Here is a 69,773-nt window from a genome sequence, read left to right on the forward strand (position 1 = left end):
ATTTAAGATATTCCTCTAATTATGGCTTCTCATGTGTATGTCAGATAATACAATCAAGCAGGGAGAGTCTGAGTCAGTAACAGACAGAGAGAGAGAGAGAGAGAGAGAGAGAGCAGACAGGCCAGCGAAGATGAAAGAGAATGAACAGGGGAGCTTGGACCTTTGCCAAAATCAGCCACATGTGAATGTCATACCTACTCAAATCCTCTCAAATCCTATTTTCAGTATCTTGGTCACAGTATCTTGACTTCATATAACAATACAGATATTTTTGTTGATATAATTATGGTTAAACTTTATTAGTTAATAACAACAAAAACAACAACAATAATAAAAATAATATTCCCTGGTCCCAATCTAGATTTGGTTCCCCCTCAGTGTTCAGTTCATGGCCTTGATTTTTCTCATAGTTTACATCTTTCACCTTCTGTCTGTTATGCTCTGTTCTTAAACTGTCCTTCCTTAGTAAGCCCAGTCTGCTATGGTTGGTCAGCTTGCCCACTCTCGTGTGATTTGTAAACTGCCAGTGTGGCAATGTTGATTATAGCAGGCTGTTTTCTCTCTGGAATATGGGCTACAGTAGTAGTTAGCCAAAACCCAAAACCTGCACCCTTGCCAACTCAAAATGACCAAGAACAGTTAATCTCAACAGGAACAATTAATGTTATCTAAGTTATCTGTTAGTGTTAGTTAAGAAAACTGTATTAGCTAATACAATGTTAATATGTGTTGCTTATACAGTGCTAAATGTTAGCAAGACTGTTACAGTTCCTGATCTGTAAGCCCAGGAAAGCTGACTGTGCTTTTCATATTACAGAACATTCAGTATTACGTGTTTAATTTTATTTAAAGTTTTTTTTTTTTTTATTCTGTTACCATAACATGATCACAGAGGCAAAGCTCCTTTGACTAAACACTGCACTGTTTAAATCCAACATGCACTCAACTCCAGCAATCACATTACTGCATGTTTAGGTGGGAAGAAAGACCAATAGAATCTCTGCCGTCAGCAAGTGGGAGAACTGTAAAGCCAATGGAAATTATAGTATATTTGATTTAACCACATATGCAATAAATAGGCTACTAAAATACTTGTGGGGACAATTTTAGGTATTCAGAAAAGTGGTAGGGACATGTCCTCACTGTCCATACCATAAATTACCATGCCTGTAGTGGGCAATATGGAGCATGTTACAAGATGTAAATGGATTAATTTCCATTGAGGAATTTCAGGCAAGTGAGAAAAGTGGTTTATTTGGGAAAGAGTTACTCACGCTGGGGTGTACTTTGGGCTTTGTAATTTTGCAGACCATTTACATGCACCTAAAGTTATATAACACACTAAAAGAATGGGGAAAATGAAAAAGCATAATGGGTCTCCTTTATACATTATGAATTGCATTATCATGTACAAATGCTCTAGCATGGTTAGCCTTGTAAGGAATGTGAGGAATGTAAGGGATTCTTCCTTGTCAGTGGGTTTCTCCAAGGATGGTGAGTTGTATCACTTGTTGTGTCTTTGCTTAACACTGCTACAAACATTATATTCACATAGACACTTAGGAAAGGTCTTATTCTGAGCAGAAGCAGGTGAGAGTCGTAGATGTCAGATCAGTCATCAGCATATTCTCATGTTATAACTACACATGCTGGGCATGGGTAAACAATTTGTGTTATCAGCACTTTGAAAGAGGAGTGATATAAATTATACCTCATCTTGTTGAAAAACGACTGTCCCAATTCTCTTCGGAATGTTGAACTCTGCAGAGATAATCTCATCTTGTCAAATCAAATCAAAATTTGTCACATACGTAGTCATATACAATACAACTAGCAGCAAAATGCTTTGCAACTGTCTGCTCAAATAAAACACTAACAGAATTTAAGGACAGAATACATAAAATATAAATGGGCTATTTACAAAGGCCATATGAATACATTCTTCACATGTATACAGCTGCAAATAAATATTTTTGAATCCTTTGAATTACCTGGATTTTATTCCTAAACAGCTCTTATTCTGAGTCTTATATAAGAAATAGTAACAAAAAATGGATGAAAATATGTACAATGTGGCACAATATGGCCACCCAAAGAGGACCTTGAAAGGGGTTAAAAAGGGCTTTAATATTAGTATTATTATTATTATTATTATTATTATTGTTAATATTATTATTATTAGTTGCATTTATATAACACCTTTCTCAAACTAAAGTCCAGACCAATGTTAATTAATGTTTTATCAATCCAGACCAATGTTGGGTGGAAAGAGGTTGGACCTTTTGGTAAATGTAGGCTACAGCAATATATTTGGAGACACTACATATCAAACAATACAACCACAAATCAGTATCTTACTGTAAAACATGATGGTGGAAATGTAATCGTGTGAGGCTGCTTTGCTACAACTGAGACTGGATTGCTCTTGCGATCGCAAAAACACAGTAATTCTTTGCTGTATGATTAAAATAAAGGACACTTGGACACCAATGTCATTGCCCGTTTTACTACATTAGGTGCAAGAGGAAACAAACTATTCAAATGAACTTTTGAATTTTATCTTTAATTTTGGTCTTTCATTTCATAATTTTATTTTGGAGAACTTAGGTTCAGGATCTAAAATTATGACATTTGCGCACAAAGGTTTACACACACACACACACACACACACACACACACACACACACACACACACTGGAGATGCTTCTAGTATAAAACTTTTGCTTGAAAAGTCTATACTCGTTTATTTAAAGAGGGCAGGCGTAGTCTGTAGTGTAGGCGTGTGCTTTGTGGCCAGTGGCGCCCCTGGTGGTGACTTAAAGTAGCGACACCTTCATGTCAAATCTTTGTGCTCATCATACAGCGGTCTGCTGCTCCGTCTTTGTCCTCAAGGCAACTGCATGGTCGGCCTGAATGTAACGTTAGAATTTGTACAATTTTTTTTATTTATTTATTTTTATTTTATTTTTTTTGTACTGAACAGCAATTTTGAGCCATCTGTCTAAAGACTGTTAAACGCTAAGAAGAATTCAAAATGGTGTTAGTACATGTTGGATACCTGGTTCTTCCTGTTTTTGGCTCGGTACGGAATAGAGGTATTTATCACATTTATCCTCCTTGAATTACAAGAGTAACGTCAACGTACAAAAATCCTCCTGAAGAAATAGCCCTTGCTTGCTAATGTAGCTAGCGACAAGCACGTAACTTCCTAGCTAGCTACTAAATAAAAAAAAAAATAATAATCGGCCTTTGTTAATATTATGATCGATTCGTAAGCTAGTGATAACCAAATTTGATTAATTTTCAGCTTCTTCTTGCTAGCTAGCAAGCAAGCGAGCTGTGCGAAGTGGGTTTGGAGTAATCGTGGCATGATTTATTTCTGCTGAGGGCAAGCTAAACCGTTGGCTAGCCAGCTAGCAGCCGTTTTCACCTAGCCAGTGGAGTGTCGTTACTACATATGTCACAAACGTGGGATATTGGAGATCTTGCTTGTGCTATCGGGGTTTTTTTAACGTCTAACGTGGCGGTGTGGTGATTTGTCCCAACGGTCCCCGGTGTGAGTCCGTACGTGGCTCACTAGAGTTGTTAATCCACAGTGAAGGCCCAAAGCGGCTAATGTTTGCGTTAGCGGGTTAACTCTGGTTTACAGCAGCTAGCTAACCTAGTTAGCGCATTTGTACCAGCAGACAAAATGTACAGTTGCCGTTAATAGAGCGTGGGCCATAAATCACGAGCGATTAAAATGTGCAAGTCCCGTTTTGTCCTCTGAGCATTCTGGTATACTCTGGAAGGTGAGAGCTAGCGAAGTAACTAGGGATTATTATCTAGGTTATCTAACCTAGCGAAGTAACTAGGGATTATCACCTAGATTACCTATCCTAGCGAAGGAACTAGGGATTATCACCTAGGTTACCTAACCTAGCGAAGGAACTAGGGATTATCATCTAGGTTACCTAACCTAGCGAAGGAACTAGGGATTATCATCTAGGTTACCTAACCTAGCGAAGGAACTAGGGATTATCATCTAGGTTACCTAACCTAGCGAAGGAACTAGGGATTATCATCTAGGTTACCTAACCTAGCGAAGGAACTAGGGATTATCATCTAGGTTACCTAACCTAGCGAAGGAACTAGGGATTATCACCTAGGTTACCTAACCTAGCGAAGGAACTAGGGATTATCACCTAGGTTACCTAACCTAGCGAAGGAACTAGGGATTATCATCTAGGTTACCTATCCTAGCGAAGGAACTAGGGATTATCACCTAGGTTACCTAACCTAGCGAAGGAACTAGGGATTATCACCTAGGTTACCTAACCTAGCGAAGGAACTAGGGATTATCATCTAGGTTACCTAACCTAGCGAAGGAACTAGGGATTATCATCTAGGTTACCTAACCTAGCGAAGGAACTAGGGATTATCATCTAGGTTACCTAACCTAGCGAAGGAACTAGGGATTATCATCTAGGTTACCTAACCTAGCGAAGGAACTAGGGATTATCATCTAGGTTACCTAACCTAGCGAAGGAACTAGGGATTATCATCTAGGTTACCTAACCTAGCGAAGGAACTAGGGATTATCATCTAGGTTACCTAACCTAGCGAAGGAACTAGGGATTATCATCTAGGTTACCTAACCTAGAGAAGGAACTAGGGATTATCACCTGGGTTACCTATCCTAGTAAAGGAACTAGGGATTATCACCTCGGTTATCTAGCCTAGCGAAGTAACTAGGGATTATCACCTAGGTAATTAGCTAGTAACGTTATTTACATCAAATCCTGCAGACCTTAGGTAGCCCTCAAATATCAGAGAAGATCAATTTCCTCGAAATGTAGCAATTGGTGATTTCATCTTCTAATTACATACTTGCATACTATACACTGATATCATTCGCTGACATTTAACCACGGTTCTCTCGTTGCCACTTCTCTCTAGCTGTAGGGGAGGTTTCCGCCAACCAAGCTGGCTTACCTAGCTAGCTAGCTAACTGTGCTTAGCTTGCTCATATTGTCTACTAGCTGCCCGGCTGACTAGCTAGCTGAGTGAATGTAGCTAGCCAGTTAACTAAGCTAGCGTGGCACTGATTTCCATGGAGTGGCATCAAAGATTTCATTGTGCTTTTATTTCTGTTCTTATTTCCTGTCTCATAGTATCGAGGCTGGCTCTACATTCTGCATTATCAGATCTTTGTCGTCCCCCTCCATTGTGTAGCTAATGATCATCTGCTGCTGTGTGGTGTGGCCTCTGCCTGTTCTCTGCATTTAGCTGTTTTGTGATCCCCCTTCTTCATTTCCTCTTTCCATCAGAAGACGACATTGGTATTTAAACACCAAAGACTGTACTCCCTTATGTTAAAGACTAAAATAGCTAACACATTTAGATAAGATGTCTTCTATGTTAAGTTGACATAGTTAACCCATATAAGTAGCATTAGAGAAGTGACTCATGTACCCCCCATCCAGCCTTGGTAGTAAACATGTGTAAATTCCTGTAAAGTGGATGCATTTTGCTGTTAACATTACGTGAAACAAAAAGGCACGGCTCGCTTCGCACACATGAAGGTGCATTGTACCCGTCTCCCATGTGTGGGCTCTTTTGTTTATTTATTTTTATTTATTTGTTTGTTTGTTTATTTTTGATCTTTTAAAATTTGTTTTTTCCTCTTTTCATAGTTTTAGAGAGATACAAAGTTTTAAATAAATGTCACTAATTGGTAGCAATGACCAGAAAGCCCACACAAGTTTGTTGCACTGCACCTGTATTGATCACTTGGATAAGGGCCACATGGTTTTTGGGTACAGCCTAATTAAGGCCTGTCAAAAATGCCAGCCAAAAAATCACTCTGATTAATCACTTTACCCAATCTCTGCACGAATAATTTCCAAAATGCTATCCAGTTCACAGGGATGTTTATTTCCTGCACTGCTGCAGATATCCTCTATTGGAGTGGAAATGTCTAGCCTATTGTTTGGTTGTGGTTTCTCTACCTTTTGTTCTGGTAATAGACTTCAATGCATGAATCACATTATTCATATTATTTTATTCTACATTGATTAGACTCCAATGTAATCTTTCTGTAGTAAAGATGTACCCTGCTGTACTGTAATGTGCTGTAGCCAACACATCTGCTCATTGGATGCTGCTTTTGTTCTGTTAACCCTGTACGGAGCATGGTGGGCCTTGCCTTTGGTCAATGTTGTTTTATTTGTTGCATGGAGTTATTATTATGACACAGATCCACCTATACTAATATTTTTCAATAAAGAATATAGTATTTTTCCTAACCTCCAGTGTGCTTCTTGCTGACTTCCATTTATTGTCTCCCCCCACCTCCTCCCTCCTGCTGTGACAGAGAGATTGATTTCCTTGCTTTTTCATCATGAGGCCTCAATGAGTTTATATGTGGTCATTTATGTTGATTATTTAGGCACTTGAAGGTGCAGTGTGATGACCCCAGTCATCCCTTAGATTATTCAGAACATACTGTGCTAGATGTTACAATGTTTTAAAGCTGTCGGGCAGAATTAAGTACTGCCTTCAATGTGTACCATAATGACTGAGGGTTTGGAAATTTGCAGAACCCATGTTTTATAAAGTGATTGCAATGCAAATTTTAGAACTGCACCTTTAAGTCTTGTTTCAGTAAATGATCCCGATGCAATGTAGATGTCCCTCTTCTGTGGTGTGTGGAGGTATCCAAACATTCCATCTCTGTGATTGATCCTTTTTCCCCACTAACACTTGGACGACATTCTGGCAGTGGGTGGAATTCATTGCACGTATATACAGCACATTCATAGTATATCCTTCACTGATGATGCCTCTGCTTTTTCCCTGCCAAAATTACTGTAGTTTGACCTTCATGCCAGTGAATGTTTAACTTGTAATAAGTCAACAGGATAGCTTCTCTCTCTCGTATTTTAAGCCATTTTTAACAGAAATATTTAAGATGTAACCAGGTGTCTTTATGTAGAATTTTAATTTGTCAGTAGTTAGGGTTTTGACATAAAAATCATTAATTGCCCTAGACCCAGGATTTGATATAATGCATTGAAAAAGAAATGTCAAAGCAAAGGTTTCACACATTTAGTAGGTCTCTGATTTTAGGACCAGTATTCCATGTCATTGTGTACTGAGCAATTTGATGACAGAAGTCTTACTGTGTTTTTAGTAATGCTTATTCACTAACAACTAATATTCGTTTTAGTGTTAGCATTTGTTGTGCTAACTGTTAAATTGCCAGAATTATTTTTGAAGTAGCTGAGGTTCACAATCCGGTCACAGTTCGTACCCTGGCGGCTCCACCTTTTCTATTTCTCAGCACAGGTGAAACAGGTAATCGGTGCCTTACAGCCCTAGATTCCCTGACACAAGTGTGTTGGAAGCTGGAACAGAACAAAGGTTTGCCATGACCTGAAAGCCCCAGGGAGTGTGTGTAGAATGTGTTGATGCCATTTTCTGAAGACAGGACGCGTCTCTTTCCGAAAGTCACAGTTTTCCTCAAAAATAGAGAGAAAACGTCTTTGGAATTCACAAGAAGCTGCCCGAGTGTGGAGCCAGAGACTGATGATTATCATTTTGTTTGAGCATCACACTTGTTTTTGTGTAGATTATTCATGCATGTTAGGTTCACCCTTTTTATATCTTCATGGGAAATGTCTAGAGATGCATAAGATTAGTGATATTCAGCTGTAGACTTAATTCTTGATGTTATTTACTAATTTAATGTTTTTTTTTTCCCCCCACCTCCCAAGTTTAGCATTTACTTCTTTTCTTTACCGCACCCACACAGGTCCAGGACAGTTTTAAATAATTCTCACTATAACCATTCTAAATTCCTTAATTTCTAATTTTAAGATTTCCTTAACACATGCTAATAGACATTATAGCGTGCTAATGTGAAATGAGAGGTCTGTTTTTTTTTCTGTGAGAGGTTTTTTGTTTGTTTGTTTGTTTGTTTTTTTTTCTCCCTTCTCCCTTTAACATCTACTGCATGCTTTGCCACCACAACTGTAGGAGCCACCTTGTGAAGACTTGGTGAATCATTCATCTGAGCCAAAGCCTATAGATTTAGCGCAGCCCTTGAAGCGGCAGGTGTGGACTCCATCAGCTGGCCAAGGAGCTCGCTCTGAGAGGCGCGGTTAGCTGCTTGGAATAGTCAGTAAATAATAGTAAGCTTGCACACATCTGTCGCTGAAGTGTCAGCTGCCGAGAGGTGAGAAGTAACCCTGAGAAGCGAAAGCCAACTGCACGCACTGCTGCCAGTCAGCGCTGGTGGTATTTCATGGCAGTAAAATCTACATAGAGCACTCTGCTTCACCCTGCATTCTTCATCATTTCCATTACTGATCATGGATATTTAGAGAGCTAAGGGAAACCTGCGGAGCTCAGGGCAGTTGAGAACCAGGGTTCGCACGTTCACCTGAAGATCAGCCTGTCTGTGCCTGGCGTCATTTGATGCGGTGTCGTTGTTCTTGCAGGATCTCAGTTTAGCAGGCATCAGCATAGCCATGCTACCTCTTGCCGGCATTTCCACGTAGGCCCCCAGGCCCAGATCCCCGTCGACTTCCCAATGCCCCACCCAGGACAATCTCAGACGGGGATGAACCCGCACCTCGCCCCTGCACACCAGCCAGCCGCCCCGCTACACCCGCCCCTCGGCCACATGCCGCAGTTCCAGGACATCCAAGCCCCCCCCTTCCTACCTCAGGCTTTACACCAGCAATACCTCATCCAGCAGCAGATTCTGGAGGCACAGCACAGGAGGATTCTTCCACAGCCCAGGTATGTCCTACTGCCACATCCACTGCTAAAAACTTACATTTAAATGTCTAGATTTTAACCTCAAGAAATACGGATGCGGACTCTCAAACTGTGACCAGATAGAAAAGAACTATAAGTGCAAAGATGCGTTTTGATTGGCTGGTGTCCCTTTTTGGTTTTTTTTTCAAGCAGACATACCCAAGATAGAACAGCCCACCATCCCCAAACCCTTCGTGCACCTTACGAATATGCCCCCTCCATCCACGTTCCTCCACCTCCCCCACCTGCACCTCAGCAGCCACGGTACCTTGCTGAAGGAACAGACTGGTAATTTCTTTTCCTGGTCAGTCATTTCAGAAAAATGACCCAGCTTGTCATATTGTCCGCCCTTTTGTCTTGAGATTTTTTTTAAAGGCTTTCTGGAGTGAATTATTGTTTTTCTCATAAATATTAGATTAGTGGTCATGTGAAGTACAATAGCATTGAAGGATATATATGTGTATTGTTTCAGTGCTACCTTGTATTTGTTTAGTAACTGCTTTAATGAAACTCGGTGGGTCTGTGCAGTTAACAGAACGGAGGAGCCCTCTCGGGTCAAATGCGATATGGAGTGTCTAAACAAGTCCGTGCCTGTCTTCTCAGGGACTTGAGTGTGGATCCAGGGCTGTCTCATCCGCAGTACCACGTCCCCCAGCTCCCACAGCACTATCCGCACTACCTGTCCTCTCCCAGGATAAGCCACTTCCACAGGAATGCATCCCCCGCACAAGTGGTACGTCCTCCACAGCCAGTCTCCCATGGGTCGAAGCAGCCTTCCTGTGGATGATTCACTAACGTTTCAGAAAAACATTCATTGAGAGTGCTATTTGGGTGTGGTAGCTGAGCGGTTAAGGTACTTGACTAGTAATGGGAAGGTTGCCGATTCAAGCCCCACCAACACCAAGTTGCCACTGTTGTGCCGCTGAGCAAGGCCCTCAACCCACAATTGCTCAAGTTGCGTTCAGTCATAATTGTAAGTCGATTTGGATAAAAGCGTCAGGTAAATGTAAAGTGGTCCCCTAATATTATATTAATCTTTAACTGGAGAGAAGATTAGATCAATCTCATGTGAACAGTTATTTAAAATCCCAAGAAATACATTGGTAATTGGCTGGAGTGAGGTTTGTGGTGGATTTGGTGTTTGTCTTTTACAGGTTGTCCATGAGATCAGAAACTACCCCTATCCACAGTTGCATCTGTTGACCCTGCAAGGTCTCAATCCATCTCGCCATGCCACCGCTGTGCGGGAAAGTTATGAGGTACTGTCAAATCCCATCCTGATTCACCCACCCTGACTAAATGTTCCTTTAGAAATTATTTCCAAGAACATTCCCCAAATGCCCTAAAAAGTGACTTGGATGTAACTCTACACCTTTGCCTTCATTCAATACATGTGGATCTATGAATATGAAAATACTTTCTGCCTATTCCTCTGCCATTTGCCTGCAGTATGAAATTACCTGCTCACCTTCAACTTTGCTCAATGAACACACAAAACTGCTTGTTTTCGGTATTGCTAGCTATTGTATGCTATGTAATGGCAAGTGGCAATATTGGAGGAATTCAGTCATGCATGTTTGAAATGGAAACCGTCTCAGAAGAAGAGTGAGCCGTACAGGGCCACCTGCAAGTCAATGTATCAGCATGGTAATGTGTCTTATGTATTGCTCTTTACAAACATAATGGTAATAATATGAGTCTTTAGCCTGACTGTCATCAGACAGCTAATAATACATTGTTAATATTAGACAAGCGTGGTCCCAATTGCCAGCTCTGCGCACAGCTGTATACAGGAGTATATTAACAGTGACGGCGCATGATGATATGTAGCCTATATTTTAAAAGAATAACAGATGATATGCTTAGAATTCCCCATTGAAAAAATATTTTTCAAAATAAACTCATGCCCATGTCGTATAATATGGAATTACCTGTTGTCTTTCCAGAATGTGCTAATATTGGCCACTTCTTGACCACAAATTATACATATGACGGCATGTGGGAGAAGTATCCAGAAAGCAGCTTTCTCTGTGTGCCATGTGCAGTTGAATTGGCTAACTTTTACATTATTTTTCCAAATAAACTGCAATGATTTCTCTCTGATTTTTTTTTTAGGTCCTTTGGAAATGCATGAAGGTTTATTTTCTCTTTTTGCAGCTTTGTAACTGAAAGCAGAACACCTCTCTGCCATAATTTTGAACTTGGTGATAACTAGCAAAATACGATACTACACCTGGCTTCTCCTCAGATACCCCTCGTTTTATCGTAGCTTTATGCTAATGATACGGAAAGCTCCATACTACAAGTGCGCTGGATTCGTTCCTTAGATTTGTGATGTATGAAGCTTTGGTTGTGTGAATCCATGTTTTTGATACCACCTGTCATTAGTACCTTGCACTTCCAGTGACAAAATGCTTAGCCATGGTGGTGAATACTCATTTCACCCATGACTTGACTTCTAGCATATAAAAACCACAACACAAACATGTTAACTGGAGGAGGTCTTTAAACATTGAGAAAGTATGACTACACTTTGACAGTCCAAATGCATGTGTTTTAATCCCAGGAACTCTTACAGCTGGAAGACAGGCTCGGTAATGTGAACCGAGGGGCTGTGCAGACAACGATTGAGAGATTTACGTTTCCTCATAAGTACAAAAAGGTGAACATAGCTAGACAACAAAATGAAAGCCTAAGAATATTGAAATGGAACCTGAATATGTAATATGAAGACCTGAATATATGAAATTTAAAATCTCAGAATATTGAATGAAATGTAAATATATGTGGAATGAAAAGTGGAGAATGTTTATCGAAACCTAAGCATTTTAAAGGCACACCTGAAAGTATTGAATGAAACCACGATATATAAAATTAAACCTAAATATGTAAAAGGAAATCTTGATTATATTCTTGGATTTAATGATTTAATATATTGAGGCTTCTTTCAGAGTTCTCAGGTTTTCAGATGAAATATTGTTGATTGATAAAACATGCAGCTTGATCACTGATATCACTGTGAAAAGTTTGCTTCAGTCATGTGCATGCACCTAACATGCTTTGCTGAATTGTGTTCTTTTATGTTTATTTCTGTGCTCCCTCTCTAGAGAAGACCACTGGAAGTGAAAATGGGGATGGATGAGGATGAGTTGGACACAGATGAGAAGTGTACAATATGTCTGTCAATGCTCGAGGATGGAGAGGACGTGAGGTAGTGAGGCAGTTTCATAGGTTTCATTGCGCAGCTCACATTTGTTTAAAGCTAATATAACCGATGCTTATTACTTAAGCTCAGTTGAAGCTAACGTTTTTGTTTTTTTTATTTCAGGAGATTACCCTGCATGCATCTCTTCCATCAGGCCTGTGTGGACCAGTGGCTGGCAACCAATAAGAAGTGTCCCATTTGCAGGGTGGACATTGAGACCCAGCTGACACCAGACAGCTGATGTCTTATGTAGCGTTGGTGAAAACCCTGCCCTTTCTCCCTTTCCCATTTTGGGTACTTTGCCAAATGTCTGTCTCTCCATCACCTCTCACCTTTGACCTTGCCTTCTGAGCCAAGCGAAGACGTGAAGCAGGTAGGATTTAAAGACGAACAGGGAAGTGAGCAAAACAGGAAGGGGTTGGATGATTCATGGAGACGAGCATTCAGATCTGTACGAGCATCCAAGGCAGGTTTCAATGGGTCTTGGGATTTTGCCGCATCTGTCGTTAAGATGGATCCTGTAAAAGTCCCTTGCATGCACCTTCTGTGTGTTTAGGACAGTAAGCGCATCTCCTGGATGGTCTTGACTGCAGATAACCTAAAGCTTTTCCTCTCTCATGATGTCTCACCCGATAATGGATCTCACATTATAACATAAGCATTAAGAAGCTTCCAAATTTCCGAATGTTAGAAGTAGTCAGTCACGTATTTCTGATGTTCTGCACTCTTCTATGGTGTAGCATATCAACTCCGAGTACTCTACACGAGTACTACGTGGGAACAGTCAGCGTGCGTGGCACGTTATTGTTGAAATGTAAAGGGTAGATTGGAAAGTAAAATGGATTTCAAACAAAATCTTAGTAGGAAACATGTAAGGATAACTTTGTTCTCACAAGTCAAGTAATCCAACTGTACGAAATGATACTAACAAACTATCCTTGACTGTAATTATCAGAAGTGATGCTTAATGTACTTTCTGTAACTATGGTAACAGCAAGGCCAGGCTTGATATAAGCTGTGACAGTATGTATTTGTGCTTGTGAACTCTCCATGCTTAGAAAAGTATCCTCAAAATGCATGTTCTGTGAGAGGCCAGGGCTTTTTTTTGTTTTGTGTTGGTTTCTTTTTTTTTTTTTTTTTTTTTTACGGAAACATAATGGAAGGAAGGACAGTTCATGCATGAGAGCTCTCTTACTAAATCTGAAGACACTGTGTTCTCAATTTGTCACTGAAGTAACCAAGAGTGTATCGTATACCCTAATGCCTGTAGGACAAGCACACATTCTAATCGCAACAGCCTACTTCTCAGTGTTTCCATTAGCAGTGTAAGTGTGGTATCGCTTGGACGTGTGGTGTATGTAGAGTACTCGAAAGCAGCTCTAACGTCATATTGTGCACGAAACCAGTTGCCATGCCATGTCTGGATGAGATGAAAAGGGAGAAAAGCCATTGATTCATAGATACCAAACATAACTTTTCTAAGCTGTAATTTGAGTTAATTGCTTTCATTCTTTCTGTTCTTTGTTCGTTTTTTTCCCCCTTGTTACTGATGATTATACCAACCTTGCTGTGAGGCTGGTTCAGCTTCTCTCCATTTCAAATAAGTAGCTGCAATGCTGGAATAATATTTATTGTTGTCTTAATGTAGCTAGTTGTTATTTTTTGTAAATGCACTATATTATGAGGTTGCCTGACTTCGATTGTTATTTGTGAAAATTTTCTCTCGTCCCTGCTTATGTGTTTGCACTCAGCGACCTGTCTATTTGAACAGTGCTAAGATGTGTACGCCGCGCCCACGCGTTTACTGTAGGCTGTACCCTTTCCACACACAGTAGTGTAGTCAGACGGGCGGCGTCGGCTCGGCTCGAGTCGCTCCGTTTGCGTCCTTGGAATCCTCGCGGCGCGCTCTTAAATGTGTGGGACTCTGTGGCTCGGTAGCATTTCCGAACGCGATTAGTCGATAGTGTACTGAAACGCCATGATTCATTGCATCAGTACAGTCTGCTTGCTTTGTTCTCCAACTTTCCCAGGTGTCAATTATGAGGGTTCTGGTAAATTGTGCTCAAAAATAGCCAAGAAGTGGAAAGGTTCAGATTTCAGTTCCATGATGAAATTGGCATTATTATTATTATTATTACTACTACTATTGTCGCAGTAAGAATTTAGTGTTTATAACCCGTGGACTTTTTGTGTGTGTCTGTCGAGCTTCCTTTTGTGACAGTGTACATTTTATTTTGGAGGGTACAGAGCAATCTTTTCTCATTTCCTGTGTCCAGCATTCTATAATTTACACAGGATGTTGTGCGTCAAAATGCCTTAAGTATTTAACAATCATAATTTATGACTAACCTTAGCTACTATGGGTGCATATTTAAGTTTTGATTTAGTTTAGCAATTTAATCTTATTTATTTCCATAGACATAACATGTATAAATACCTCATTGTGCATAATTTAATGGGAGTGCTTTGCATGCATATGTACTTTAAGGGAGAAAAAGACAAAACAAGAAAAAAATCAAAAGGATGTACTGAAATGTGTTAGTGTGTGTTGATGTGGATTTGGTTACATCCCATAATGCAATTTCAAAGAATTCATCAGCTGTGATCTAATAGACAAACTGCTATAGACTGGAAAGGTTTTGCATGCATCTCCTATTTTGCACTCTCAGCTTGGCTACCCTCTCACTGGCATTTGAAAAATGTGCACCATACTTTGTCTTTATTTTGAGTCTTCTAACTTTGGTTAGTGGTCTAACAGAAGAAGAAAAAGATTTGAATTACAACACAGCTTAGTGCAAAGTGAGATGTACTGTGATTAGCCGTTTGTTCAAGCCATCCTAATGCTATACGTTAGCTGGAATTATATTACACAGAGACTGGTCACATGAATTTACTCTCTTGTTTATGATTACACCATGAGTCCCCACCCCACCCCCCCATTTGTTACCTAGTAACAGGATCTGGAGCTAAATAACTCGGAAGATGCATGAACCACTAACTAGTTTAAAATGGCCATTATTACTATTAAATATTTCTTTACGTTGTTACCTTTAGATGAGGAAATGGACAAAATTCAGAATTATTTGACCTTCCCCCAGAAAAAAAGGTTACATTTTACTTTGAACTAAAGCCACTGATATTTTTAAAGGTGCAACTTTAATACAACGTGGTAGATTGATATTTGGATATAATTTGGATGAAGATGAGAGAATGCTTTACTCCTTGATCGTGTGTGTGTCAGATGTTATTTTGACACAGACCACTAGACACGAGTTATTTCCAGATTTCATTAACTGACACATGGGCTCCCGTACTAATTTGTGTACACCTGATATGGCAGACAGAATGATACTTGTGAAGACATGCCATCTTGTAGGACTTCTTTCACCAGCCTCGAGGTGTTTCTTCTTTGCTCAATCACCTTTGATGATTTTGGACATACAGCAATAGAATTATGTTTTGCAAACAGAATGAACAGTAGATCCTAAAGCACAAGCTCTATAATGCATGTCTTTCTCAGGTTTTAATATACGTATGAGAATGGATAGATATGTTAAAATATTTTACCATGAATCTTTCTGATGTTTTTTCTGCTGCTGAAAAAAAAAAATGTAAAAAATATGGAATAACCTGCCAGTGAAAGGGAAACTGCTCTCTTTGTATAAGACACTGCTGTCGCTGTTACTGCGCTATGTTTTCTGACATTAATATTTTATAGTCAAGTAGGAAAAAAAAATGTATTGACAATATTTAAGCAATAGCTCGATGATCATCATGTATGATAACTAGATTAAGTGTATATTGCGTAAAAAAGAAAAAAAAAACTTAGATTCACTTTTGGTGGATTTTGTACTGTATTTATTACTAATGATGCAAAAAGTTGCATAGCTTAACCCAAACTGTTCTTTCTTTTTTAATTTCTTGTCTTGTATATGATCTTTTTGTATGTGTTTTTCAAATAAAATGTTTAAAATGCTTCAAAATAAGCCTTTTGTCTAAATATAAATACAGTATTATAGTTATGTATGCTTTAAAATTGGCCTTCATTGTCTTATAAAAGCAGACGCACCTATTTCAAATCAAAATTAAACACCTGATATTCGAAAGAAAATTAAACAGCAGAAAGGTGTCAGTATTTGGGATATAAGACTCTTTCGATTTTCCCATCTGCCTTTTTCTTGTCTAACCACTTTCCACAAATGAAGATGGTGGTCACCCAGTTGGCAGTGTTTGTAATGTCCACACACTCCAGGTACCAGCCAGGGGTTTGGCTACTGTTGTCATGCTCCACTTTTACCCTCAGCAGATCGCCCAAGTCCAACATCTCCAGCAGAAATTTGTCCGTGCGGCCTCTCTCAAACAGGTTTCTGAACTTCTGCTTTAGTGGTCGCTTCCCCGAGTCTCCGTTGACGCCGTATATAGTGATATAAACGTTGGCATCAGTGCCAGCTCCCTTCACGTCCCCGGTGATGATGATGATCTCGTACTTGACGGGAACTAAACTCCGGACTTTGCTGGCAAAGCTCTCAATGGTTCTAGTGCATTCGAATGTCACAAACGTGTCCTTCCTTGTGGTCAGGGGGATCTTTGCATCACAATGGAAAATGTACCTATACAGGAGCGAGGGATGGATATAAAATGTTATTTGTAGACAAATGAAGATATGGTTAGAAGATGAGCAGAAGGAAAGCCTTACTGACTTGTTCTGGAGCTCTTTTTCCGTCACCGCCACTTCCTGAACGTGCCAGTGAGCCTTCTTCACCTTTTTATCTTTTGTTAAGTGGCCCAAAGAGATCCCAACAATATCCCCCAGATTTTTAGAGGAGAACTCAAACGAGTCAGTTGCACCCCTATATTGGACAAAAAAAAGTGTTGAGATTATACTCAGCTGAATTTTTACACCATGTTAAAATATGTAATATGTGGCACATAAACAACTTTAAACTGACGGGTTTTTTTTTTTTTAGAACTTTTTCCACCTCATAACATCAGAATCTTATAGGGGTTTCAAAAGTACAGAGTTCAAAAAACAGAATGAAGTACACTGTGGAGATAAATACAACATCAGGGGCATGTTTTTTAATGATCGCTCGGTCTGGCCAAGTTCATGTGTCCATACTGCAAGAATCGTTTTTTCTTTGATGAGTTCTCCATCATAAACTCCTTTGAACGTGATCTTTTCCCCTCAAGCACGATCCAGACGTTCTCCTTCGTCTCTGCGTCTTCAGAGTTGGCTGTTGTGATGTCAATTTCATATTCTTTAAGGAAAGTGAAAATGAAAGCAACATTTATGCAGAGTTGCCTCAACGATTATTGCAGTGTGTCGACATGGTAAACACAAAAAGCACATAAGACATGTATTCATACTTGTCTTGTCACTGAGGTCCAGGATATCATTGTTGGCACATGCCAGTTCCCGTATTATCTGGCCATCATCCTTGCTTTTGGCCAGCCAGCGGTCACAGGGGAAGCGAAAGGTTTGGTTCATGAGTTCGTCTTTTATATCTATATTTTCCAAATGCCATCCTGGAGCAGGACCTGGAAGTCGAAAAACAAATCTTTTTTTTTCTTCACCCTCCTATATGGCATTTGCAACATAGAGCAGCACTGTATACAGTTATGTGCAAAATAGCAGCTGTGTGTTTAATACAACTGAGAAAAAGCTCAATCCTCATAATAGCATTTATTTCCATGTACACAAAGGCACTGGGAGCACTGCACATTCATGAAAACATGAACCAAATATCAATTTTTAAACTGAAAGTGAAGAAAAAAGAACAATGGGCTTCATTTTCATTTACAAACTCAAATATTTACAGTATAAACAAAGTTGTTTACAGATTTAACTTTTCTGTTGCTCACTGAACTAATATTTAATTGTATAACCTTTATTTCTGATAACTGCTTTACATCTGTGTGGCATGGAGTCAACTATCATCTGACACCTGCAAACAGAATTTCCAGCCCAAGCTGACTGGAATACATTCCACAGTTCTTCTGCATTCTTGGGTTTTGCATCAAAACAGCATTTTCGATGTCACTCCACAAATTCTCAATCGGATTGAGGTCTGGGGATTGGGCTGGCTACTTCATAACATTAATCTTGTTGGTCTGGAACCAGGATGTTGCCCGCTTGCTGGTGTGTTTGGGGTCGTGGTCCTTCTGAAACACCCATTTCAAGGGCATTTCTTCTTCAGCATAAGGCAACATGACCTCTTCCAGTATTTTTGATATATTCAAACTGGTCCATGGTGCCTGGTATGCAATAAATGGGTCAGACAAAGTATGAGAAACATACCCAAACCTTTATGCTTGCACCGCCATGTTTTACAATCTTCACAGTGTACTGTGGCTTGAATTCAGTGTTTATGGGTCGTCTCACAAACTGTCTGTGGCTTTAGACCCAATAAAAACAATTTTGCCATAGAACGTCGCACCACTTCTCTTTAGGCCAGTCAAAATATTTGGAAAACTGTAACCTTTTCAACACGTCTTTTTTTTTCAGTAATGGTACTTTTACGAGGGTTTCTTGCAAATAGTTTGGCTTCACGTAGGTGTCTTCTGATTGTTGCAGTACTCACAGGTAACTGAAGATCTTTGATTTCCCTGGAGCTGATCATTGGATGCTTCTTTGCCATTCTTGTTATTCTATGATGTACGCGGATAGTAGTATTCCTTTTTCTACCACGTGTTTCAGGTTTTGTTTGCCATTTTAAAGCATTTGGGATCATTTTAGCTGAGTAGCCAATTATTTTCTGCACTTCTTTATACGTTTTCCCCACTCCAATCAACTTCTTGATCAAAGTTCTTTCTCCTTCGGTACAATGTCTGTAATGACCCATTTTACTCACTGATCAAGGGCTAAAACCAGCAGGTACAACGTTTGCTGCCTTCCTTCTTTAAATAAGGGCCATAATTGACACCTGTTTCTTCATAGAATGAATGACTCACTAATTAAACTCCACACTGCTATTAATCTGAACACGCCCCTTTCATTAAATTACACCCAATCAGTCAATTACACCCAATTAGCAGCATGCATGTCATGACTGTTGATTCTGTTGGTCGCCCATTACTCGGCTACACCTAGTCATGAATTTTTCCCCATGTTGTATTATCTTTTCTGCCAAAATCAGTAATGAAATACATTGGTGATGGTGGATATTGGGGGGCAGTACCACATCAGGAGGGATGGGCACTGTGAAATGAGCGGCAGCCAGTCATCATATTGCACTCACCCTTGTTATCATGCCACACCCTGATCTTGGAAAGCTCTCCCAAGCTCAGTACATCAGGGAAGCGGAACACGTCCATCTGCTTGCGCTCAAACTTGTTCCTGTTGCTGCTTTCCTTGAGTGCCAGAGTGCCGGTGTCACCATTCTCCCCGAATATGATTAGGAACACGTTGGCATCTGTGCCTGCACCTGGAAGACATTATGTGGAAAGAGAGGTTGAAAAATATAAACACCACTGTTGGCTTTTCATTATATGCAATATAGTTGGATATTTTTGCCTTATTTCCGAGATGTGTTGCGTGGGCTTTTTCCGTGTACATAATGCAAACGTACCATTATTTCATCTAATTCCATTGCAAATCTAAAACTGCTTTATGACTGTGTACTTGGGTCATGGTTTCTTTTGTCTTTAATTATTTATCTTTAGGGCAGAGGTGATGAGCAAAGTCATGGAAAAGGTATTTTTGACCTACCAGTGACATCGCTGGTTTTAACGTGAATGATATATGTAGTCGTCTCCACCTGATCTTCGTCATCCACCACTGCGGGGAGCTCACACACCTTTGTTCTCTTGGGCCCTTTCGTTTTCGACAGCCAGTTCTCAAAGGTGAAAACTGACACCTCGTCAGTGCTCAGGTTTCGCATGATAATCTAGGTCATGTAACAGGACAAGAAGACACTGACAACAGTGCAACACAAACCACAAACACGGTTTCTCATTGGCCACGTCTGACAGGATCAAGCTCTCCAACCTCTGGTGTGCTGTCAGTTAGAACCAGTCAACACCTGGTTTCAGAGTATTTAAAAAAATATGTTTCTCACTTAGCCAGAGAACTTAAGCCAAAAGTCAAGACCTCCAAGACTGGAGGAGGGGTAAGAGACGGGGATTGTCCTTAAAGGACAATCCTCATTTTTGGTTTAGGTTTTGTCATCCAGCTCTACGAAATGCACCCCTGGAATCGAAAGCATAAATGGGGATTATTTGGCTCAATAATGTCAATCAAATTATTCAGTTGACCTTGTCAAGAAACCAGTCAGGCCGACTTCCCGTTCCATCAATGCGAACTCTTAGCTTTTTAAGAGGACCGATATCATCAATCTCCAAGTTGAACGTGTCCTCCTGATCTCTCTCAAACCTATAACAAACTATGATGAGTGAAGAGCAGTAGAATGAAGCTTATCACACATTTATTGCCTTTAATGCTCTTTTTGTCCTATTGTTGTTTTCCCACGTTTTCAAAACTAACTCACTTCTTTAATAATGAGTAAAGGGATTGTCAGTCACCTGTCCTCATTTTTGGGGAGCAGAATGTCCTCCGTACCTCCGTTTGCCCCAAACACGTTTATGAATATGTTGGTGTCTGTCCCTGCAAATTGGGTGTCTCCTGTCACAACGGTAATCTCAAAGATGACCTACAGAGAGAGGGGTATAAGAGGTGAGGGAAAATATCTGTACTTAGTGGTATATTAAGCACCATGTCATGATGCATTATAAGTCAACAAGAAATGGATTTGATTACAGACACTGAGAGCACTACATCTAGGAGACTATTCCATATAACATTACATTAATATACAGGTGCATCTCAATAAATTAGAATATCATCGAAAAGTTAATGTATGTCAGTAATTCACTTCAAAAAGTGAAACTCGTGTATTATATAGATTCATTACACACAGAGTGATCTATTTCAAGCGTTTATTTCTTTTAATGTTGATAATTATGGCCTACAGCCAATGACATCCTAAAAATCCTATAAGACCAATTCAAAAAATTATTTTTAATACATAAATGTTGGCCTACTGAAAAGTATATGCACTCAATACTTAGTCGGGGCTCCTTTTGCATGAATTATTGCATCAATGTGGCATAGCATGGAGGCGATCAGCCTGTGGCACTGTTGAGGTGTTATGGAAGCCCAGGTTGCTTTGATAGTGGCCTTCAACTCTTCTGCATTGTTGGGTCAGGTGTCTCTCATCTTCCTCTTGACAACACCTCATAGATTCTCTATGGGGTTTAGGTCAGGTGAGTTTGCTGGCCAATCAAACACAGTGATACTGTGGTTATTAAACCAGGTATTGGTACTTTTGCCAGTGTGGGCAGGTGCCAAGTCCTGCTGGAAAATGAAATCCGCATCTCCATAAAGCTTGTCAGCAGAGGGACGCATGAAGTGCTCTAAAACGCCCTGGTAGACGGCTGCGCTGACTTTGGACTTGATATAACACAGTGGACCAACACCAGCAGATGACATGGCTCCCCAAACCATCAGTGATTGTGGAAGCTTCACACTAGACCTCAAGCAGGTTGGATTGTGTGCCTCTCCACTCTTCCTCCAGACTCTGGGACCTTGATTTCAAAATGAAATACAAAATTTACTTTCATCTGAAAACAGGACTTTGGACCACTGAGCTACAGTCCACTCCTTTTTCTCCTTAGTAAGACACTTCCGACGTTGTCTCTGGGTCTCCGAGTGGCTTGACACAAGGAATGCGGCAGTCGTAGGCCACGTCCTGGATACGTCTGTGTGGTGACTCCAGCAGCAGTCCAATCCTTGTGACTCTCCCCCAAATTCTTGAATCGCCTTTTCTTGACAATCCTTTCAAGGCTGCGGTTATCCCTGTTGCTTGTGCACTTTTCTTCTACAACACTTTTTCCTTCCACTCAACGTTCTATTTACATGCTTGGATACAGCACTCTGTGCACAGCCAGCTTCTTTAGCAATGAACTTCTGTGGCTTACCCTCCTTGTGGAGGGTTTCAATGACTGCCTTCTGGACAACTGTCGAGTCAGCAGTCTTCCCTGTGATTGTGTACCCTACTGAACCAGATTGAGGGACCATTTAACCTTTGCAGGTGTTTTGTGTTGATTAGTTGATTAGAGTGTGACACCATGATTCTACAATATTGAACTTTTTCACAATAATTTAATTTTCTGAGATACTGACTTTTGGGTTTTCATTGGTTGCAGGCCATAATCATCAACACTGAAAGAAATAAACACTTGAAACAGATCACTCTGTGTATAATGAATCTATATAATACACGAGTTTCACTTTTTGAATTGAATTACTGACATACATTAACTTTTCGATGATATTCTAATTTATTGAGATCCACCTGTAATATTAATGCACAGTAACAGGGCGTGTCCTGTAAAGTGTTAGAACAGACCTTTTGAATGATATTGATGGTGGTGGCGTCTAGCACATTAAATACTCTTGCTGTGAGGCCATCTCCCCTGTCCTTGGCAAGCCAGCACTTACACTGGAACATGTACTTGATGCCTTTGGTGGGCACTGCAACTGAGAGCTCATCTACCAGCCAGCAGCTCTCAGGAGTAACTCCAGCGTGGCCTAACTGCCAAAAGCAGAACAGAGACAATCATTATTAAAAGAGTAAAACCTTTGAGTTGCAGTAGTAATTTGCAATGCACTTTTTAATATTAGTTTTTGGCAAAATTGAAATATAATCAGATATCTGCATTTGAAGACCCTCAACCCGAAGAACCGTCACTGGTTGGACGTGGTCTTACCTCCACTCTCTTGATTTCTCCTACATCCGATCCATAACTTTCAAAGTTCTCCATAGTTCCAGCAGCAAAACATTTCTTTTCTTCAGGAAGATCGAGCCAGAGGCGCTCTGTCTCCATATCCTGGGGGCCCATTATGATCATGTAGACCCGACTTGTGGTACTGGCATCGTGGTCTTGCCCTGTTGACACTGTCATGTGGTACGGGATCACTGTGGATCAGAAACTGAGGCTTTTTTAAACCATTAAATACAATTCCGCCAGTGGTCTATGCTAATTTATTTAATGGTCCTTCACATCCAAATGCAGAATGCCGTTTTGGGTGTAACTAGAGAACTAGTTTGAGAATTGCGTAATGCTGTATATATTCAATGGAAATGATCCCTTACGATCCCTTATGATCCCTTACGATCCCTTACGATCACTTACGATCACTTAACAAAGCTTACCTGGACCCTCCTCCACTGGCACTGCTTTCTTCCTCTTTTTCTTTTTGTTCATGTTGCTGTCTAGGCTTGGTTTGGAGTTCTGGATTTTTTTCTTTGAGTTTTGAGGATTCCTTTCACCTTCGTAACCCTGATTGAATGGTAAACACCTCAGGTAGGTGGGAGGTGAGAAAAAAAGATAAAGGAGCATGAAAACATTTGTAGGCAGTCCCTAAAGTCATACAGGTGAATGGAAAGTGTACACAGAATAACTTATTTAAAACTTCATCACCTTGACATAAAATGCTCTCTCAATCCGTCTATCTTCTTTCTTTCTTGATAGCCACCTCTCACATAAGAACATGAAGACTTCATCTGTGTCCTCGTCCACAATTTCTACCTGGTCGAGGTACCAGTCTGCCCCTGGCAGTGAATTGTCATGGCGTATTTTGATCTTAAAAACCTCACCTAGGTCCACAGCTTCAATGTTGAACTTATCAACCTAGAAACAAAAAGTGAATGAATAAACTGATATAGTGTATAAAGACCAAATGCAGGCCTAGATATGTGTTCTTCATATTTTAGTGTTTCCATAACTCATGTTCTAACTCATGTCAAAATAATGGTTTCAAATGTAGATAAATACAAAACTTACTCTTCCTCTCTCAAACTTGTTTTTGTTGCTCTCTGATTTGCTTAGTTTGCGTTCTCCTGTGTCCCCCAGGTTTCCGTAGATGGTCAGGAACACATTGGCGTCTGTACCTGCTCCATGCATGTCTCCCGTTCTCACTGATACCTTATATGTGTGAGCTGAGGAACATCATAAAAAAGGAAGCCTTCCAAACTGTGACCGACTTCTCTGCACCTAGTTCAGTACCAAAAACCTAGACGTCTGAATTCCTAAACTCCAATTGTCCCTATGTCACATAATCTATGACTTCTTAAATCTGCAAAATATACATGTTTTGACAGAAGTGCGTGCACATACTCTCCAGGGCATCCTCCACCTCTGTCTCTATGTACTTGAGGGTGCCGTCTTTCAGGAGCTTTTCTGTGATGATGTCTGAGGGCACTAGCTCTCTCACTGTCTCACCATCATCCTCTGACTTCGCCAGCCATCGTTCGCATGGAAAGATGGTAGTCTCCGAGCCCTGAACAGAGTCACGAGTGTCTGAGAATCTCCCAAGCCCTGCTGAACTTTAACTAATTCTGAAGTGTCTGCATCAATAAAACTGGCCAGAAACAGATCCACGTTACCTTTCCTTTCCTTAAAAGCCTTCTGATCTCCACTCGGTCTAGATGCCACCCAGGATTTATGCCCCTGTTATCGTGTCCAATGCGAATCTTCTCAAGGATGTCTCCTATATCCTCCAGCTACCCAAACACAGAGCATTGTGTTCTCACTCTCATAAAACACAATTCGTTCTAAAATGGAAAAAAAAAAAAGTTTTAAATGTGCTGTGCTGACCTCGACAATGAACATGTCTTCTGCACCCCTCTCAAAGTACAGGCGTCTTTCTCTTTTGTTCACACAAAGAGACTTCTGCTGAGTGCAGATTCCGTTCTGCCCATAGAGAGCAATAAAAACATCTGCATCTGTCCCAGCTCCAAACACATCACTTGTGAAAATTTTTATTTCATATGGCACAACTGCAGAAAAGAGAAACAAAATGTTGACTGCAAGTCTCTTTAAAGGGATAGATATTTAGACATCATTTAAGATTCATTTACATAGTTCATATTAGTTGAGTTCCAACCCTAATCCACCACATCTTAGTTAATATATACAGAATGGCTTAAATGTCTAATATGAAAAACTGACGTATATATCTTTAATTAACTACATCACATGTTAGATTTATGTTTTGAGACAGCTATAGAGGAAGGTTGAGCTCAAGAATGATTTGGAGGTGTATATGCAATGCAAGATTTTGCCTTACATGGGATGTAGAGCTCCGTCTGCAGTTCGGCTGGGTACAAATCTCTTACTAACGCCCCATCATCTTCTGTCTTATCCAGCCATCGGCCACATGGGAAACAAAGTTTCTGACCCTGGGAGGGGGCATTAATCTCTACCCAGTCTAAGAACCAGCCGGGGGACCCTCCTGAATGATTAGCAAGGGGGACTGTTACTGTTTGCAGTGATGGGAAAAATTCTATAATCACTGTTCTCAAGCAATCACTTAGTTAATTCGTTTTTATTATACGTCAAATTTCTAATTGGCCTAGTTGTAGATGTCACTTGGGTAAAATATTTGCTAAGCAAAATGCTTAATTTCATTGTTTATATGTTTTTGGAAAGAATTAACTGCAAGCAGACTGTTAGAGCCAAACATGAAACTTATATATATATTCTATAAAATCTGCTGTTCATCTGCATCCGGTTAGATTTCCATAACTGTCAAAAAGATATGAATTTCGTTGTGTGACTCTAAAATGTTACATACCATTGTATGTTAAGATTAATATTGATATTTATATTAGATTATACTTGTGTACATTTATAAAAATACCCTTCTGCCCAACAGTATTTATTCATCCCTTCATGCTTTTCTCCTCAGTAGTCCTGTAAGCAGGATCAGAAATGTTGGGACAGACTGATAGTCACTGTCATAGGGTATACATACAGACTAGCTGCAATTGCAGTTTCTACCTGCGTTCTATAAATTTGAACGATAACCCAATTTTTTAATCCCTTTCTCTACTGCACATTCAATGCTTTACAAAGGCAAGACTCTAAATGAACCCTTTAAGAGCCCCCATCAACATCTAATCAAACATAAATAGCAGTGACAGAGTTCCTGTAAGGTTGCCAGGCAACTTGATGCCAGGCAGATTGTCTTTGCTGGAAGCTTTTAGAAGCAGCCGAGTGCATCCTGTCGTCACAAAGCCGTATTCAACCGCCTCGGTTACCAATCCTCTGTTCAGCATTCATTTCACATTCTCTTTCACAAAATCTTGTTGATATTCTACATTCAACAGGTTCCATTGATTTTTGAGTTCAATTGTCCTAGAGCTTACCTGCGTTGTCATGCCCAATTCTAAGCTTTAGAAGCTCTCCCAGATCAACAGCTTCCACAGTGAATTCATCGATCATTCCCTGCTCAAACTTGTTTTTGTGAGTTTTACTGGCCCTCAGGTTAATGATTCCTGTAGAATGTATGAAAGAACAGTAGGGAAAGGAAGAACAGGTGCTGTCCACACAATGGCAATCATTGCCAGTCAAAACAACGAACCCTTGCTTTACACTTGAGGGAATTTGAAAACGTTTTAAAACATTTTAGTGACTAAGTTGATATATAACTTTTAACCTGTGTCATCATACTCTCCATAAAGAATTGCAAAAACATTGGCATCAGTTCCAGCATGTTTCTTCTCTCCTGTCTTGATCCTCAGCGTGTATGTTGTTGACATAGCTGCCAGGAAGGGACAATGCACTTATTTTAAGGTCTCTTTCTCTGTGTGCATATACAGAAAACCCTTTGAATGAAAGAAAAACAAAGAAATCTGTCCTTTAGATTATCTAATGTTGCATGAACATTTCTTCTACCCTTCTGCTCCAGCCCTAAGGTGGCTCCTGAGTCCTCCTCGTCCCCATCCTTCTTCATGAAGGCCTCATCCACAGGCACCAGCTCCCTGGCGATCTGCCCATCATCTTCGTCTACAGCCAGCCAACGGTTGCAGGGAAAGTAGTACCTGTATGCGAACCCAATTTTAACCTAAACGTAGACCCTACTATAGCAGAAATGTTATAGTCGTTCACACAAAAGGTAACCATGTCGTGTATCCTTAACATCAGCGTCACACAAACTCCCTGCTTTCTCATCAGTCTGAAACACACTCACGTGATGTCATCCCTGGTGTCTGTGATCTCGACTCTGTCCAGGTACCAGGAGACGCTGGAGTCCTGACGGATCCTGAGCTTCTTCAGAGGTCCCAGCTCCACTGCTGTAATGGAGAATGTGTCTGTCTGCAACGCATACACACAGCTGACATGTGCAACTTGTTGCAGATTCATGACGTGGTTAGAATCAGCATCATAATGCTTCAAACATGCACGTCTGCACACCTCAGAAAGTATAACAGCAGCACTGGTTGACAGATTAGACGTGTTATCGTAGACCTGATTACGAGGGCCATGTTTAATGCGTGGCGTAAATTATTGATCAGCTCACGTTAACAGATGAGTAAGGGTATACCAGAATATCTACTGTGAATAACATGAGGAACTCTATCAGGTTCCATGACTCCTACCTGGTTGGTTACAGGCCAGTCTCTGAAAGATTGCAACTCATCTCTGATTCAGCAACGCATTCAGGACATCACGTAATCTGAATCTCACGCACCTGGCCGCGCTCAAATTTGTTGAAGTTGTTGGACCTCTTCAGGCGGCGCTCCCCAGTGTCGCCTTTCTCGCCGAAGATAGTAATGTAAACTTTGGAATCGGTTCCAGCACCCCACATGTTGCCCGTGAACACATTGACATCATACACAATTTCTGGGGGCGTGCCAAAGCATAGCATTAGCATACACTATGATAGTGAATATAGTAGTGAATATATTTAGAAATACTAATTGTGAAACTCCTACTAATTGTACTACTAATTACTAATTATACTAATTGTGAAACTCCTTTACAAGCAGACAAGGTCAAGTGGAAAAGTGAGAAAATAGGGCATATAGATGGATGCTTATATAAATAATGGTTTCTAATTTTGGTACCATCCAGCTCCTCGCTATCCTCGGGTAGAAGTTCCACCACAAGCTCCCCATCTTCCTCATCCTCAGCCAGCCAACGATCACAGGGGAAGGAGAGCGTTTTCACCACCTCCTGCATCACCTCCTCACCCTCATCCTCATCCTCTTCCTTCTTTTTCTTCTTCTTGTTTTTCTTCTTGTCTTCTTTCTTCTCTTTCTTCACCAAGGCCATGACCAAGTATTTTACATCCACTTTTTCCAAGAACCACCCAGCCCAGATTCCTGACCCATCGTGGCCAATGCGGAGCTTAAAAATCTTTCCCACATCTTTAGCTTCAATCTGCACCAGAGAAAAGAAACTTAGCAGGGTTTGTGTTCCTCATTAACAGACAACGTCTGGGTGAGAGTCATTTGTTTTCTCATTGTGCTATTTTACAGCATGCTTAATGACGAAGAGAGTGTAGATACCATTGTTCTGTTATTATCAGAGCATGTGTGAAAAGTAATTACAGTATTTGTACTACTAGAGTGGTTATTAGGATAGCTTATTAGGCATGATGGCTATTTAGCATGGTTGGAGTTTGATTATTCTGAATTTAGAAAGGAGAGAACATGGAAAGAACAAGGTGTTATTAGATATAATTAAATATACATAGGCTAACATGGAGTAAATGGAAAATCTCTGGACAACAGAGTGCAGAGAGAAACAGTTATATTGAATTGCAAACCACTGGCATTATAACCATGTGACTTGTTCAATATTTAGAATTCATTACAATTAACAGCAAATTTTAATTGAAACAAATATCACTAATATTTTGTTTTGCTGTGGATAGCACATTTGTTCTTTTTTCTTTGATGAGAAACCTTTGATGAAGTCAAGAGCCTACTAAAAACTGTGTGCTAAGATAATATCTACAGTGGCCGTCACCACTAAAGTTAGAATCATATCAGTGCTAATATAGATACTGACATTAGAACCTTGTAACACACAGCGGTATCTCAATTGCAGAACACTACCTAAGACCTCATCAGGGAACTTTTATGAGGAGTTGAAATAAGGCAAAAGCCCTAAACACTAATGTATCATTATCTAGTAATGTAGTGATATCAAGTGCCAAGAACACTGGTCATTACCTTGAATATTTCAGCATGACCTCTTTCAAAATTATTTGACCTGCTTTTCAGGGTGATAACTTCTGTCTTTCCTTGGTCTCCATACAGCTGGATAAAAATATTGGCATTGGTTCCTGCAGCCCAAACATCACCCGTCACCACGGTAATTTCATAGTTTATCACTGGGACAAGGAAGCAAAAATAAAGCTGAAATTCCAAAGTACTTACACTTGACAACCATATACAGTAAAATGCTATATATGATACATGAAAACATATTCCACAAGTGCGTACATTGTTCAATGTCCAGTATTTCACTTGGGTATAGCTCCACTTGGGTTTTGCCGTCAGCCTCATCTTCAGAAAGCCAGCGATGGCTGGGGAACATGTAGTGGCTTCCACTGTTAGGTACCATGATCTGCACACTGTCCAGAAACCACCCCGCCCGCATGCCCTCGTTGGTGTGACCAATCATAAGACGACTGATCTAGGGTCAGTAAAAGAAAAAAGAAAAAGAAGCAACGATTCCGTTCATTACATTTCCAGAGCAAAGCATGCCTTACTCATGAGAACCGTCACAGAAACGCTTCTCCCACTGAGCTATACGCACTTGTCCGATGTCACGGGTTTCAATGGAGAAGACATCAACTCGCCCAGTTTCGAAGTAGTTCGGCAGGTTATTGTCGGAGACGACCAGCATCATTTTGCTGGTGTCGCCTTTCTCACCATAGAGCTTGACAAACACCCTGGAGTCTGAACTGCCGCCACTGATGTTGCCTGTCTTCACTGCGATGTGATAGCTGACATCTGAAATCAAGAATGTTCACAAGCAAGTTTCATGTGCTGAAACAGCAGAGCCACTGTGATCTCTAAAAGCATGCATTCTAACTTTCCAGAGACTATGTGATTCCCTGTGTAAGGCACTACTCGCAAGGCAGCAGCGCCAGTCTGAGAAGGTGAAGGTTGCATATGCCTCCTCCGATAGTTAGATAGTTACTCTTGGATCAGTAAACACTATTAAGGTAAATTAAAATGCTAAAAAACATTTAAAAGCACCAGGAAAAACACTTACTAAATAGTCTTTGTCCATCAGAAAATGGCACTAACTCACGAACAATCTGGCCATCGTCCTCGTTACGGTCGAGCCACCTGAATTGATAGAAATACTACATTATGAGAAACCTAAACTACTTTTGGAATTAACAGAGCAGATGTAACAAAAAACGCTCACCTTTGACATGGGAACTGGATACCCTGTGACTCAGTGTGCCCTTCCTCTCTGACCACTACTTTATCTAGGAACCAGCCACACCCTCCTCCTCGCCCATCATGGCCAATCCGTACCCTGTGAACCTGCCCAATGCACACCGCCTCGACGATAAACTCATCGGCCTGCGGACAAACACGAATGCAAAGTCTCAAAGGCAAGAGCTGAGAGCATGGCAAAGAAGCCGACGAAGCCACAGGTCCACAGCTCCGCTTACGTTGCCCTTCTCAAACTTGTTGACGTTGTTCTTGCAGTTGACCAAGGCCCGGTCACCTGTGTCTCCTTTGTCACCAATCAGGCAAAGGAAGACATGGGCATCTGTCCCACCTCCACTGACCGTTCCAGTGTAGACTGTCACTCGATACTTTATGACTAGGAAAAAAAAATCACCTTAATTATAACTCTATTAGAATATAATTATAATAATTATAGCGCTATTAGAATATAATTATAATAATTATAGCGCTATTAGAATACGGACGACACCTCTCATCTCAGAGGATGTTTATTATTGTGTGAAAAACCAAAAGCAATCCACTAGAAGTACAAGTGCTTTTTGACCAAATTGCCTATCAGTGCATTTACGACGTGTCTTCATAAGAAGTGCATAGTTGTGAAGGCACTCTTGCAAAACTGTGTGAAGTCACTCTGGGTGTCTTGCCTGCCAGTGGTTCTTGGATAAGATCCCCCATGGCAGGGAGCTCCCTCACCACTTCATTATCATCTTCATTTGTATCTAGCCAACGCTCGCATGGGAATTTGTATTTTTCCTTTGTTAACGTTTTCAGCAAGGTCACCTTTGGAATCATGGAACAATATTTAGTAATATGCCTGAAGTCTAAATCTCAATGAAGTTGAAACATAAATCTCTGCATGTCTTACCCTGCTCAAATGCCATCCTGCAAACGGATGTCTCTTTTCATGCCAAATTCTCAATTTCGTCAGTTTTCCAAGCTCGGGTAATTCAATCTGAAGGCATTAATAGAAATTGGACCCACTGATGGAAATGAACAGATTTTTTTGTGATTCTCCTGGATATGAAATAAACAATTTGAGTTTCCAAAGCACTGAAATTACCATGAATTTATCAGTCTGACCCTGCTCAAAATTATCCGTTTTGTTGTCCAACTTCATCTCATCAGACTTGCCCTTCTCGCCATAGATCTGGAACAGGATAGAGGCATCTGTGCCTGACCCAGGAAGATCAGATGTCCATATCCAAAGAGACCAAGGATGCTCTAAGGAAAAGAGGCACAGAAGAACATGAAACATCCCAGCCCCAGCACTGTGAGCACTCTGGTGAAGGCAGATGCTCATAAAATCTCTTTCTCTTACTTCTCATACTATAAGCGCTTGCTAAATAAAGCTTGTCTCAGAACAACAAGACTACTCACTCTTCTGCCTTTTCTGCCGTAGTGAGACCATTTCATACAGCTCTCTCTCAATCAGTCCATCGCCCTCGTGTTCATCCATCCACTTAGAACAAGGGAAGGTCTGCTCAATTCCAGTGAAAGGGCAGTAGATCACTACCTGAAACAAAATAGAGGAATAGTGGTCAATGGTCAATAGTGCTATTGACCATTGCAATGATTCTGGAAGAGAAACTGAAATTATATGCAAAAGCCATGGAAATAGATGGTATAAGTTTTTAGATAAAAAAGTGCCAATACAGGATTGTTATTAAAAATAATAACAGAATTAATACTGCTTTACCTGCTATTGTGACATTTTCACTGTTAACTATCATGAGATGAAAACAGTCACTCATTTCTTGTAAGAGGGCCAATCAGAATATTTGCATCAATAATTGTATGAAAATGTCAGACCATGTCGGACCTTTTCACAGTACCACCCTGCGCTGACCCCTGCGTTATCATGGCCAGTAGTGATGCGACTGAGCGGGCTCAGTAGAGCTGCGATCTCTATAGTAAAGACATCGGTGAGCCCACGTTCAAATTTGCCCCCCTCCAAGAAGACCTTCCCACTATTCTTCAAGCCTTTGGAGCCATGCATGACCATGTGAATTTTGGAGTTGGTTCCAGCTCCCCTGATGTTCCCTGTCACCACCTGCACGCTGTAAACAATGCCTGCAAGGTAGAGTTACACGGAGCACAAACCAATTGTTTTATACTTGAGACTAGTGTCATTTAACTGGAAAAAGGATAAATACAGAAGGTAATTGGTAGACTGACTGATCTGGATAAGTCTGTAGTTTGAAGTAGATTTAAGTGCTTTAGTTGTATTTGGATTATTTCAAACTAGACAAGATGAAGTATATTATTAAAGTGAAAAGCTGCAGGTACAACGATGGTACATCTGTTCTGAGGGTTTTGTCCCTATGTCAGGTTAAAACATGAGCGCCCACCTGTTGGCTGACTTGCTCCCACTAAGCTATCCCTTTGAATCTTTCCATCGTCCTCATCCATTGCAAACCAGCGGCTTATAGGGAACTCATATATTGCCTTGTTTCCCAGGTCATCTACTATCACCTAAAATCAACACAGCCCAAAACTTGTAGAGTCAGAAACACACACAAAGTAACTGGCTTAGGTACTGTTAAAAGCTGTTAAAATATTGTATGGTTAACGATGCCATTAATACTACTCTGAATACCACGAATAGTATTAAAATGAATTAATAAAATGTTGTACATTCAGCCTGGAGCTAGTTTAATAAAATCATAATAAAGATAATAAACGATAATGGGTCAAACAAGCAGATATTTTTTTTATTTCAGCTCAAATGTCATATGTATGAATATAAAATCTTTGTATCGACATTGAACTACTAATATGACAGGCATCTTTAGAATGCATGGGTGTTAATTTGTACAATTTATGTGCCAGTCTCCAAGTAGTGGGTCTCATAAATAGGAAAACCAATCTGTTAAAGTAGGGTAGCATGGTGTTTCCTTTCAGCATAGATAAGGTGACTAAAGCCTCAGAGAATGACCTCATCCCAAAGTACTTTGAGTGATACAGATTCTGTGGAAGGGACTGCAATGCATTGCAAAGAAAAACACAGCAAAGCCAAATGGTGCTAATTTATAAAACAGCAACATTTTCCAGAGTCACTTGGGTTATATTCATGCCCCACTTAAAGATCGGCTGTGATTTTAATGTCACTGCTTAATAATCATACTTTAAGTTTACATGTAGTCTGGTAATTAATGATAACACCATTACTAGTTATTCTTCTGGAGATCATTCTCCTTCAGCCTATAAAATATGCAAAAAAAGCTTTAAAAAGAACCCTTGTGTGGGTGAAAAGGTGGAATACTGGTAACAAATTGTTCTCATAACAAGCTTGATATTTATGTAAGCCACAAAGTGAAGGGCAAGATAATCTTGTAACTTTACCTTTTCCACAAACCAGCCAGCAGAGGAGCCTCTGTTGTTGTGGCCCATGGTGATCTTATTGATTCTCCCCAGGTTTGGTGCTTCAATTGTAAACTTGTCCTCTGTTCCTCTCTCAAAGTTGTCTTTATCATTATCTAGTCTCCTTTCCCCTTTGGAAAACGGTGTGAAAGCTCAGCTGATTACAGAAAGCAATTACATGTTTCAGATGTTTTCAAAAACATGCTGAGGGAAGCTACAGTTCCTATGTAAATGTGGTCATGATAAATTGTAGTTGAAATGCCTCTCACCAGTATCTCCAAATTCCCCAAAAATATTAATGAACACATCTGCATCTGTCCCACTGCCTTTGATGTCTGCAGTGAAGACACTCACCACATACTTGTTATCTGCAGAAGATGCATGGAAAACAAACCCAATCTGATTACACCACAGTGTAGCTGTTCTCATATTAGGATTAGAATCCATCCAATTGATGAATCCGTCCCTGCATTCCCAGCTAAAGGATCAGATAATATGCCATAATGTCACGTCACCTGTCATGCAATAAAGACAGAATAATGACCCACACTTTGGCATATCTGAGGGGTCCAGAGTTCCCAGCAAGTCCCTCACAAAGAGGCCGTCTCCCTCCTTCCTGCTGAGCCAGTTGTTGCAGGCGAAGTAGTAACGTAGGTGGGGCCTGTTCATGTCTGTCAGCATCACGCGGTCCAGGAACCAGCTTGCATTTAGGCCTGTATTATCATGCTCGATCCTTCAAATGCAGAATAAAAGAAGCACTTATAGTGAATGGGTGGTGTTATCCCTGGATTTATGACTCATAGCATGGTTGGAACCTGCAAAGGAACTATTCTGCAATAAGGGCTTGATTCAAGCATACCGAATCTTTTTTATAGGCCCAATGTTGTGAGTTTTTATCCGGAAGACATCTGTTTTGCCTTTTTCAAAAGCAGTCCGATTCCTGTAGGCAAATAAAATGAAAATAAGGCATGATAATAATGATATGAACTATATAAAAGTAAATAAGAGTTTAAATAAGGAGCTAAAAAAGTTTAAATAAGATAACTAAGGACAAGATTTAAGATTTACCCAGAATAGCTAATAGAACTCAAATATTCCAATATTATAAATGTGAGATGTTTTTAATAAGTTATTATGTAATGTAAGGATTAAACTACGTTAGCTGTAAACTGCAAACAACAGATTGATGTATATAAGGGAAATCCTACATCCATAATCTTTTAAAACAAAAGAAAACGAAGCACAGCTTCATAGACATGGAGAATATTGCTATTGCAAGTGAAGTAACTGGATGCACACTAAGTTCATCATACTGATGTACTGCACATAGATATTCTATCCCTTTATCATGAGGACACTTCTAAATGTACTTCTAAAAGTCCACTTGCTTGTCATATTGTTTATTCTGTATTATAGATTTTTAAAAGTATTTATAGCACTGTGCATTTTTATGATGCACACCTTTATCTGCCTTTTGTACTATTCACGTCTGTATTGTATTTCTTTCCGACATCTGGAGTAGTGCTAGCAGAGTAAAATCTCAAGACAGCTGCTCTTTATTAATGAGAATAGCACCTAATTAAACCACCCGTCCTTGATGGAAGGTTCTAGAATATCATGTGCACAGGAACTTCAAAATAAACCTCACAACACAGTCTCAGTCAGAGCATTATACTGGTTTCTCTTGTATCGAAGAGAAGACCATTCAGATACCTCTTTTCAGTGCTGTGTGTTTGGGGGAAAATAAAAAGGTAATGTTACCTTGGATTATCAAAAACATGAAACATTGAGATGAATAATGTTAAACATTTATAAACTTAAAACACAGTCAGAGCATCGGGTCAATTGTTGCAAATGTATTATGAGACATTTATGATTAGGTCAGCACAACTGATCCACAACTGATTACGGATTTCCAATAAGACTCAAATATCAGACACAGACTCACTTGCTGGCAAGGTGCAACTTGGGAGTAATGCCATATTCACCAAAAAGAGTGGCAAAAACATTGGCATCAGTGCCTGCTCCTGACACATCTCCTGTGATGGTGACCACCTCATACACTGCGGGTGAATGGATTGACAGGGAAAGTGTTTCAGACTTTTTGGTGTTACGTGTCAGCAGATCCAAACAGAAGGTATTCCAGGAAAAGCCTGTCCGAATAATTTATGAACAGAACTCACATTTGGGAACATCGCATTGCTCATTGCTCAAGCGCTCAAGTTCGGCGCTCAGAACGTGTGTGGAAAACAACGGAAAGATTTAAAAATGGAGATTGGAGCAGTGTACCACTCTAAAACAATAAGCCGACGAATCGGAGGTCAGGCGGAGCAAAGAATCTGCAGGAGAACAGCAGAATCTACCACTGCTTACCTTTCTTCTTATGGTACTCGTCTTCGTAGTTCTCACCCTTCTCTGGTTGGTAGTTCCTCAGCTCATTTTCATAGATCTCTACGTAGTCCACAGTTTTGCTTTTCTTCTTCTTGCCTTTCCTCTTCTTGCCCTCGCTGTCACTGTCGGTGGACCCTTTCTTGGCCTTCTTGTCTTTCTTTTTCTTTGGAGAGTCGTCGTCCTCTTCCTCTCGGTCCCCTTTCTCGGCCCTTTTCTTCTTCTTGCCTTCATCCTTGGCCTTCTTGTCCTTTGGGCCCATGACAGCCGCTGGCTTGTTCTTCTCACCCACGTCGCTCTCCTGAACTACATCTGGAGGCCTCTCAGGTCCTTTGGTCTCTTGCTGCTGTTTGGTCTGTTGTTGTCGAGTTCATCCTCGCTCGTGCCGCCGCTGCCGCTGCTCTGCTCCTGTTCTTCACGCTGCTTTCTTCCTTTTTTTTTCACTTTCTTCTCCTTCTTCCTGCCTTTCCTCACATGGGGCGCATCGCTGTCTGTGTCCGTCTCCCTCGGGCTCTCCTGCCTCTTTCCGCTCTTCGCCCTCTCAGGCGACTTTGATTGTTTCTCCTCCCCGTCGGCGTCGTCCTCTTCGGTTTCCTATGCCTGTCGCGTTTTTTTTTTTTTTTTTTTTTCCCTTTGAGGGCATCTTTAATTTATTTACTGCCTGGTAACTTTAACTGGCGGCTGTGTGTCCGGTGAAGGACAACCCGGCTGACCTGTGACGCTGGGGCGCCCTGCCAGAGGGACAGGTCGTGGAGCGCGCCACGGCTTGACAGCTTTCAGGGCCTTCCCAACCTGAGCGGCAACAGTCACTGGGTTCATTAATATTTACCACCTCTGAGTCATGTGCACTCACTTTGGAGAAATGCTAGAGAGAAAGAGGAGTTTCCTTGTCAGAATGACAGGCAGGGAAATCACGTTTTAGCATTAAGGGGGAAGCAAAAAGAGACTGTTGTGTTAGAAATACACCATTTTGTACTCTTCCACCTTTCCTTTCCATCTTAAGCTGTCCATGTACATTATTAATGAAAATTATTAAAAATAATGTGTAGAATTCTTTTCCATTAGTGTTCCAATGAAGACGCACATGGGGGAAATAGTGCAAGGATTTTGATTTTATCATTGCAGTTATATATTCCACCAGATGGTGGAGACATTCGCCGGAGGTCAAGTTTGCTAAAATTTAACTGTTCTTCTCAGCAATGATAAAATAATTTTACAGGTAACCCCAGAACTGTGTTTCTTATTTTTCAGCATCTACCTATTATATTTGTCCCATTAACCCTGTTCAGAGAAGATATAATTCATGTAATACCATCAATGCCCAGTCTATACATTTTGACAAATGTACATGAAAGGCCAGTCTTCAGTTAGGAGAGGTGTGTGTGTGTGTGTGTTTGTGTGTGTGTGTGTGTGTGTGTGTGAGTGTGTGTGTGTGTTGGATAACATATTTTCCATTGTTGCATGTGCTTATTTTCTATTCAAATCCAAGTGGTTAATAATCACATAAATAATCACATAAAAGATTTGCAAAAGACCCTAAAATAATAAATTATGGAGGCTTGAAGGGAAATCATGAAAAATCATGTCTTTCCCTTTGGAGGGAAAGAATACATTGCAGACTGGTACCAAAAGCAAAGGCCCACTGTATCAGCATGGATGCTTCCGGTATTATGGTTACTGTGTGATTTATGTTGGAGGAAATTAGAACAGTCTTAGTTTTATCATACAATCATTTCTGCATATCCTACCTGAGCCAACAAGTCTATACAAAGCCACACACACCTACAAAAAAAACAAAACAAAAAACCCCAGACTGATAAACTGTAATGAAGCACATGTAATTTATTTATGTATTTATTATTCTTCAAGTTGGTACTTTATTAACGCTCCCATTTTTGCAAATGTTTTATGTTCATTCCACAATTTCAAAGCAATACGTCCATATCTAATATCATGTAACACTAAAACTTTCTAAAATGTGGATTTTGTTGAAGCAAATCAGCCATATAGCAGAGTTCACTTTTAATGGGCTAATTTGTTTGACCCTTTGAGGCCGTATAAAAGCCAACGCTAGCTACAGCCGTTCAGCTACATCTTTAAAGCGTTAGAAAAATACCTGACGGCGGAGATGCTATATTGCCTGTAGTGGTCTTGTCTTTATCTCCAAAATAGGTTTCTTATCTTGAAGCAGATGCTTAATACAACTCTTTAATAGAAACTGCTCATCAAATTAGTATAATAATCAGAGCATTATTTTTACCAGGTGTGTTTTCTTTTCACTCAAATACAGGACTTCTGTATTTTTTTCACTGACTGCAAGATTAAATTGTCAATGTTTACATTCTAGACATTCAGCTCTTATGTTAGATTACACCACAGTAATCGAAACAGGAATTGCTTGGTATTTACAACAGGTCATGGCAATTTTATATAGACTCAAACTATATGTTCGGAGGTCTTGTGTGTGTTCTGAAACAAATCAAAAGCTGTGACGATGTATTCATGTACAAAATCAACCCTTTTTTTCTACTTCTGTGCTGACTCTTAAAACAACATAAACTTTACAGAAAAAAACATGAGGGTAGGACAACATTAATCCGGCGCCAGATAAACATGTGAGGGAAGGACATTGATCCCTTGCCAGAGCAACCTTCTAGTGTCCAATTATGAAAATTAATTCAGAAATCCATCACCCTACAAGAATGTTGAATAGTTTTACACAGGTTAAATGGGGTCTAATTTTCTAAAGCAGATTGTCTGGCCAATGCAGTTCTATCCCGGAGACTACGTAGCTTAATCCAATACACTGTTACCATTTCAAGGGAATGATGATACTGATGATACTGGCATTCCATGATATGACATTTGGAGTCAGGATTTGTCATCTTTCATTTGAAGGCAAGATCCAAAACCATTTTTCTTTATTTTTAGAGAAAGTAATCAGAAAGTGCATGATCATTTTGATGAAGAATTAGATGCAATGGTTGAGATTTTATTCAGTAAAGTTCCATAAAGCAATTGTTCTGCATCTCATCTGGTAGAGCAGACTGGTTCCCTTTGATTTGATTTGATTCCCATTTTGATTCTGGGGGAGCATACATACTGTTATACTGATAAATACATGCAAGGCACTCTCTCTCTCTCTCTCTCTCTCTCTCTCTCTCTCTCTCTCTCTCTCTCTCTCTCTCTCTCTCTCTCTCTCTATATATATATATATATATATATATATATATATATATATATATATATATAAATTTTAAAGGTTGTTCCATTTTTTGCATCAGGGGAGCATGATCAGTAGTGCCACCATGCCACACCACCTTATGCAAAGGCTCAGGCTGCACAGCCATTCAGTGCAGAATCTACAGGCCTTGCTCCAGTGGGATTTAGACGGGAAGACTCCCAGATCTTGTTCCGGCTTCTTTAGTGCCACCAAGAGCCATGAGGGGCTCCTAGCACATGTATTAAATATGGCAAGGGGTGAAGGTTTTATATTCTCAAAGTAATTTTTAAAAAACTATGGAATTGAGATTATTGTAGATGGTATTTTTAATAATGCTGTCCCCCGGCTTTATAAACTGACAAGTTTAAACTGACAAGTTTAAGGCGTGAGCTTTTACAACTTTGTGAACTTTTGTAAACTGAAAACTCAACATTTGAAACAAAACTTTCATGCATGGTAGGTGTTTTCTCCATGTGCCATTGTTAAGTTGTTAAAAAATGATGCAAAAAAAATTTAATACACTACTTCAGACATGCCACAGCACAGAATTAGCAGTATGATGAGGTATCAATTTTTCATCTTTGTCTCAGCATACTGGAGTTGAGAGAAGGCTGGGATTCACAAGGGGTTCGTGTTTTATTTGGTACAATCCTGCATACCACATTGCATGTTTTCTTTGGTATGATACTTATAAACAATGATGAGCGTATGGAAACCAACCTTAGCCAACATGGGCTATAGGACTGAAGCTGTTATGTCCCCATCTGAAATCTTACGTTTTAGAATTTGTGGGTCACAGAGATTGACAAATTACTCGCCTGAAACTCTGGATATTTCTCTTCATGTGTCACTTGTCCAGGCTGATTCTCCAACCGGGACACACAAGTAGCGCGGGCCGTGCTTGATCAGATACCTGGATGGGACTGCCTTGCATTTCATGCTCCTTTGAAATCTCAGCTTTGGCCAAAACCTTTGGACAAGTTTAAAGAAAAGTAAATCACGAATCTAAATATACTTAATCTAAAAGTAGATGTACCATAATGGAAAGTGAGAAATGTGACTTCATATTAAAGGATTTTTTTTAATGAATCAGAACCATATATATATATATATATATATATATATATATATATGTAGTTCTGATTCATAATATATATATATATATATATATATATATATATATATATATATATATATATACTGCAAAATTAGTTTGACTTCCTCTGTAATATTGTGCAAATATAGAAACTGATTGCATTTTTCAAGTGAAATGGAGAAACATACAATAAATTTCTTTTTGTTATTTCCATGTTTCTTTGACATTAAAGTTACCCAGGAGTGGTGTGTCCAACAGACTCCCATATTTCATACACATTTTCAACACTCCAGCAAGTTTGAGATAGACCCAGAATACTTGGCAAGTAGTGAGGATCCTTTTTTGCTGAACAGTGCATTTTCCCCTCTATAAAGCAACATCCCCTTTAGAACAGGCTAATAAAAAATGAGCCACTAGCTACCATTAACAACACATTATTAAAAATGTCCTAAAAAGTGAAAAAAGTGTCAAGTGAGTACAGTTTTCTGATACTAACAATTCCGTTACAATGATCATTCTAACTGTGTAAACAGGAATACAAGACCAATAAACTATTTTTCAAATAAACAGATTTTTGGATATAAGTAGTAATTAATCTTCAAATGTCTCTGAATAATTCTTTTTGCATCCATATACTTCCAAGGTCACATGGTTAGGCACACCTGGGCAGTTTCGCTGCTGTGCTACACAAACAGTAGGACAGCCAAACACCACAACACAGTGCTACAGAAACAGTAGGACAGCCAAACACCACAACACAGTGGTACACAAACAGTAGGACAGCCAAACACCACAACACAGTGGTACACAAACAGTAGGACAGCCAAACACCACAACACAGTGGCACACAAACAGTAGGACAGCCAAACACCACTACAAAAAGAATCAATTCCATCCACTCCTTTTGTATAGGTCAAACTTAATGAGTCGCACTTTTGAAGGCTAAAGTTATATAGTTTATATCAAATATAGGAAATTCTGCAAGAACGAATTGAAATCACTAATCTTGTTAAAACTTTCCTAAGTAGCCTTTATTTCACGGACATTGTGACTACTGCATTATAAATAGCTTTAAGATATTTAAAGCTTTTGTACAGTACAATTAAGACCAAAGAAGATGACCACAATGCGGCTTCATACACGTCCTTGCCTAATATGATGTTGTCTGTGTGTTCAGGCATATGATGTACTCAGATTCCTCTTATCCTGAAGGTATGTTGCATTTATACCCAGTAATCTCAGTGCTTGTTGAAGCTTTAATGTGTTGAATTAGGGTCACGTTGCAAATCACATGTGTATACTGACTCCAAAAACATAACTGGAACACTCAAAGTCAAGTTTTAAGTAAAACATTTCTGGTAGGTTATTTCCAGTGCTGTTTACTGCTCATCATGATCTGACAAGTTTTAACCTTACTGGGAAAATAAACATGTGTTCACTCTACCTCATACCTGGTGAGTTTGGGGAGTTGTGCAGGAGACCCTTCTGTGAACCTGATCTGACTGGGCTTAAATGTTTATTTATTTAGCAAAACAAATGTTTAAACATTTTAAGGAGTTAATCAATGCCCTAAAGCAAACAGGGTCCAATTTTAGGCCTTGGAGCAGTATTTCTTAAGATGGACTTTGTAGGCTGTTGATACTGTTACTGCTCATAAACCACATATAGGGCATAAGAGTGAACAAAAGGCATTTCACAGCTACCATTAATATGGTCCATTTTCTGAACAAAACATCCTTAAATATTATTATATAGGCTTAAGGATACTGCCATAATTGGCTGTAGCTCTAAATACCTTTCTCCTGGAAGCTCATGTTGGACAAAGTAACTTGAAGAGGCTTGGCTTTTGAGCAAGAAGTACGAGTGGTGGTGTTTATGGGGCTAGTGTTTGGGCAGGCTGCAGACTCACTATCTACGCTGTTCCTATTGGAGGATCCCAAGCTGAGGTCTTTGAAGGAGTGGTCCACAGATGGGCTGGACCCACACTGACTAGGATGACTGCCTCCCGGGAAGACCTTGTTGGCTTCAGACAGATAGAGCAGAGTCTGGGAGGTGCTCGTGACCTCCCTGAGAGATGATGGGGAGGGTATGGAGGAGGTGGACGAGACTCGCTGCTCCTCCATACGCTGAAAGCTGCTTCGCCTCTGCTGGCCCTGAGCTCCGAGCTTGCAGAACAGACACTTGACGTTTTCGATGAGTTTCAAGAGTACTGCTTTTCTGAGTAAGATGTAGATCCAGGGATCCAAAATAGGATTGATTGAAGCAAAACGGATTGCCAGAAGATCAGGATTCTTGTCCAACCTTGTTTCCACTGGAACATTGTACAATTGATTGACAAACACCTGCACCTATAGAGAAACACATTGGGGATTTTTTTGACAATGAACAACAACAACAACAAAAAAATTAAATAAAATAATTAAAACAATACTGTTTCTCGAAAGAGCATCACTTGACTGTTTGACCTTTTTAAAAGGACCTTGTTTTATGATAACAGGGTAATAGCTATCCTACATAAATGCCAGTACGGGAGAGGGATTGGGCCCATGACGCACTTTAGTATGGATATTTTTGCTAATCAGCCAATTAACGTTTGTGACACCTTGAGACAAAAGAAAAGAAACAAACCAAAAGACTAGAAACTTACGACAAGTGGAATGGAGCAAATGAGGACCACGGCAGACGTGGCTATGAGCAAAATGACCATTTGGAGTTCAGCACCAGCCAGCCGTCCAAAGTTGCGGTTCCTCCCGGACTCCGGCGCTCTTCCTTGTTCAGTCCCTAATGACGTTCTTCGTACAAATCTTCGGTGCATTCTGATCAATGCACCGCACACTAGTATATTACATATCACAGTCGACAGAATAAGAGCAGAGCTAACACCAGCATACATGTATGAGAAAGCAGCATGCGTAGTCTTATTAGTTCTCCAGTCAATGAAGCACCAGGTTTGTGGGTACTGCATTTTCACCTCACCAAATCCCATACTTGGCAAAGCGCAAAATGGTATATTTGAAACGTAAATTGCAAAAAGCGTGAAACCTGCGAGTTTTTTGTCAACGTAATCGTTGTAGAAATAAGCGTGGTTGATTGCTATGTACCTCTCCACGGACATAGCACATATTATGCTTAGTCCTGCTAAAGAAAAGAAGAGCAGAACGAATCCAAAATACTGGCACAGCGGATCTCCATCCGGCCACGACCCTTTTACATAAGTTGCAATGGTAACAGGACTTGCAAGGACGGTCCCTAGAAGATCAGTTACCGCAAGTCCACAAACTAAGGTGTAAAACGTTGTCTCTTTCTGCTCTTTTCTGGATTTGCAAAGCACGACGATGGCAATCAAGTTGCTTATCACACCAAAAATAAACATAATGACAGGAATGGTTGGTTCCATCCTCCGTAAAATAACAGCACTGTTGTTCATATCTGTTCAATCTAATCTTGTACCTGTTTTTGTATCGTTTCAAAAACTCCATCAACCGCCTCCCTTGTGCGCTATGCCATTTTCCAAAAAGAAGGCGATGTGTGCTTTGCGCACGCGGAAAAACAAGTTCCTGCAGAGGTTGTGAGCGTTTGGAGTAGTTTCATTGCGACACAGCAGCAAGTTCATTCTTTCAGGCAGAAAACATCGCTTGGGTTCTTCTCTTTTCGGTGGTACGCATGTCGTTTCGTTACGCTCAGCTCTAAATTGACGTGGGCACTTTGTACTTTTGCGTTGAAATCTCCGCGATTGAGCTGTCGCCCCGCCTCTGCCTTCGTTATTCGGACATAATTGCTAAGAATGGAGACAGTTAAAAATGTACTTTCTTAAAAGTAAATGTACTTAAGCATAAACGCTCGCACTAAATTATGTCGCAGCACTATTTCAGACTGTGCTTTCAGCGACTTTTTTTTTATTTTTATAAATACACGTATACGACTTTTATCTCACAGTCGTCGGGTGTTCTTTCTATTGGTATTAACATGGATATAGTCCGATTTTAACAAGATCCATTTCATTAGCTGGGGCAGACTATAACACACCCTTAACGTACGCCGATTCAGTTCATCCGACAACAGCTTTTCCGTGATTTATGCATAGTGACAGGTGTCCTCCTTAAGCTATTCTTCTACTTTGAAGCAACTATCAGTTAAGTTTCTAAATCAAACCACTGCAGTATGACAGTAAATACTGCAATGTTATGACATGGTGCAACATGCGGTCTGAAGCGTTGTTCAATGAGGTATGCTATAGTATTCAAACTAACTGCAGAGTGTGTAACCTGCTGCATTCCTGCTGTGTCATTATATAAGAAATGTAAATGTGGGATAAGGATGCCATCAACCTGCCCATACAGCGCATCTAAGGGTCTGTAACCACCCCTGCTAGGGTCTCAGACAGCCACATATGGGCTTTCAACATGTTTTTAAGTTAGCATATTTTAAAACTAATATATATTTTAGTTTTTAGGTTTAGACAGTGTGAAGGGAATGTGTAGGACAACAGATCGAAATCAAAACTCCTGAAAACCACAATTATGTATCACTTTGAAAGTCCTGAATACGAAGACGCTGCGTTGTGCAATGTAGCTCTTGACGGTGAGCCAAACTGAAAGATACAAACGCTTTCAGTTTATCATTTGGGGGAATTTTTTTGTTTTTGCTCCGCCGAAGGCGATTCTAATTATAAACATAACAGCTACCTAGAGTTGAACACAATTATGCCTTTATAGTTGCCAGCATGTGGAGACACATTTTGTTGGATGGTTTGCCAAGTGCAGCACAGCCATTCCCATTTCAGTCTTCCGTCCTATGTTATTCTTTGAGACAGTAGGCATGGGTCTACCCTTAAAACCTTCTTAAGGTATACTTCATATTAATGCACATACCTACAGTTGGTGTATTTATTACGCGATGTTATTACAAATGATAAAGAGCTTTATGTCTTCCTGATCTACTTACATTGGCTCTCCACCAAGCCAGCAGGAATTTCTGGACTTTTTAGCTCTGAGCGGAAAGGAATAAACTAGTAGCCCTAAAATAACTTTGGTTTCTATAAATTTGAATGAAGATTTTCACATGTTTAATTATGTCTTGATAATGTAGTAAATATTAAGAATGACCCATGAAAAAGGGGTTATTGTCTAGATACACTATAAAAGACTGGAATAAAGCACTTATACATGGATTACTCTAATTCTCAGACATACCAATGAGGGAAGATACTTGTCCCATATGTATCAGGCACAGGGCAAAATTAAAACAGTTTACTTAATTCAATAATACTTTAAATAATAAAAGTGTTTTATTACAATCAATATAGGTATCCTATTCCTAAAGGGGACATGCTGGAATCTTGCTCCTTTAGAACTCACAAAGCCAACTTTCCGAACAAACATTATGAGGAGTCTGAACAGGAATGACATTTGATGGGAAGTCATCACATAACTTGTGCAGGAGTCCATCTGTAATAGACAGAGGCATCATTACCTGCTATCAGTAATGAGCACATTTTCTGAATCTGTTGTTCCTGTAGACTTGTTTATGCAGAAAAAATTCCCCAGCATAGAATGAACACTTACAGTAATCCTCTGCATCCGGCGGGGCTGAAATGAATAAACCATTGTGTGTTATTAAAATGCAGGGTGTTTTACTCTGTGATAATAAAAATCATGTTATAAAGTGTTTTAGGTGAGACACTGAGATATGCTTGAACCATAGCATCTCGGTGATTTCAAATTTTGTGATCAGTTAAAATATTGCACAGCTATTGTCTCATCATGTGGTTACTGGATGAAAAGTCCCATAATACAGCCAACTAATTTAGGCCCTGTCAGCTGGGGGAAAGGCCACATATTGTGAGAAACCACTTTCTGTGGCATATGCAGAACATCAAATTCGATAAGCTATTACATTAAATCAGCTAAATCAGGATAAGATAAATCCGATTATGTGGGCAAGGCTTTTATGTCGTTGTGTAATTGGCCTCGCTGCTCCTACTTTTACACACCCTAAAATGTGATTTGCCACTTTTCTGTTTTTTTTCTTCTTTTATTTAATCATGGTCATTGTCCACTTTCAGAACAAAGCTGCTATTTTTTCGTTGTCCACTTTTAGATGTTTAAACATGAACATGCCGTACTGCTCATCTTTGCAATTTTTTTAAAGGTTGTATCATATAAGAATAGCTGATATCCAAGTTTGAATATTTAATAATATTTTGGTTTATATATACATAACTAAAGCTAAATGCAATTTATAAAACATATTTTCATGCAACTTTTCATGCAAAGTTTTTGATTGTTTTTGATTAACTTATGTGAACTTACAAATAAAGGAAATGCATTTAAAAAAAATAATTTCTTGCATGCAGGTCTTAAGAAAAATCTCCAGCTTGCTGAAAGCCTTAAAATCACGATCAGTGTCTAGGTCTTAATTGGCTTAACTGAGAATGCATGTAGAATTTCTAAAAATAATTACCAGTTAAACAATTCATATGCACCATTAATGCAAAAAAACAAAACAAAACAAAACTGTGATGTTAGATCTGTAAGTCTGTCATGACTAGAAAAAAATGTAATTTTTACATGAAGAATTAGCTAGTTTGAGTGGGTAGTGGAATGTACCACTCCACCTTCTACATGTGAAGATAATAGCCATTGAAGATCAAGAAACTGCAAGTTCAAGCATAGTTATTTGATACAATGACACTGTGACTAAATTCCAGTACAACCTGTCACTTCCTTGAATCAGTAGGTAAATATGAGGCAAATACTCTAAGATAACTATGCCCTTTTTTGTGTTGTGCTTACACTGTATTAAAAGTTTTTGATGAATATATTATCTAATCCACATTGGATTTTTTTTCTGGCAGTTGTGTCTGCAGAAAACTGTTTAGTGGGGGAGACAGAGTGTGCCACACAAAAAGGCCACAGAGCACAGAGGAATTTCAGGGTATCCAAATGAATAAAAAGGTAAATTTGCCATATTAGTGCATTATTAATTACATTCTGTTTAGTTCCTTCGTCTGATCTCATGTAAATATCAAATAATGATATTCAGCCAAGGAATCATTAATTTGCCTATCAAATTCCAATTTCAATACATCATCTTCAATAAATCAAGGATGTGGGATTGTCTTCCATTCTTAGAAAAATTTCAATCTACTGTAATTTGGCAATCTTAACGTAACTAATGTAGCTAACTTGCATTTTCAGTATAAGGGTGCAAGTGAAAAAGCCTATACACAGGCTTGAAAAATTACATAAAGGGTACAATAATCAAATACATATAACTGTAAATGGAACCCAGTAAAAAAATGGCAGTAAATACGAGAGCAATCATACCTTAAAATTTGTCAGTACTTTGGAAAAAGCAACAACACCGTGGGAACATGTATGTTAATGTGTTTGTTTCATTTTGTTGTTCAACCAAAAATGTGTTTAGCAGTGGTCACACTAGACATTTGCAATTCGCGCTCTGTAAAAGAGGTGCGGCCAAGGCAGGGCTAGAAGATTTGCACTGCAGACAGTCGTCCATATTGGTGTGGTTACTAGCTTGGCTAGCATTGACTAGCGAGACTGCGGTGAGAATGAGGAAACAATGGAAAGCAGTACTACTAGATTTACTTCTGCTATAAGAAAATATACTCATTCAACATCTGAAATTATGTTGAAATATCAATTATAAGCCACTTTTGGTAAATTACGATTACAAGCATGCTAGGCTAATGGGTACTAGCTGCTCTTTAAATGCATTTAAAGTTCACTAAATTAGTTTATGCTACAAATACAAAAAGTTTTGTTTATTGCAAATTTATTGGAATCTTTGTTAACCAGTTTATGGGAAATGTGGGAGTGCAGTATTCAGCATGCAACTGTATGTCGTACATTTGCCATTTTTCTTGATAGTAAAATAAAGTTATTAAAGGTCATTTGTCATATACATGCATATGTCCTTGTATATTGTCCCTGTGTCCATCACAACTGTTTGGAAGAACACCCTTGCTGTGCAGAACACATACGATTAAAGTGAGATTAGGGAAGAGCTATTCCCTTTAAAGACTCCACTACATATTCCATTACCACTCATACCACTCACTCAAGTCAAGAATGAACTGTATTGAGCAAATGGCAGTGATCAGCAAAGTGGAAGAAACCACACAATGGTGTTCAGGGATTGGGGTAATACCCAAAAAATCAGAAGACAATCCTCACCTATGCATAGACCTTATAAAGCTTAATGAGTTTGTGTAAAGAGAAAATTACATGCTACATGCTCCAGTTTAATAGAAGCTTGGTTCCCTAGCTAGTTGATAACATTTTTAGCAAGTTAGTCATGAATATGGGCTTTTGGCAAATCGCTTTGGCTGTGAAGTCAGATAAGGTCACAACTTTCATTATGCCATTTGGGCACTGTTTCTTCAACGTCTTACCATTTGGCATAGTGTCAGTGCCTGAGAATTTCCAAAACCACTCTGGCAGTGAAGTCACCGAAAAACTAGACTGTATGGTTTGCCGCATGGATGGCGTGCTAGTGTGGGGCTGCTCACAAGAAAAGCATGAAAATTGCCTTTGCACTGTGCTAGGAAAGATGGAACATTCTGCTATCCATTCACAGTGTGTGTGCATTCACAGTGTGAGGTGAAATTCCAGGATCAGGTCCTCTCTGACACAGGGGTGAAGCCTGACCCAGTAAAAACAGCAGGAGTCAAAGCCATGGCAAAGCCATGGAGATCTGTAGCCTACACATCTCTCATGCCTGTTAAATAGAGTTATTTGCAGGTGGAAAAAAAAGAAGCTCCTAGGCTCACTTGGGTATGTGAGAGATTCCGAGACATTCTAATAGGATAGTACTTTGAATAGGAGATTAACCACAAGCCACTTCTGAGTCTCCTGGGAGCCCAAGCGCTGGACGCCTTACCTCCATGGATTCAGTGTTTCAGAAGGAGACGTGTGTTACTCCTACAAAATTTGTCATGCTCCCAGAAAAAGCCTATGGACAGCAGACATGTTGTCACATGCACTACTGTGAAAGAAAGAAGCAAACACAGACAGTGACCTGATGGAGAGTACAAACATTTATGTAGCCAACATCATAGAACATTTCCCAGTGAGCATGCCTTACCTGGATAAGCTGAGAGAACACCTTGTGGTAGACAGCGGGTACTTTAGCATGAGGATGTATCCAGATAGATGTCTAGAGTTCAATCAATGTTCAGTGGTTAAGGTACTTGACTTGTAATTGGAAGGTTGCTGGTTCAAGTCCCACCACTGTCAAGTTGCCAATGTTTGGCCCCTGATCAAGGCTCTTAACCCTCAATTGCTCAGGTTGTACTCAATCATAATTGTTAGTTGGTTTGGATAAAAGTGACAGGTAAACATAAAATGGAAGAGCATACCTCAAATAATACTTGAGCAAACCAGATTATTGCTTAAGAGAACTATTAGCTGTAGTATCAGGGCTTCACAAGTTCTACCTTTACCTCTATGGCCCCTGCATCCTTAAGACTGAGCATGCTTTGCTGACGTAGTTCAAAGTGCCTGTAGGCCAGATAGCATCCTACCGTTCAACGCCTTGCTGCCATGGGGCACTTAGATGTGGGGGAAAAAAGCACAGCCAAAAAGGGGCTGCTGCAGCAGTCACATGTCTTGTTCCAGTCTGTCTACTAATGGGGGTTGCTGTGGAAATCCTGGGCACTTTTCCCAGGAACCACAATGTTCCTGTGGTCATGCATTATTTCTTGAAGTGGCCCAAAGCATATGCGGTCGCGAAGCGGAGCATAGCCACAACAACTAGTAGATGAGTTCTTCTGCCATTCTGTAGTGCCTGAGGAGCTCCACATTGACCAGGGGGGCAACTTTGTGGTCAGTGGTCATGGCTGAGTGTCTGGAAGACTGCTCCCCTACGTCCCCAGAGCGATGGCCTTGTGGTGTGCTTCAACCGCATGCTCACCACCCAGCTACATTAGTGACTACACCATTGTGACTAGGACCACCATTTAGCCCTGTCTCGATATGCAACTGGGGTCTGGGAAAACAACCCACGCCACCAAATAGGACTCTGGCAGAAGTTCTTTTTGGAGGGCCCCTGCATGGTTGAGGAGCTCCTGGGTGAGGTGCTTTATCAGGTCTGGATGGAGCATCGGATTATTGTAGTCCATCGGTGCCAGCTTGCCCTGTACCAGCCCCATGAAAGGGAGCCCTTGCCTGGCCAGGATAAGGAGACATGCCACAGCACTGAACTCCCATGATGGAGTCTGATTCCCTGCAGCCTGTAATTTTTAAAAATGCGTTGTTTTATTAGTTGATTCTGTGTATGTATTTTAGTTTACTTTAGCCTCTTTTGCCTGATTAGTAGTTTCTTTTAAATGTACACCGTACTCATGCCTGTTTGTCCTCTTAGTTACACAACTCTCTTCTTCCTTTTTTTTTTTTATAACTGCTGTCTGTCCTGGTACACCAGTAAATGAGTTCACTCCCACCGGATTCGTTTATATTCCTCCAGAACACAAATGCCCTAGATTTTCAGGCAATTCCTCACATGATTTGTTGACTGTTGAGGAATGGGTAGAATATGTTCATTGCTGTTTAATTGCTAGACATATGCATTTAGATGAAAAAGCTCCATTTTCTTATGATTTATTGGATGGGATATTCAGCAAAAGCTGAAATAAAAATTCTCCTGGCCCAAGATCACTCTGACTTTTGCTGTTTTATCTGACAGTTTTCACATTCGTATGTAGAGGCTCAAATGAGGGGAAGACATTAAGAGAATTTCCTCATGCCCTAATATTGCTGATGGAGGTTGTGGTACGCTCTTGATGATATTGTATTTAACTCAATAGCAAGCTTATTTGCCTGTGTTGTAATGGCATTGGTCAGATAAGCATAGTTCTTTAGGGGTAGAGTCTTGGATGCAGGGACTTAAATCAATGGGCCAGCTAATGTATCAAGCAGTGAGTCAACTTTAAAATACCTCCTGATATAGGGAGCCAACCATCATGAGGAAAGAAGCAAGGCTCTAATTCAATATAAGGCCTCTTCAAATCCTATAGGGCAGTGCCCTGTAGTTGAAGTATTAATGGGAAGGGTGAGAGTTCGTTCATTACTGGACACTGGCTCTGTGATAACAATTGTGTAGTTTTATTATACAACATTTTCAGCCCCAGGTCCAGGACAAGTTACAGTCATATAGCTGGCTTCAACTTAAAGCAGCCAATGCATTTGAGATACTCTACCAAGGCTACCCTACTTAGAGCTTGATGTAGAACTACTGGGAAATATTTTACCTGCCACGGGTTTCCTAGTCATTTGGATGTAGCTACTCAGCAAAAGAGGGCCTTAGTGCCAGGGCTGATGGGTATGAATGTTTTAACTTCTTGTTTACAATAGTTATTTAGCTAATATGGTGCTATGTTGTTTACTCATCTACTTTGCGGTAGACACTGCCTGGAAACAGGCATTGATTGAATGCCAGACTTTTGATCATCTGGTAAAGTCTGGTAACTTGGGTAAAGTAACTGTTCATAGAGGCCCAGCAGTATGAATTACTTCTAGGTATATTATTATGGAATCTGCAGTCTGCCATAAGGAGTCAACTCCACAGATGACATCTGTACTGTTAGAGCCAGTAGCTGCTATGAGTATCTCTTTAGCCCTGTGTGTCCTGCCGGCTAGTGCATTTCTCTCAATAACTAGAGGTGCTGTTGATATCCTTTTTAATTAATGTAAGGGTCCAGGATACATGGATAAAACCTAAGATGTCGCTTAGGTTTTAACCAGGAGACCTTCATTTGTGCAAAATAAAGCCACTTAAGCACCAGGTTTGTTTTGAAGAAAGGGAGGACAGTAAGGGCCCAGTGGACAGGTAACAAAAGTTTGAAACTGAAACTGAAAGGTCAAGTATTTGGGGCATGTCATTTCAGCTACAGACCCAGAGACGATCCAGAAAGTAGCTGAGTGGAAGGTCCCAAATACAGTGAACCAATTGCGCTGATTCCTGGGATTTGCATCATATTATCAATGTTTTGTGCTCCTTTACATAAACTGGTAGATAAAATTCATAACCCACATCAGAAAAGATAATAAAGTATGAATGGGTCCTTGGCTGAGCACTGGGATTGGAGTTGTTAACAAGCATTTAATGTGCTCAAACAGAGGTTGGTGAGTTTTCCAGTTTTAGGATTTGCAGATTTTACTAAGCTTCATAGTGGAGCTGTATGTGAGTCATTTGGATCTGAGAGCTGTCTTACCATAAGAACAAGATGGTCAGCTTTGGCCCATTGTTACCTGGCAAACATTATATGAACAACTAGAGTACAATGAAATTAGAACTCCAGACCCTTAAATGGGCTGTGACTGAAATATTCAGGGAGTACCTCTTAGGGGCAGCTATGTATATACTGTGTATATGAACAACAACCCACTCTGTTATCTTTCGAGTGCAACTTTGGGAGCAGTAGAGCAGAAATGGGCAGCACAACTGGCTGTGTTTGACTTCCAGGTAATATATCAACCAGGAGCTGCCAATAAAAATGCAGATGCTTTGCCACTGTTGGCATCAGAGGATCTAATCAGCATGGGGGAGGTAGCATCATGTATTCCAGTCCCAGAAGAGATACAGTGTGGAACTGGAAATTCTTCACAGTCCCAAGTTGCATTCCTGGCTACCATAAATATATTCCCTGGATGAGATCAAGCCTTCTTGCAGGCCCTGCAGGAACAGGACCCAGTGATTGGCCCTTTTTTGAGATACTGGAGGACAGGTAATGCCCCATTAGGGACAGAACAATCCCATGAGGAGCCTGGAGTAGTGCAACTTGTTCAATAGTAGATGAGACTAAAATAAAAAGAGGGTGTTATGTACTGGACATCAAAGGAGGGAGGAACCCTATATTGCAGCTGGTTTTACCCAGGGTCCTCCAGGCTGTGTTGAGTGGGCTTCATGATAAGCACAACCAAGGGATTGAAAGGAACCAATGAACTGATGTTTGGTCAAAAGCCCCATCATCCAGTTGACTCACTGTTATTGTTGAGTATAGAGATATTGGGAGACAGTCCAGAGGTTGACTGGGTGCGGGAACACCAAGGGCACCTAGCAGGTATTTATGCCAGTGCTAAGCAAAGGCTGAAGACGTGGCAAAGTGACAAAGCAGAGGAAGACAAGGGATCCCGTAGGATGACATAAAAAGATGTGGGACTTGAAAGTGTATGAAGTGATCCAATATCTTGATGAGGCGGATACCCGATATAAGGTCAAACCACATGATGATGAAGCCCTGGAGAAAATCCTTTAAAGACCACACATAGGAGAGGTAATCGCTCCAGAGGCGTCTATAGAAATAGGAATAGAATTGCTAGGACCTCTGCTGAGTAAGGAGGAGCGAAGGAAGAGAGAAAGTTAGTAGAAGAGGAGATGGATGATGATTTGGCGGGCTTCCGTCTTGGTGAGGAATGAGGAAGCAACTGGGAGAAATAGGACTCTAGGTGTGGAGAATCCTTATGTAGGACACTCAAAATACACAAGAACAGCAAAAACGCCATGAATGTAGAAATAGCCTCACTGCGATGATGCACTCAGGCTCAGGTCAGTCAACATTCCAACCCTTTTCATTTACCTTGTTCAGCTGTGCAGCCTGCACTGGGGCAGAGTGGGTGGTACTGTCCCCTCAGTGAGTTGTTCAGCCTGGTTTAGGCCTTGATTGGGAGTTTGGTTTGGGTCTAAGTTAGTGACTGTGATGTTAACCTTTAAAAAGGAGGGGGTGGATTTAGGGTGTAGGACCCTATACATGTTAGGTTAGGTTGATATTGGCAGGCTATAGCACACAGCGGACACTAATGATGGTAGTCATTGAACTTTAGGGCTCTAGGTCCCAGTAAGTAGTAGTGTCAGTGCGGAGCAGCAGATCAGTGGAGGGCGTACATTAGTCCAGCTGAGCTGCAGTTAGCGTGATCAGTTGTGGTGTTGGTTTTGATATCCTTGTGATGGGTAAAACAGCAAAGTTTGTGAGTAAAAACTTTCTGAGCAATGTTTTTAAGTGTTTTTTGGTAGTAAGTGAACTTTGATACAATAGTGATTGCCTCAGTATATGAGAAGTATTCTGTCATAGGTTTTGAACTGAGTGAATGAATCACAATCGTATGCTGATATGCTGGAAGGACATTTAAAGTTATTTGAACATGAGTATTTTTAATCTATGCCATTATTAATCTCCAAACTCAAATGATATTTATACTAGTTAATGGTTCTGGTTTATTTTAGTTTATTGCCTGTCCAGATTAGATGGAGCTGTTTTATGCAGTGCTGAAATTATGTATGCAAGATGCTCTTACTTTGTTCTTTTAATGTTGGTGGGTATTAGTATTTATATGTTGGATATGGTTATTTTATACTGGTGTAAGCTGCAGGTCGTTGTTGGGGTCCTAGGTTTGTGAGGTAGTATAACGGACTGCAGGTAATGGTGAAGTATTCATTCATTATAGAATGTTTCGTTTGGGTTCTAAACACATGCTGTAGCCACCATTTCTCCTTAGATTTGCTTAGTTATTGTTTATTTTGATTTATTGATTTTTGCTTCAAATTATTGGCATTTTTCTTGAGTTATGTTTTTTTCTGTATGGTTTGCATTTAGTTATTCTTTATATTTTTAGATGAGCTTCAGCTGTTAATGGAGCCTGTGTGACTCAGTGCTCTAACAGTCATAAAAAATAGTTTGTGTTTAATTTTATTGGATGTGACAAATGGAGAATGTGGTGCATGATATTTTAAGTTTTAGCACTTAAGTGGATTGTGTAAATTGGATTGAGCGAACTTGTACACACTTGGCTATCTGTAGTGACACGGCTTATATGGTCTATATTTTTGTTTGCTGGGGAGATTTGTCAATTTTAGTCTATGTAATTGGATACATTCATTTTTATATTTTTGGTCACCACCTGTGTTATTCCTTTAATGGTTGAGTGCTTGTGTAGGCAATATCAGGGTTCCCTCGTTCCCTATAAAAATAAATGAGTTTGGTTTATTAACTGTTCAGAGGCTCAGTTTCAGGTCCCGGACGCCACATCACACGGTGACCTATAACATGCATTAGAAATGCAGTGATAAAACACCATTACTTCTCATTGGCTATGCTTACATGTACATTGTTTAGTCAATATGAGATAAAGACTATAGAATAAGACTATTTAGAAAGTATAGATTAAGATTATTTAAATAGATTAAGACTGATCTGAATCCAGTTAATTACATGAGCAACATCACTTTACCGAAATTTTCACTTGAGGTGACTGTATTTTAACTTATTTAAAGTTACGGCAGACTCATGGAAACAAACTTCACAGCCTGCTTATTAAAACAGGACACGAGGCTGACCACTTGCTACAACACAGGACATTTGAATTTTCTTTAATAGTTATTATAAACCCACTGCCTTTCCTTTGCTCATATACATGCCTGAACAGTTTGCTATTGCTTTTCTTTTTAAGTCTTTTTAAGTCAAGTTTGAAGCATAAACTCCTCTGTAGATCGGTTCCTAGAACCCACCCTACATGTTGTACACTTTTGTTGGAAATACAATAAAAGGTTTCAAAGCTGAAAGAAAATGTTTTGTAATATGTGCAGTGTGATGCAACGGGAAAGCAGCTTGGGAGAGAAGATCGCGCCCTTTCTGTGAAATTCTAGGGGACATTATTAGCTGGTCTGGTTTAGAAAGGCATATCAATCTTAAAACAAAAACATAGCCTTACCAGGACTGCAGAGATCCCTGCCTGCTATAATGAAGTACTTCACCTAACCATTCAACCATTAGCTTCTGCAATTCAGTTTCAACACCAATCATACAGTGAAGTTTTGCGGTCAGATGGTTTAAATATAAATTTTTCGTTTGACATCACAGCACACAGACTGAACATAATGGTTGACAAGCTTCGTAGTTTATTTATACTGTGCAGAATTAGATGCGCTGGAAATAAACAAAACAACAAAGCATACAGTCTTAGTTCCACTTAACACAAACATAAAAAGACTACTGGGCCTCACTGGGCATCACTGGCTGCTTTCCGGGCCTCCTGCTCCTGTTTCGTTTTCTCCCGCATCTCCTCCTCCCTTCGGATCAGCTGGAGGCGCTCGGCCTCCCACTCCTGCACTCTCCTCCTGTACTCTGCTATGTCGGCCTCTTCACAGGCCGGCAGCGTCTCCTGGGCCAGGCGAGAGACGAGGGCCTCCAGGCCTGCCGACTCCACCTTCCCCCGGGCCTGGAGCTGCTCGCTCAGATCCTGCATCCGGCAGAAGGTGGATATGTTAAAGGGGTGAGTATTACTTGCGCTGCATCGCATTTTCCAAACACACAGAGGTGTGGCTGCATTGACAAACTACCGTATTCAACAAGCTCTGCCTGACGCACACGCAACGCAACACAGACGACCGCTAGTGTCAGAATAAGAGTCCGCAGGGGTCACTGGCACTGCAGACCTGGCACTCGCTTAACATGTGAGGAGCTCCGTGTTGGTTCAGTTACAAACTGTTTTGTCATCTCTTCATGCTCAAAACACTTCTAACTGATGCTTGGTGCATATACTGTAAGATCAGTAGGTTTATAAGAAATAAATATTTTGCCGTTTTATGCAAGTGTAACGGTGGAGGCAAGTGTGTAGGATGTCTTAGGAAACTCCCAACCTTGAACTTCGCTAGGTACAGTGGTAGTTTAGCCATTTCGAGCTCATCTTCCTCATCTATGCTCTCATCGGTCTGGTTTTCTGTGGTGTTCTCTTCTCCTGCTTCAGAGGTAGTAGGGGAGGACAGGTCCTGTAGCATTTCCTGTACAGTGTCGAGCTGAAACACGGATTAGCAGATAAGGCAACGAGTGACATATTCTGACAAGAACTGCTGATGTTCTCCTAATCTGAAATTTGGAGGGAAAAAAAAAAAAAGAACTTCCAACATCTCTGAATGTTTGAGAACATCAAAGCTTATCTGTGCGTCTCTCTCAAAATCATCCCTTTAAGGTGAGTATTGTGGGTCCTAGATTTTCCACAAATTCCCAACAGTTTACTCAATACACACTAGAAATAAAGATGCAGACTCTAGAATTAACTGAAGAGAATAGCTGTGAGCTCAAAGTTGCATACAAATGAGGCATAGTCTAGAGTATGTCCAACAGTCTTAGGTGGGCATGACTTCTACATTTCCTTCAAGGACATTTACATAAACACTTACATTTTTTTCATAATACTTGTCTAGGTTTCCAACATTATGTACAAATCACACATTATTTAACATATGCAAATTGATAATCAGTACTTACAACGTTTGGTACCATTATGTTCAACCGAAACTACTTCTATTTTTTTTAAAAAGGTGATCCTGTTCAAACCACCAGGTACCCATCGTAATAATAATATTTGTTCCCGTGGCAGGCCGAGATGTCCCGGCCTTAGACAGAGGCCCCAATGCCTGACACAGAGGCCCTTCTGAGGCCTCACACTGAAGCCTACAGAGACCTTTTTCAACATGAGCCCAGTTTATTTTAAACCATCCCTATTTTCTTGCTTATAGTATAATTTTATTACCTCAGTCTATTGCAAAATATCATTTTTACTATTTTTGTAAATTGCATTAAAATACTCACAACTTCCTTAGATAATCTCAAATCTCCAGCATCTGAACAAACTCTCTCCATAACGGCAAGTGATCGGCTGAAATATCCAGGGGTCCAGATCAAGGGCATCTTATGGAACACAGCATGAATGCCTCTGGTCATCTCCACCTTACCTGAGAAAGGGGTAATTACACAAGTTCCATAATGAAGACTACATACCTGAAAAATACAGTTCATGTGTTTTAATAAGGAACAAATCTTTCATCAAGGAGCTTAATGAAATACTGTACATTAGAATCCACTACAGAAGTAGCGTTACTTCCATTGGCTCAGTGTATACGTACCAATGAGGGCATGACCCAGTACCTGGGCATTGAGGCCTGTTGAGTTCTCCTGCTTCAGTCCAGCTAGCATGAGAGCTGTTCCCATGCTCCTCTGCTCCTGCCACTGCACATATCAAACAGTGCACCAGGTCTGAGCAAAGGCCATCCCATCACCCTGCAGCTACAGCAACCCATGTTTTAAGTCTACCCTCTTAACGACACTTAACGGGAAGGTTGTGTTTTAAAAAACTAACACGTTATAAGACAAAACTGCTGAATAAGAAGTCCTTCAAAATGCTTTACAAATCCTCCTAGAAAATGACCTACAGATACATTTTCCTAACATGCAACATTACTAAGATTAAATTATCTCAGCTCAGCAACATTCTAAGTCATCATCACAGTTTATGATGGGCCAAGATGGTGGCACAGGTAGTACATACGCTGAGGCCAGGTTTGGTTGTCAAATATTTGCTCAGGGCATACAGGGACAATATCTGCGTGGTGGGCAGGTCAAAAGTCTCCTGCAGCATTACCTCCTCAACAACAGCACAGGCTCCTGTGAATGGAAATAGTGGAAACCAGTCACTTACCTCGCATATGGATTAGAGAGCAGTAACTGACATCATAGCGTCAGGTTTGCCAACTTTTCATCACTTACCCTTGTAGTCTTTATCTTTTAGGTAGGAATCAATTAGAAGGTTAAATGTGAATTCATCCGGGAACATGCCAAATTGTACCTAAATGTAGGAATCAGTTTGAGATCAGTCAGGCTCCCCCGTGTGTAACAATCCTATAAGAAGCCTGAAGCTGCTGCATGCTCATGGTAACTTCTCTATTATGGAGCCTAAGTTCTCTGAGCAAGACCCACCTTGTTCTTGAGTGTGTACAGGGCTTTGTCTCTAGCTCCATATTTTAGGCACTGTCTAAACCAGGAGTGCATGGTCCAGTCCCGCAGATACCAGCAGTTTGGACTGTGCCGAAACCTTAGAATACAAGAGGAGACCTCTAAGATCTTTGCTTAGGTACAGAAACATTTATATTAGATTTTTTTTTTTAATATACAGAAACTGAATGCAATAACTAGAGGTCCTAATACAATATAGTACTGCACTTACTTATATAGGTAATATTCTGCTTGGTGAACTTCCTCTTTACAAGTTATACTGTCTACAAACTGAAAAAGCAGACATGTTAGCATAAAGCAGTTTACACTATTACCATGTGGATGTAAATAATGCAGTTAGACGACTGGATGTAGAGAACTAGTGCACCCTCACCCGAGACACGGTCAGTGAGCTAACAGGAAACATTCTTTCATAAGTCCTGTCCATCAGGGAGGCCAGGTCAGCTGAACGTGGATGCAAAAATCATGAAAATGGCATAAACGTGTGAGGAACAAGCACCGGTTCGTTCAAAGCCGAAGGCAAACCTCTGCTTATAATAGGATTATAAGTATAAGAAAATATTCATCACCACCCTCTGTTAAACTGCTGCATGGATAAAAGGTTTTTAAATGTCAGAAGAGCGATCACAGTACCCAAGTTCTGAGGCTCATGTTCTCTTTCTTCCCAAAGTTTGGTGTCTGTGTATGCTGCTGAAAGTAGACATCTCTTAGCTGCAACACAAAACACAATATTGTCCGGTTTAGCTAAATACAATTTATCACTAGCTGCACATGAACATTTAAGTACAACATCTAGCAGACGGCCTTATCCAGAGCGACTTGTACTATCTAGGTATGAGTACCAGTTTTACAGCTATGCTCCCGGGGACTCAACAGCATGACCTTGGTGGTGTCGACACCTTACTCTACCAGACTCGGGGACAACCGATTTGTGGACCAACAGGACATCACCTGTGCATTTTTACGGGCTAGTTTGTCGTTCAGATGGCCTTCCTCAACGTTCTTACTCCCCACGACTGGAGATTAGACATCTTAGCTTAGCTAACAGTTCGCTAGCTCGTAAATTAAGATGGCAAAAGCATAGTGGATGTCATGAATGATTAAACGCACACAGACATATTTAAAAATGATTCTAATCAAAACGGTCGCTGAGTTTAAAAGTTTAAACCCACCGATTAAGCTTTGAGGTACACATGCTCTCCTGACAGGTAGGAGAAAGCGTTGCAGGATGGAAGCGGCCATGTTTGGGTTATACCATTTCATGACTACGGGGATATTCTGTCTGAAACAGCAGCAACTCTCAGTATTAATCTCTAGCTAATCTAATCTCACCTCAATCCAGACACTACATGAGGAAAGAAAGTATTATGTTTATTTCCCGGTAATAGATTTATTCTGTCGTTTACACCTGTGGGGAAATGTCAATTTTTTGCTACTAATGCTACCTCGTTTATTTATTTATTTTTTGTTGTGTAATACTACAATATTTCAATAGAGGACCCTGTTAGGCTACTTCCACAAATTAGATTTCATCTTCTGTCAGAAAATAATAAACCTTGCACAGAACCAATTAGCTTTTGGTCAGAATGAAATGACAATAGCCTCTATTATAACATAAACAAACATTCAAACAAACCATCAGTTGCAGATGTGTGACAGACTGAATATTGTCCCAATTGCAGTTTTGACTGCATTTCATACTAGAAAGTCTCTTAGTACAGAAATGTTTTTCATTGCATTTGAGCAATTGAGTCTGAACATGTACTTTGCCTGGATAACTTGATGTGATGTCCGATTATACTTGTGCACAACTGGCTTTATTCTTGATGCACCCTTGTACATCCTGATCTGTCAGGTTTATTTTAGTTATTTTAAAAAATTATTTATTCTTTTGCTTTTCTGTATTTCTGTCAATGCTGAGGTGTGTATCTCTCTTTTTCATTTTTGGTTTGTTTAGGTGGTAAGATTAATTAGCTTTGTATATTTGTAATTCAGTGGACAAAAGAAGTGCTATATTTGTGCAAATGAAATACTGTAACCACCCCAATGCAGGAAATACAGTGACTCCACACCAAGACAAAGACCTGCGGCAATAGATATCTGATGACGATATGCACTGACATTTAGACAAGACATCCTTTTATAGAACAAATTGATTTTACAAATGGCAGAAAGGAATTTCACAATTTACAATAACCAAACGTGTGAAAACGTGTCTGTGTATCCAAATAACGTGAGTAGAATCAACTCTCTAAAATGTCCTCGTCACAGTACATTCACATTGGTCTTATGACAGAGAATGTTCTGGCTCCATTCAGTTTGTCACACAAGCAATCATAAGAGCAGATGAGATGTAGTTCGCGCGTCTTTGGCTAATTTTAAGCGCAGGGTCCTTGTCTCATTCCATCTCACCCAGCAGAAGTGGAGCCAGTAGGAGAACAAAACAAAAAACAAAAAAAAGAGTGGTTTATTTTTCACTTCGGTACACCTTTCTCATCGTGAGGACAGACCTTCCTTTGTCCCGACTCACGCAGAGGTTTCACTTCAGCAGACGTGAGTCGCAGTACCTGATTCTGTGGCACTCTGCGCTTCCCACCAGTCCTGGGATTGAAACACTGAGGTAAATGGAAGAGATGATGAGGATATGAGAACTTCCTCTTTGCATTCATAGTTTCACCAGGGACAACGCCCCAGAGAGGTGTGCTTTTGGCCTGCACACGCGAAAAAAAAGAAAAACATAGTCCAAAAATACACTCTGTGTGAGTTGGATAGCTTCACATAGCCACGCACAAAACTGGAGTGAGAAAGTGTGTGTCTCTCCTGGGAGGACATAAGTGACTTCTGCAAATTCTGATCAAGATTTACAGGCTTGGTCACACCATATAAAAATGCAAATTGTTTTAGATGCATAAATAGACAAGAAAGGGTGTTTTTGGGTGAATTAATCAGATGTGAAATTAATTTTTTTATTCTTTGTTGACCTGTGTTTGTGAGTGTTGTATATTGTGAGTAAATACAGTGATTTTCTTCCCCAAAAAGCATCACTAGTTGTACACAATGACATCATGTTATATAAATGAAGGTGGGGGCCTATGGTGTGGAACACCCACAGGGTTCACACGAGGCTTGTTTGATCAGGGTTTCTGCGGCATTCTTTTCTACGTACTTTCTTTTGCAAAGAAGTAAGTTCAATGTTTTTCTAAGAAGAGGAGTAGCCTCATTCAGAACAATTTCAAATCATAATGACTTTCTTTCTTGGGGGTTGGGGAGGAGTATACACAGGTAAACAACAACCCAAATGTGATGTTTTAATTCCACTACTATTACATGTATTTGTCCCTCTTTATTGTTTTATTACAGCTAACTAAATGCTGTACCCACCGTTTGTTATTTTCAGATGTTATTGAAATTAATTATTGTATAACTGATGTTATACATCAGGCCTTATTCTGAAATGGAGGAAACTGTCATTCATCTTTAGTGAACATTGTCCTGTCTTTTGTTTCCTCTATGCAAAATCAAAACAAACGTGTTTTTTTTTATATGTATGTAAAACATCCATACAGTAATAGCTTTATAAGATGACCATCTTATAAAGAAAACTTGTAGTAGTGAAGGAATAATGATATAGTTAGGCTACTAGTAAATGTAGAAAATCACATTTATTAATTATAAATACAGATTAGGATTTCCATACATCACAGAAAAATAAAATCACAACACAATTTATTATAATACTTATTTACATGTTATTCTAAAACAAAATAAAATGTAATCAAGCTGGCAGTACATAAAAGAGTCATTGATCTATTTGTTAGCAATTGCATTAAGGGCAAATCATGCAAGATACGAGATAAACCATGCATGAACATTGTTAGAGCGGAAGTTTTAAGTAACCAATTAGAGAAGTTTACATGAATCCCTTTAAAAATACTGTTTTATTAGCACATTTGTTCATGCTACAATACTGCTGAAAAAATAGACTTTCACAGAATCTATGCTTGATTCTCCTTTGAGCTTTAAACACCTTCATTCCCAGCTTAAATGTCTGTCCCTGTGTGAACCCATGGTGCATAGCTCTCCATCGGATACTGAGCGTACACACTGGAAGTCATCTTTGTCCATACAGAACTGTCTGCTGCTGTTCTCCTCTTTTTCAACATGAACAGTCACCTCCTCCTCTTCCTCCTCTTCATCCTCCTCCTCCTCCTCCTCCTCCTCCTCGTCAGCCTCTCGTGACTCTGGGGCTTCCCCCAGACCCGGCTGGTAGCGGTCGGGGCTGTAATGGCTCATCCTGTACAGACTGTCCTCGTCCTCCTCGCGACCGGAGCTTCCCCCGCGCACGCTCTCGCCGTCGGACTGGGAGAGGCGGAGCGGAGGCTGGTTTTTCCGGGACAGGTCAAAGGGCTCGTCCTGGCTGAAGCGGGACAGCAGTCGGCGCGCGTCTGACAGGCACAGACGTCCTCGCTGCCTGAAAACTTTAGGGGTAAGACGACAGAGGACATTCATACAGGTCAACACTGGCTTCAGGTGTGGGACTGGTTATTCTTGAACTGTGATATTAAGAAGGGATGCCACTCCCACGCTAAAGCGATCCTGATCTTTAGTTTATGGGAAGTGCTCGGTAATGCGGCGTACCTCGAGCATCCAGCCCTCGGTCCATGATGCCGTGCTTGACCTTCATGTGTCGGGTCAGGTTCCCTTTCAGCGTGAACTTGCTGGGGCAGTAGAGGCATTTGAATGGCTTGCTGTCTGCATGCAGGTGCATGTGGCCCATCAGATTGTGCATCCTGTTGAACTCCTTCCCACACAGCTAAGTAAAAAGAAGAGCAAAACCGTTCACCCCGTGGTACTATGCAAACACGCGCCATGCTACATAACGCTAATGTCCTGCTTCTTTATTCTCACAGAGACCGAGTCCCTTCCGCCATCGTCTTCATCCCTTCGCACTACATATCTTTCAAGGAAACCCAGTGAAAGTGGCATTGGAAATCCACCTTCGGTCAAACACACACACAGAGCTGAGAGCGATCGTGAATGAGCAAACCGAGGCGAGAGGACTAGGTCATCAGACAGGACCAGAGGCCAGCTTGGCACGCCACTCCTGCACTGTCCTTCCTCTGCGTTTTCTGTTTTTTCTTTCTTTCTTTTTTTTTATTAGGGTGGGCCTTTCCTTCAGGAGGAGAGAGGGACTGTAAACTGTCCAAAAGGACCGTGAGAAAACAGGAAGTGCTCCCAAGCACAAGAGAAAGCGAGATGAAATCTATTTGCGGGGGCCTGTTCTCAGGGGATGAGGGAGCTATTGTTATGGGCCAGTTTGTGCGGCGATATCCTTCCTATGGATGAGAAGACACGCAGCTGCCAAAAAACGCAGATATCTGGTCATCACCGTAGGCCACCCATCCCAGGCCAAGGTCATAAGCCTTCCAAAACAACAGGGGCCTAAAACGTCTTTGGTGCTTTAGGTGCAACTGTCTAGATATCCGCATCTCTAAATATATGATTTGTTACAGACAGATCTGCTTGTATTCAGATCAGCGATACATGTGGGAAATATACATCAAGAGCCAGAACTCACTACATGACATAATAGAAACAGTGGGCAAATTAAAATCAAATTGGAAACAGTTTGACTTCTACTGTTATTAATTATTAACGACACCTTTAAATTGCAGAAATGAATCCAACCTCCCATGCTGAAATGTGACCTATTTCAGTTGGAAGCCTGGTGCTTCCAACTTCTGCCTTTTGCTCAACCACGTAATCCCCAGAGTTCTGATCTCCAGGTTGGTCCAGTGCCCTGCTGAGGCTATGGGTGGGTCATCACCACGACATACCTTGCACTTGTAAGGCTTGATGTTGGAGTGGACGATCATGTGAGCCTTGAGCGTCTGCTTCTGGACGAAGCTCTTACAGCACAGGTGACACTGATAGGCCCGCACGTTGGTGTGGATGAGAACGTGCCGCTTCATGTTGGCCAGCAGAGTGAACTCGCGCCCGCAGATGCTGCATTTGTGCTCCTTCACTCCCTGGAAGATGCAGAGGGTTTACTGCTGGTTTGGGGTTGGAGGGTGGGGGGTGAAGTGTAGTCTACAAATTCTGACCACATGTTTCTGATAATTGCTATCTAAAGACACAGTGCTATTAAAGCATCCTCAATCCACACAATATAAGGCACTGTGGTTGGCAGAATCTCCACATGACCTGTGACAGCTAGATCACAGTGTTCCCGGCTTTCCCTGCGTACAGTGCGAATTGCTGTGCATTGAAGCTTACAAGCCCGTTGCCTTCCCAGGAAGAGCCACGCTTACCTTGTGGGTGAGCGTGTGCTGCTTGAGGTGGTGTGACTGGACGAACTCCATGCCGCACTCGCTGCAGATGTAGGGCCGGATGTCCTTGTGCTTCATCGTGTGGTTCTGGAGCTGGCTCGGATACTGGAAGCTCTTCCCGCACTCGCTGCAGTCGTACTGCGCAGGGCCACGATGCGCCGTCAGGTGTCGCTTCAGCTGCGCCAGTGTGGGGAAGTCCAGGCCGCACTCCACACACACGTTCTCCTGGCCGCGCTCATGCTTGAGCTCGTGGGCGCGCAGTTCGCTGGGGTAGGCGAAGCCGCGGCCGCACACGCCACAGCTGTGCGGCTTGACGTCGCTGTGCTGCATCATGTGGCGCTTGAGGTGGCTGGTCTGCGTGAAGGCCTTGTGGCACACCTGGCACTTGTGTGGCCGGGCGCCCTGGTGCGTCAGCATGTGTGTGTGCAGGTGGCTGAGCTGCTTGAAGAGCTTACCGCAGAGGGAACAGCCGTGCGGCTTGATGCCGCTGTGGCCCAGGATGTGCGTCACGAGGTTGTACTTGGACGTGTAGGACTTGTCGCACATGCGGCACTGCCAGCGCTTCTGGTCGCCGCCCACGTCCACGTAGTAGCTGTCGTCCACGTGGATGCTCGGGCCGAGCTTCTCACTGCCGGCTTTGGGGGCATCCAGGCTCCGTCTGAGGTACCTCAGCGCCTCGCTCGGGTAGAAGCGACCGGGAGAAAGGTGCATGAGGGGGCCAGGCACGAGGAAGGGGAATGGGACCAAGCTCGGGTGGAGAGGTGGGAAGTAGGGAGGAGGAGGAGAGGGGAGCAGGAGGGGGGATGGGGGCCATACCGGCATGGGCTTCACCGTCTCCTGCTTGACCTGCACGGCGTCATATCTGCTCAGGGCTCGATGAAACTGGAGCCTGTTGAGATCAATCATCTCCGGAATGTACTTGGGCAGAGGTAGGTGAGACGGGATGGGTTTGGGAATAGTGTAAGGAAGGTGCGAGAGATCAACAGTTCTGGTATTGGAGTCATCAGTCCTCTTGGAGTCATAGTTGTTTGGGTCCATGTTGAACGTAGGTGTGTATAGCAAATGAAAGAACCTCTCAGAGGTCACAACAAGTCATCAAATCTTTACCATGTGGGTTCTTTCTTGCAGAAGAGGATTTGTCCATCACTTGCCTGGGAACACAAAAAATTTCAAAAGTCATTTGCTTGTTTGGTACATTTGTGATTTCTTGTTCATGCTCGCAAAAATCAGACTATTCAAGTATACCTGTAGGTGCTAAGCCTATAGCTATATAGCAGGACACCACACATGTTTCTGCTGTCAGGAGAATGTGAGAGAGAACTGATCCATGCTCAAGATGAACCCTCAAACAGGAAGTGCAGTCACCCAGATGAACCCCTCTCCCTCTCATTTTTCGCTTCTCCATGTCTCTGTACTGGATGTGTCTTTCACTTCGGTACAGCAAGCACTTCTGTTTTTCCACTCATCTATGCAACAATGCTTTTCACATCTGAACACATCTATTCAGGTGAAATGGAAGTTTTTTTGTCAGTGGTCAGTAATGCCCTAATATTTGCATGCTGCCAAATTTGGTAAACAGAGGAAAAGTGAATGAGGAACACAGAGAGAGAGAGAGAGAGAGAGAGAGAGAGAGAGAGAGAGAGAGAAAGAGAAAGAAAGAAAGAAACATGGGAACTTCAGAGGTTCTTCTCCAACGGCGTGTCATCAATTGTTTTAGGTTCTTCATGTTTGAGTCATTGTTTTAATAAGGGAAGAATTTCCTTTCAAAACATTCTAGATCATCATGAGATTATAGAGGGAATATCATTTTTGTTTGATCAGAGATTAGAGGATTTTGAAACTAAGATGGCAAATTGAGCAGAAAATTCTAAATAGTTCCATTTATCCATTGCATTGAACACTCAGAGTAAATAAAATGGTAACAGTCATCAGGAGACGTGATGAAGTATGCTAAATTGTTGTAATGTGATAAACTGTTATGCAAAATGTATTTGTTGTTTTAAAGTCAAATTCATTGCCAAATGTTACAAAATAATTACCTTATTTTTGTATATAACATCTTAGTGTGCAACCTAGCAATATTGATTTGACCTATCAAATATGTAATGTTTGGCATAAACATGGTAAAAAGAATTAGAATCATATAAATTATTAATTTTCAGTGATTTTGTCAAAAGCACAAAAATATCCATGTCTGCATCCCTACAGACTGCACTACCAAGCAAGCATTGCTGAACTGAAAGGTGATTCAGTATATTACCCCACAAAAACCACAATACAAGGCATAGCATGTGATCTGACAAAACCTGCATTGTATCCAAATTCTGTACAAAGTGTGATGAAACAAGTCATTTTTACGGTGTAAAATGAGTAACTGCTGAACTGCTCGTCACGTTCACAACCCGTCCCCACCTAGCCGAGCCCACACCTGCAAAAGCCATCCACTCACAGCGACGGCCACGGCCAAGCCCGGTGCCTTCTCCCTGATGTCATTGGGGAGATAAACCCAGACTCCACCGCGCTCTGTGCCCCTGATCAGAGGCTGCCTGCACCTCTGCCCCGTGGGTGAGTGTGTGCATGTGAGAGCGTGCGCGTGCTGCTAGCAGCTTGCTGCTCTTACCTGCCGCTCACCCTGCGCCCTGGACAATGAGCCCTGCTGACAGCATTTGAAGCTGACTTAAGAAAGAGAACAGGAACAATCACTTTGTTCCCATTTTTCAGATGAGTACCTTCGGAGAGAAGGAAGGAAGGGAGGGGAGAGGAAGTCAACAAGCCTGTGCCTTCCTGCCAAAAAATAAGGAAACACTAGATAGACATCTCCATTCCTCTTTAAACTTTTGCAGTTGTTTGGCTTCGGAGAAAAGTTAATGTATTCGTTGTGAATGTATAGATGTATGGATTTAGTCCTGGGCTAGACAAATGTGAGCAAGAGGTTTAAACAGGCATGGACAGCTAAAAGAAAGAGCCTTCTGTAGACAGGGTGCAGGGCTGAAATGTTCTTTGCGACAGCATTTGCTCTGATGGAAATGGTGAAAATCTCAGAGATTCAGCAACGAGACCTTGGAGACTTTCATTTGGTATCTGCGTTATCAGAAGTACAATATCAGCAGGTAATGTCTCAGTTTTTAGAGAACGTGCCAAAAGTAAATGCAGTTTAGGAGGAAGAACATACAAAGCCTAAAGTGAGAAGCCATTAGAGCTGCACCAAGGACACTTCAGAGCTACAGGATCCAAACATCATTTTTTATTGAGTTAAACATTGATGAAACATACAATTTTGATTTATTTGGTATCATATTGTGGAATATATTATCTTAAGTCAGTCTAAAGTTGCTCCAAAGTATCAGCTCACTTCCTGATATGTTATTCCACCGGAAGAGTGTAATTGGGCAAATCTGATGGTAGGTGAAAGACCAATTACAAGGCTCATCATCACCCCATGTTAATGTTACACGTCCTATTACAACAGTTAACCTGCTGACCTGACATGAGACAGTCACATTACAGTTAGAAATTGGCAAGATAGAGGTAGGTGTGTGTGTGTGTGTGTGTGTGTGTGTGTGTGTGTGTGTGTGTGTGTGTGTAAATGGTCTGATTATAGGTAAACAGGAACCTTTACATACAAGTATTCAGATATAATAACAGCTACAAATTTCAGCATATTTTTCAATTAAATACCAGGTCAAAAACTTGCTTGACCATCTTAAGAATGCTTGACCATTTTAATAATGTGTCAGAATGCATGTGTCCGAGTGAGAGGGCAATATTGACAACATTTTTCGGGAAAAAAAAAAATTCAGCAGTGTCACGACTTCAGATGGAACTACAGCTATTAACTCCAACTCCCAGAACACCCAGGCGAACTGTCACGTGCTGTCAGCCTGTCAGTACACCTTCCACGGATCATCATCACTCGAATTCTGATTATGGTCACCTGTGGCTCCTTTCGAGTACCCTATATAAACATTTTTGTTATTGTAGCCTTTTGCAAAGTATAGCCATGTTTTCGACATTATTTTGTATCCTGACTACTCTTTGTGACTTCTCCATAATTAAACAGTTTTCTAGACTCTGTGAGCGCATGTCTGGTCGCGAAATGTTACAAGCAGCATTAGTCGTTAAACATATGGAGGGCACTGATGCAAACAGCTTTTTCTATGTGAGCGGTGCCCTTGAAGGTCATCTCCCATGTTTCTCAGCCCCACATTTCGTCCCTAAAGCAGAAAATAGCTGACAGCTCATTTCAATGCAAAGCATCAAGTGCAAAAGAAA

The 69,773-nt window shown here is 40.7% G+C and overlaps 6 protein-coding genes across 12 annotated transcripts in view; 2 read left to right on the forward strand and 4 right to left on the reverse strand.

Moving 5' to 3' along the window:
• The first annotated feature begins 2,825 nt into the window (after nt 1-2,825).
• Nucleotides 2,826-16,057, forward strand: rnf165b (ring finger protein 165b). 3 transcript variants are annotated; one of them, XM_026999771.2, is made up of 8 exons: nt 2,826-3,095; nt 8,484-8,787; nt 8,956-9,093; nt 9,409-9,538; nt 9,960-10,064; nt 11,372-11,467; nt 11,913-12,016; nt 12,134-16,057. In XM_026999771.2, the coding sequence occupies exons 1-8, from the start codon at nt 3,035-3,037 to the stop codon at nt 12,249-12,251; spliced, it is 1,056 nt and encodes a 351-aa protein (XP_026855572.1). In that variant the 5' UTR covers nt 2,826-3,034; the 3' UTR covers nt 12,252-16,057. The 3 variants fall into 3 exon arrangements, 2 of the variants coding, with proteins under 2 accessions (XP_026855572.1, XP_026855573.1); XM_026999772.2 differs by having other exon boundaries at nt 8,959-9,093; XR_003409950.2 differs by lacking the exons at nt 8,484-8,787; nt 8,956-9,093; nt 9,409-9,538; ... (2 more) ...; nt 11,913-12,016; nt 12,134-16,057 and adding an exon at nt 5,154-6,287.
• A 31-nt stretch (nt 16,058-16,088) lies between these two features.
• Nucleotides 16,089-36,660, reverse strand: loxhd1b (lipoxygenase homology domains 1b; the record flags this gene model as incomplete). Its single annotated transcript, XM_026999816.2, is given in 44 exon segments — nt 16,089-16,620; nt 16,711-16,860; nt 17,130-17,268; nt 17,378-17,548; nt 19,249-19,434; nt 19,719-19,896; nt 20,264-20,381; nt 20,531-20,658; nt 22,417-22,602; nt 22,778-22,986; nt 23,224-23,350; nt 23,492-23,701; nt 23,855-24,009; nt 24,188-24,350; nt 24,457-24,573; nt 24,668-24,849; nt 25,140-25,304; nt 26,101-26,103; nt 26,221-26,349; nt 26,511-26,615; nt 26,750-26,895; nt 27,045-27,169; nt 27,546-27,697; nt 27,922-28,237; nt 29,035-29,195; nt 29,308-29,500; nt 29,624-29,820; nt 30,086-30,162; nt 30,245-30,405; nt 30,498-30,652; nt 30,942-31,077; nt 31,163-31,249; nt 31,358-31,518; nt 31,675-31,810; nt 32,117-32,367; nt 32,646-32,769; nt 33,640-33,788; nt 33,927-34,025; nt 34,206-34,390; nt 34,517-34,597; nt 35,371-35,382; nt 35,606-35,720; nt 36,031-36,400; nt 36,490-36,660. Coding segments are annotated over 44 exon segments (7,062 nt in total), but the record flags the coding sequence as incomplete, so codon positions are not given.
• Nucleotides 36,661-42,150: 5,490 nt separating this feature from the next.
• ptger4a (prostaglandin E receptor 4 (subtype EP4) a) lies at nt 42,151-43,791 on the reverse strand. Its single transcript, XM_026999797.2, has 2 exons — nt 43,012-43,791; nt 42,151-42,712 (listed from the first exon to the last, which is right to left on the reverse strand). The coding sequence occupies exons 1-2, from the start codon at nt 43,789-43,791 to the stop codon at nt 42,152-42,154; spliced, it is 1,341 nt and encodes a 446-aa protein (XP_026855598.2). The 3' UTR covers nt 42,151.
• Nucleotides 43,792-56,256: 12,465 nt separating this feature from the next.
• mrps27 (mitochondrial ribosomal protein S27) lies at nt 56,257-60,426 on the reverse strand. 2 transcript variants are annotated; one of them, XM_026999782.2, is made up of 11 exons: nt 60,345-60,426; nt 59,806-59,883; nt 59,546-59,616; nt 59,384-59,442; nt 59,137-59,251; nt 58,927-59,005; nt 58,709-58,824; nt 58,287-58,389; nt 57,973-58,115; nt 57,021-57,176; nt 56,257-56,620 (listed from the first exon to the last, which is right to left on the reverse strand). In XM_026999782.2, exons 1-11 carry the CDS (start codon nt 60,412-60,414, stop codon nt 56,381-56,383), a joined length of 1,230 nt encoding a protein of 409 aa, XP_026855583.2. In that variant the 5' UTR covers nt 60,415-60,426; the 3' UTR covers nt 56,257-56,380. The 2 variants fall into 2 exon arrangements, with proteins under 2 accessions (XP_026855583.2, XP_026855584.2); XM_026999783.2 differs by lacking the exon at nt 60,345-60,426 and adding an exon at nt 60,124-60,216.
• A 2,389-nt stretch (nt 60,427-62,815) lies between these two features.
• znf366 (zinc finger protein 366) lies at nt 62,816-68,208 on the reverse strand. 3 transcript variants are annotated; one of them, XM_026999700.2, is made up of 5 exons: nt 68,122-68,208; nt 65,484-66,652; nt 65,010-65,201; nt 63,811-63,985; nt 62,816-63,650 (listed from the first exon to the last, which is right to left on the reverse strand). In XM_026999700.2, the coding sequence occupies exons 2-5, from the start codon at nt 66,537-66,539 to the stop codon at nt 63,202-63,204; spliced, it is 1,872 nt and encodes a 623-aa protein (XP_026855501.2). In that variant the 5' UTR covers nt 66,540-66,652; nt 68,122-68,208; the 3' UTR covers nt 62,816-63,201. The 3 variants fall into 3 exon arrangements, with proteins under 3 accessions (XP_026855501.2, XP_026855502.2, XP_026855503.2); XM_026999701.2 differs by lacking the exon at nt 68,122-68,208 and adding an exon at nt 67,930-68,011; XM_026999702.2 differs by lacking the exons at nt 62,816-63,650; nt 63,811-63,985 and adding an exon at nt 63,996-64,508.
• A 96-nt stretch (nt 68,209-68,304) lies between these two features.
• Nucleotides 68,305-69,773, forward strand: part of LOC113570978 (oxytocin-neurophysin 1) — a 3,205-nt gene continuing 1,736 nt past the window's right edge. For both annotated transcript variants that reach the window (XM_026999699.2, XM_026999698.2), the window contains exon 1: nt 68,305-68,611. The gene's annotated coding sequence lies outside the window, so the exon portion shown is untranslated. The remainder of the gene's footprint in view (nt 68,612-69,773) is intronic.

Source organism: Electrophorus electricus, chromosome 23 (assembly GCF_013358815.1).
Source record: "Electrophorus electricus isolate fEleEle1 chromosome 23, fEleEle1.pri, whole genome shotgun sequence".
Lineage (NCBI taxonomy): Eukaryota > Metazoa > Chordata > Actinopteri > Gymnotiformes > Gymnotidae > Electrophorus > Electrophorus electricus.

Bases quoted from the DNA above. Each gene is read 5' to 3' on its own strand.
- ptger4a (XM_026999797.2), bottom strand. From the start codon at position 43,791: ATGAACAACAGTGCTGTTATTTTACGGAGGATGGAACCAACCATTCCT. The intron at 42,713-43,011 runs GTAAGTTTCTAG...GTTTCTCTATAG, and splicing joins TTTGCTCCATTCCACTTGTC to GTGCAGGTGTTTGTCAATCA.
- rnf165b (XM_026999771.2), top strand. From the start codon at position 3,035: ATGGTGTTAGTACATGTTGGATACCTGGTTCTTCCTGTTTTTGGCTCG. The intron at 3,096-8,483 runs GTATTTATCACA...TTGTTCTTGCAG, and splicing joins TGGCTCGGTACGGAATAGAG to GATCTCAGTTTAGCAGGCAT. The intron at 9,094-9,408 runs GTAATTTCTTTT...CTGTCTTCTCAG, and splicing joins CTTGCTGAAGGAACAGACTG to GGACTTGAGTGTGGATCCAG.
- znf366 (XM_026999700.2), bottom strand. From the start codon at position 66,539: ATGGACCCAAACAACTATGACTCCAAGAGGACTGATGACTCCAATACC. The intron at 65,202-65,483 runs GTAAGCGTGGCT...TGCATCTTCCAG, and splicing joins AGCACACGCTCACCCACAAG to GGAGTGAAGGAGCACAAATG. The intron at 63,651-63,810 runs GTACGCCGCATT...TTACCCCTAAAG, and splicing joins CCGAGGGCTGGATGCTCGAG to TTTTCAGGCAGCGAGGACGT.
- mrps27 (XM_026999782.2), bottom strand. From the start codon at position 60,414: ATGGCCGCTTCCATCCTGCAACGCTTTCTCCTACCTGTCAGGAGAGCA. The intron at 59,006-59,136 runs GTGGGTCTTGCT...TCCTACATTTAG, and splicing joins TGTACACACTCAAGAACAAG to GTACAATTTGGCATGTTCCC. The intron at 58,390-58,708 runs GTATGTACTACC...TGATATGTGCAG, and splicing joins CAACCAAACCTGGCCTCAGC to TGGCAGGAGCAGAGGAGCAT.